Source organism: Apostichopus japonicus, chromosome 16, assembly GCF_037975245.1.
Source record: "Apostichopus japonicus isolate 1M-3 chromosome 16, ASM3797524v1, whole genome shotgun sequence".
Taxonomy (NCBI): Eukaryota; Metazoa; Echinodermata; class Holothuroidea; order Aspidochirotida; family Stichopodidae; genus Apostichopus; species Apostichopus japonicus.
The window spans coordinates 38,464,472-38,528,635 of NC_092576.1; the positions used below are offsets into that span (position 1 = coordinate 38,464,472).

General features: G+C 34.8%; 1 protein-coding gene and 1 long non-coding RNA gene across 7 annotated transcripts in view; both read right to left on the minus strand.

The window, feature by feature from the left end:
- The window catches only part of LOC139982328 (uncharacterized), a 14,074-nt gene extending 5,382 nt beyond the window's left edge, over positions 1 to 8,692 (minus strand). The window contains exons 1-5 of one of the 6 annotated variants that reach the window (XR_011798131.1): positions 8,077 to 8,692; positions 5,892 to 6,019; positions 4,626 to 4,685; positions 4,131 to 4,187; positions 913 to 982 (exon numbers count right to left, since the gene is read on the minus strand). This is a non-coding gene — a long non-coding RNA (uncharacterized lncRNA). The other 5 variants (XR_011798128.1, XR_011798130.1, XR_011798132.1 and 2 more) reach the window with 5 other exon arrangements.
- Positions 8,693 to 19,545: 10,853 nt separating this feature from the next.
- On the minus strand, positions 19,546 to 60,583 carry LOC139982296 (uncharacterized). Its single transcript, XM_071994988.1, has 13 exons — positions 60,193 to 60,583; positions 48,702 to 48,945; positions 46,836 to 48,340; positions 44,897 to 45,105; positions 42,679 to 42,755; positions 42,258 to 42,313; positions 41,591 to 41,710; positions 34,151 to 34,359; positions 31,427 to 31,500; positions 29,528 to 29,625; positions 24,666 to 24,713; positions 23,606 to 23,631; positions 19,546 to 22,550 (listed from the first exon to the last, which is right to left on the minus strand). Exons 2-13 carry the CDS (start codon positions 48,811 to 48,813, stop codon positions 22,487 to 22,489), a joined length of 2,598 nt encoding a protein of 865 aa, XP_071851089.1. The 5' UTR covers positions 48,814 to 48,945; positions 60,193 to 60,583; the 3' UTR covers positions 19,546 to 22,486.
- Between the last annotated feature and the right edge of the window lie 3,581 nt (positions 60,584 to 64,164).

Here is a 64,164-nt window from a genome sequence, read left to right on the forward strand (position 1 = left end):
CGTGAAAGATTTGTCGGTTCGGACATGGGAACTAACGGCATAAGAAGGTACTGGTACTTCATAGCTAATATGCTAACGTTAGACATGCTGGCACAGAACAAGTACAGATACATTGGGCTTGCAGCGGGAAATGTCGATGTCTGAATTGTATTATCAAGAACGATTTTTTGTCGAAAAGGATTGTTGAACTGGACGTGTTGCTGTGGGGAAATGTTTAGTTCAGTGCAACCATGGAATTCTCCATGGGACAGAGCCTAATGCTGCTCGACGGGAATATAGCTATCACGTTAGGCTACATGCACGGTTATTGCTAGGTAACGGGTGTCGTCTGCTGCTCTAAGCACGCGTACACATTTACGTACTAGTTGGGTGAAATCATCATGCGTAATGGGGAGAGTAATATATTAGTACCACCCTGGACACATCACATGACCCTCCATGCATGGTACACGCGTATTTACTGTGTGATAGTTTCTCCAGATTCATTTACCTCGATGATGGTCACTATGAAGTAGTCTGCACAGCTTGACACTGTGAGGTTCTTCGTGTAAACACTGTGTGGTAATATATCGTTATATGTCGACAGTGTAGTTTACAAGACAGTGTCTATACACAAAGATTCTGATACAAGGAAAGATATGTGCCAGGCAGTGCAGGCTAACTGTTAAAATGAGGTCATTTTACGACCATGGCAGGTGGATTACATAATTGTAGGAAACTTTTTTTTGCGGTAGCATGCTATATTTGGGGCCAATACAGCAGTATGACCTATAAGATTATATCTTCAACAGTTGTTCTGTTCTAGTCATATACCTCACTTTTTTATATGAGTGCAGTTAGCTGGAAATTTACAAGGTACTACATTTAGTTAGCCGGCTAAGGACAATCCTGTGGAGAAACAGTCAAACTCACCATCCTCATATGATTCAGAGACTGAATATTTTCCATCTGTCTTGTTGTTGCAGTCAGTTTGTGTGTGTTTCTGCAAAACAAATATCCAACACATCATAATTTTGGAAGATCAGGAAGATTGAACATAACTAGCTGAATGAGATGAAATCATGTACAATTAAAATAGTATATGATGTCAAAAGTCCTATATACAATATTTTAAAATCAAATGGTAGATTATTCAAAAACTATTTTACACCATATATGATTGGCTGTTATCAGCATGCTTCTATTCAATTGTGTGACATGTCAGGGTAATTGCTTACTCTACAGAGAGTCATTGCATTTTTTTTTTGTACAGGAGAGTCAAATTCTTATAGCAAGAGAAAATAGGTGGGACATATACTATGTGGTATGTACATCCCTTCAGCTGAAGTGGAAGCCAAGAGATACAAATTTACAGCCCATTTGCCATCACCATTCCCCCTACCCTTCAATGGGGTGTATACTAAACCTATACAGGTTATAGCAAAAGTTTCAAGGTATACAATATTTTGTGTGAAAGTAACAACATTACAAAATCAATAAGGGAGTTATCTCTCAATGTGATTTGGCATTGGTTTTCAATACATACCAGGAGTAGATGATGGTAAATGTAGGAATTGAACAGAAAGTGGGAGGGTTCTTTAACGTGGGTTAAAATAGTACATAAATGAAATACTACTATTGCTACCTTTAACCTCAAAGTACAGGATAGCCAAAGCAATGGAGGTCAAGGCAACTCCAACAAACCCCCCCCCCCCCTAACATCCTTAGCTTCAAGACAGAACGGAAATGTTTCACAGCCCGGCCCCTGAATGATTCTCCCATTACAAACAGGGTAAAAAGGGTCTATGTTAAAGGTATGCTGTATTGACCCCAAATATGCAAAATTTTCAAATATGGTCCATTGCATATGGTCATAATTTTTATACTCTTCATATTACCACCCTGAAGGTAATTTACCTCACTGGGACATCCAGCCATCTTCTTTGCTTATTTAGCATTATGGGAAAAGTTTAGAGGGTAATGCCTCCAGGAAAAGTGCAGTTTGAAATCATATAGCAAGTATAGCATTTAGTTAGGGGCCTATACATCTTTAACCTCTTTACATTAAGAGTGATCAAGAGAAATATATTGGTTTGGGATAACTTAAGTACATATAGGCAAAGGTATTAGTAAGTATATAGGAATACCACCTTTGAAATTAATTTATTAGCCAGGCAACAAAAAAGGAAGGCAGAGGATATACCCAGTAGCTTATCAAAAGGAAGGGGATCAAACAGGGATCAGGACCGCCAAGAAGTCATCCCTTAGCTTCAGGGCAGGAATATGCCCAGTAGCTTGGACAAACAAGGGGGGGGGGGGAGGCAGAGCATCCACAGGGAAGACTTAAAAACATAATCAGGACCACCAAGAAGTCTACCCTCAGCTTCCAGATGGAAGCCAGCTGGGGGTACACTTCAGAGCCCCAATGATCACCCCCCCCCTCCGATCCTTCCGTTGGAAACAGTTTAAAATAGGGTCTATGTTAACCTATACACATTAAGTATTGCAGTTATCAAAATTAGACAATCAATAAAGGAAGCACCTCTCAATTTGATTTTACATCGTTTCATGCATACGAGGGCATGGAGAATGGGTGAGGGTAGAGATTAAAGGAAAAATGTGACAAAGATATTTGGGAGTAGGTGAACATTATTACATATAGGCAAAGGTATATTGGGAAGTATATCTAAGAATACTACCGTGAAATTAAATCGGTTAGATAATAAAAAGAAGAAAAGTAGGGTAGGGATATATCCTGTAGTTTAGCCAAACAAGGAGGGGAGGATAAGGGGGGGGGGATAAATCAGGACCACCAAGAAATCTACCCTTAGCTTCCAGATGGTAGCCAGCTGGGGGAATATTTGATAGCCCACAATAAATCCCTGTGGCTCATTGCAAATATGGATAATTGGGGTCTATGTTTACCTCTTCATAATTGAAAGTTATCAATAACATAATAAGGCAATCTAAAAGGGAGGAAACTTTCAATGTTATCTTGCATTGGGTCTGCTTAACAGGTTTAGATGAGGGGTAGGGTCGAGATTGAATAGAAAGGGGGAGATGTTTTGGAGTGGGGCAACATTATTAAGTATGCTATATTAATAGTGAAATGTCTAGCACTGCTATTTTTGACCTTAATGTACGTACAGAGCAATATAGGACAAGAAATTCCCCATTCCCTTGCCATTTGTTGCAAAACAGAAGCCAAGGGATAATTTTTCACAGCCCCAATGTTTCTCCCCATTACAAACAGGGTCAAAAGGGATCAATGTTAACCTCTGCACATGCAGTATTGCCTGCAGTAACAAAATTAGGCAATCAACAGAGGAGGCAACTCTCAATGTGGTTTTAGAGTGAGTATTCTAACTGGGCATAAACAATTTCTTAAAGTTATTGAATGAATGAACAAACATTTACAGATACACAATGAACATGAAGTTTACCCACTAAAAATCCCAAATGCATAAATGGCAATAAGATGTATACAGATCAACCTCACTATAGTGCTTTAATATTGGATTCTATGCAGTACTCTTTTTGCCTTTTTCCAATTTATTTGGTATTGACTTGTCCGCTTTCTAGTGAATACTTTAGGATATATTATTCCTTTCAACATTTCATCATGGACTGGTTTAACTTTAAGATATGAGTAGGGGATAATTGCTATCTGTATGGAATAACATATGAAGCAAGCATGAATGAGTTCTGACACATTATTACAATGTCAACATTGAGTTTATTTAAGGTGATCCTAGCAGGTTAGGGTCATGTACCATAGATCCTATTGCTCAATTGACACATGTTTTTGCAATTTGCTTTCTTGCATTGCAATTGCAAAGAGATATATCTTATAGTTTTAACACATTGACATAGTCCTAGATTTATCCATTTTATTAAATGTTTTCTTTTAATGGGGTTGCAATAAAAATAGATATTTAAATAATCAAACATAACCAACTAATCAACCAAGTAAACAATCAATCAATACTGTAAAATAAAAGCAAGCCTTTGTCAAAGTTAATGTACAGTAAAGGCTGTTAAACGAACTACAGTATTGATTAGATGAGCATGATTTATATTGCTCTGTTTTACACAGCCTTAATTTCTATTGATGAATCTTTCTTAGATGATCAATAAAGCAGAAGGATTACCTTCAAAAGGCCACAAAAGGACATGTTTTCCAGGCTGGAACTGTCATTGGTCGCTGCCTGGAAGAAATTTCATTTTGTAGATTTGAATGAAGTATAATGAAAGAGTATTTTAAATAAAGGGCAACACTAAATATAAGTGTATTTTATATGAAATAGGTTTGTGGTTTCAAACCAGTGTACTTAAACCAGTAGTCAGCAAACTTTTGACTGCAAGAACTTTTGACAGCAAGAAATTCAGGCACTCAGCCATGAACAAACTGATTACCAGCCAATCCCATGCTATCCCCCCTCCCCCCCCCCACACACTCACACCTCCACAGAAATACAAAGTCTTAACTCTCCAGAGAAAGGGCTTATCAGAGTATCACTTTTCTGTGTGGTAAAAAGAGCTAGTGCACAGGTGCAATCATATCCATAAATGTCTGCAACTTACCTGACTTATAAACAAATTTGTCCGAAACAACAGAATGGAAAACAAGTGCAACAAAAACTTACGGGTACTACAGAGTTATCTCTGACATCACTGTCTGTAGCTTCTTCCTCATTCTCTGGCTGCTAAAGAGAAACAAATACTCCTCAATTGATTTTAATATAAATGAAATTCAATGCACTTTAAAGAATTGATGTAAGTAGAGATATGAAGGAGAAGGGGGGGGGGGGGAGGTTCAGGTACCTAACAGTACTGTGGTAACTTCTCTAAAATTACTGTAGAACATTACCAGACAGAACATAACATAAAAAAATCATAACAACTAAAAACTACTCCAATGTTGCTTTTTAACTTGGGAAGTTTGCACTTACTTGTGCATCATTACTTTGAGTAAAAATATTGGCCATATTCCGAGGCCTGTTCTTATGTTACAACTGAACATTAGGCGTAACATACATCAATTCTTGAAGAATCAGACGTGTTTACTGATGAAATACAGTAGCAGCTTGTGACTATGGCGACTATGGATTCAAGTCGTATCAACATTTCTACAGTAACTGTAATTTATTTTTCGGTGGCATTGTGGCAAACATTAAACACAATGCGGCAATAGGTTTCCTGAACAAACTTATACATTTTGTACAAAAATATAACTTTACATTTTACGTCGGAACCGGGTAGTATGTTCGGAACCAGGTAGCAATCAGTTGGGCGGGTACTTGGGTTACTTGTGCAAACACTAGTTTATATCAATCTCATATCAAAGCTTTAAAGAGACTATTGCAGCCGGATCATTACCTTTTCTGTATATAACATGACACAAAATCTTGAAATTTTGCAAGAAAATTGGTATGTGTAGCAATTGAGATGTGAGACGTATACATCTCCCATGATCACAGAAACTGCAACAAATCAACTAATTGTATCTTAAAGATCTGTACTTACTGGCCCCATATTAAGCATGCTATCACTTTAAAAGCTTATGAGATTACATTGTAGCTGTAGACTGTAGAAGTTAAAAAAAAAGCTCTGACTTCAAATTAGCCTGGAAATATATACATCATTCTTCTTATGTTTTTCACTAGTATGTGTTCTTCTGGTACAGTTCAGTTTGCAAAGACGATGAAAAAATAAATGTTGTTAAACTGATTGATTCTGAGAGGTTCAGATCATGTCTAGCTTGGCTTGAGCATTATCTCTTGTAGAGTTGGCATGTTGAATGTTGGAACTTAGAATACAGCAAGCACACTTTAGGTTACATATAAACTCTGACAAAATGCTTTGTACTAAGTTTAACTGGAAAAGATACAAAATTTAACAATGAACTGTACCTATTTTGTCATCTATCCAACAAGATGTCAATGAAGTGTGATCTGTTTTCTCTTTGCAGTAGTTAATACAGTAGCTGCCTGCAAATGGCTAGTTTTTCTTAATCTTGGACATAACTTCATCTACAGGTCTGAAATACAAAATAGGTGTAAGATGGATGGTCACAACTCTTCTAAGACTAAAGTAACAGTATAGGCCTAGGATATGTTATGTTACTCTATGAGTATTATACATAGATGTGACTGAGTTCAAAGACACCCTTCTCTAATCTGCACTATTTGAACAATTGTGTCTGGCCATAAATGAATAAAAAATTCTAGACTAGTCAAGCATAGCAGGCTGGTGGGCTTTATCTCCAAAAGGTAGGTTGAAGCGTGAGCATTCTCATTATGTTCCCTGTTGATTGAATATACAATCTTATATGGACTAAAATGAAGTCAATCCACTTCCATAAGTCATGAAGATTTTGATTAAACAATTGTCCAGCCTAAGCTCAAATTTATTGACAGCCAAACCTTCCAATATTTCCCTATCAAAGCATTGTTCAATTGAAATTACACAATTCACATTGCACTAACAAATCAAAAACCAATTGCATTTCATCAGAAAAATATGATGATTGAGAACTCCTTGGGTCCTTTATTCAAAGAAAATCGCCAATACCACGGTAGTACTTTATTGTTCAAATTGTTGAGTGGTAATGGCAGTGGTGACAGCTGCTTTGATTTGCCAGCATGATAAATGTGATACTTACTTTCTTAGTGAGGATGCATTGAATTAGTTGAATTTGCGATTGATTAGCCTACACGTAGTTTGTAAGTTGTAGGACTACCAGTAGTAGTACTGCAGTACCTAGTACTAGGTATCACCATTTAATACATTACACGTGCAGTAGTAACTAACTGTAGTATAGTAAAGGCTTCATGATTGACGCACCCTCGTAATTGACACACCTTCAAATATTACTAGCAACGATACAGCAGGCCACCTAAACATTTTGCAGTGTAGCAGAATTACATATTTCATCAGCTTGAACCCATTTCAGCTATTTGCTGACCAAATTGTGGTTTTTCTTAAGCTTTTAACACCCTCCACCCAGTTTTGCACGTTTCTTGGTCATTTGGAATCTTACACCCTAAAAATAACCAACAATACCTCAATATGATACCACTTATCTCTGGGACCTGACCTGTCTGAGCTTAGAGGCTCAGAGCATAGCAAACTGCATACAAAGTCAATTGATGTATACTAAGGCCTCACTACACTACACTACAGTTAGCTTATCAACGAATGTGTCAATTTAGGGGTATGAAAGAACAAAGTGGCTATTCTTACGACTAGTTGTAAGAATAATTTCCGACTACGCATGCGCAGTTGCTATTTTCATGACCAGGAGTACTATTTTTACGACGAGGAGTAACAATAATTTGCGGTTAGGGTAAGGGTTAGGATTGAGGTTTAGGGTTATGTTTAGGGTTAGGGTTACCCCTACTACATGGCAGTTGCTTTATTTACTTTACTGCACTTGAATTTGCCTTTGTCGTAAGAATAGTTTATAAATAATTGTTACGACTCGTCGTAAGAATAGCCACGGCCATGAAAGAACTTGACACGGCAGACATTTTGAGGTCAAATTCTGCTCAATTGTACAGTGCATAAGCACAGAACCCTAAATATTTAGAGATCATTACATTTCTGAGGAACTACACATATGAAAAACACATACAGTTGAGTGATTTGGATTTTTCCTTGATATACAGTACTGTACATCGTTGATCAAATCCTATAGGCTTAAGTGCGTCAATTATCCCACCATGATACTAGTAGTAGTAACACGTAAATTTAGGCTACAATTCTTTAGAACAGCAAGGAAGCCCCAAAGCTCCCTACTCATGACCTTCAAATATAAACAAGTAGCCTAATGTCTGAGATAGGTACTTGTTCGGCTCGGCACACTCGATACCTCCTACCCTATAGTACCTAGCTTAGGCTTGCCTAAGGTACAGTATGCCATACAACCGGCTAATATGCACAATTTCCATCCAATAATACTGCTGTTAGTGGCGACAAGTTTCACATAAAGTATATTGGATATTCAGGCAATGCGTAAGCCTTGGTTTCAAGTGAGCACCTTATCGGTAGTCTTTCACCGATAAAATTACAGCTAAAATGAGATACTGTACTTACGTTGCTGGATGATATACAGGATGTGTACAACAGTCGTAGCCTACTTCGTGTACGTACGAACAGTGTATACGTCTGTGCTGTGTCTAAACGGTTGATGGCGCCATGTCGTTACAAGTCTCGTACTGCGATGGTCTAAAATTGCCAATTTTCGTTATTTTACATCCAGAATATTCCAAATTTCACCAAGAATAGCAATCATGTGTCTTTAATACAAATTCGGGATGTCGCTAATATATATATCCTAGTTTTCCCGTATATTGAGCGGAAAGTTGAGGTTAACATATATCCTACATACACCGTATGCGAAAATAACGTTATATACACTGCTGAGTGAGGCTCAGATTTGCACTGAAAATGCTCTTTATCGCAAGAACATACAATTAATTCTAAGTTAATTTCTGATAAATACCATCATGTTGTCTACATTCGAAGTGAAATTTGTTTACACAACGCACGATATTTGAATTGGTAATGTCTCAGACTTATGTTTACCAAGAAGTTGGTAAACAGATGCCCAAGGTACACATAGGCCCCAGCTACCACCCACGAATGTAAACATATGCCCGCATTCATAACTATATATATATATATATATATATATATATATATATATATATATATATATATATATATATATATATATATATATATATATATATATATATATATATATATATATATATATATATATATATATATATATATATATATATATATATATATATATATATATATATATATATATATATATATATATATATATATATATATATATATATATATATATATATATATATATATATATATATATATATATATATATATATATATATATATATATATATATATATATATATATATATATATATATATATATATATATATATATATATATATATATATATAGTACAGGCTCTATTATATTCGATAGTGAATAAATTAAAATACATATTAGTGTGATACGTACTTTGTTACAAGATGCATTGAGTAAGAGCTATATTGTATATCCTTGGAAATGTTTACTGTCATCTTTGCTTAGCGTTACTGTATTTGACATCAGTTTATGTAAGCTCTGACGGTCCTCAGTCTGATAACAAAAGGAAGTTACTTTATAATAAAATGACCATGTCAAGCATTAAATAAATAAACCTGCTATGTACATACGTTACGAATATATTACGAGACATGGATAACAACGAACTTGATCAAAACCATGTGAACGATAAATACACGAGTATGTATACGATGTTAATGTTAGTAGATTCAGTGAACCCTTAAGAGTCGGAACAATCTGCTGTGCAACATTTTCAGCGGTCACCAAAAAATAGAAGCAAGAATTCCGATGATGAATGAGATATGATAGCATTGTTAGTAAAATTTGCGAAAACAACTAAATTGGTTGGTCTTCTTGCTACTTATTCTCCAGTAAGTATTGAACATGTTACCCGCGAGACGGGCTAAGTAGCATCTGACCAAGTTAGTTGAAGTCGTCTAAAGTTTTGGAAACATGTTACCCGCCAGACGGGCTAAGTAGTACCATATTAAGTAAGTGGCAGTCGTGTCAAGTTTCCCGCAAGACGGCAACATGTTTCCCGCAAGAGGGGCTAAGTAGTTATGGGAAAATATGATCTGCTACAACGATTTTGGACAAGCGCTCTCATTAAAGCTCTTGGCACAGCACACTGTTTTCCTGACCTTTTTTGGGCCCCGAAATCTGCCAAAATACTTTTTTTTAAAATGGTGACAAATTTCATTTTTCCCTTTAAACTCAAGGCCAACTCAACATTAATGCTCAACGTAAGTAGCAAAATACTGCTTCAGGAAAATAACGTATTTGATAAGACAGAACAACGCTCAATAAATTCGTATCTTATATGATATAACTGACTGACGCTTCTTTGAAAAATAACCGACCACCAAATTTAAGCATTGTAGTCGTTTCGAAACTTTAATTAAAGTCAGGTTATACAATGAACTAACACAATGCAATGTGTTAACCAACCACGTTGTATAATACGACTTCAAACATGAGAGCGAAATGCACCATAGCTATTACACTATCGTCACAATCAGACCGTTTCAGAAATATATTTATGTATTCAAACCCTTTATCATAACTAATACGTTCTAAGAAGACACAATGCAGTCTTTCTTTACTGATATGAACGTGGTTGGGGTACGTGTCACTGCAGTCTATCTTATAATAGTCTCAATAAACCAAAGTTCAGTAAAACGAAAGCAATTATTGTATTAGCCAACACTATTTTGTTTATTGAGCAAACAAAATCCTCAATTCATCAATTCTGTAGCAACTGCTATTTCGTAATACACAAGGTCAAATCGCGTTCAGCTATTCATATAAACTACGGTAACCTCGCATAGGCAAAATAATGTTGGCGATATTTTACAATGATACTTGAAACTTGAAAACAATGTTAGTACAAACGGCATTATTCAACGTCCAACTTATTATATTGTAGGCAACAAGCAAAACAAACATTAATCAGTGCAGCTGTACCGATGTCAGTACAGTACTACAAATATGTTTAAAAATAGTGGCAACTTAACTTTGACAGTCTAGACTTTATATTTTGTGTTATAAAAAACAAACATCGACATAAATATGTACCATTTATATCATTGGTACAAATACAGCTCAGCCATAACATCCAACACAAAGCTTCATCACTGTATACATGTGTAATGGAACTAATTTTAGTTTACTCCACAAAACATGTAGAGCGTCATTTTTACTATTTACAGATGAAAACAACTGTGGAAGAACTGACCGATGAAGAACTCTGCTGGGAGGTAATGTGTGTGTGTGGTCACAAGTGTGGGCGTGACGACAGTGATATACTTGTGGGATTGAAGCTGCATGATAGGTTTAGTGATAATTCGTATTAGATCATTTGTCTTCAGTAAAATTTGATAAAATAAGTTGACAGTAAAGAATGAGTAAATACTAGATAGTAGACTAGTTTGAAGGGAAATGATTTGGGTTGAAAAAAGTTTGAACCGATGTATGGTAGCACTAGGCTGCCAGTCTGTATTGAAATAACTGAAATAAGTTGACATCGCAGATGATATGAAGTGATATCATATGTTCGTCATATATATTATCTTATTTACAATAGGAGAACCTCAACGTTTTATTGGAGGTCAACGAACATCGACGTACCGCCATACTTAAAATTACTACATGGAGACTTTACATTCTATACGTAAGAACCATGAATCTCGTTTTATAAAGTAGGAGGTCACCTGAGATTAACATTGGTTGGTCGTTTATATATTATTACAATGTTACAGACATGACAGATTGTGTAAACGTAGTAAAACACGTTTGTGAAATGGTTAGCTAAGTTATAGGAGTAACTATTAAAAACAATCAAGTTCGTATTTTAAGATGATATGTATTCATTGTTATCATTATTTAACACAAGAAAATACTTCTTTCTACCCAGTTGGGTAAACTTATATTAAAACATAGAAATAGTGAACTTCAAAGTTAGCTTTCGAGACAAATGTAATGCTGAAGTATAACAGTAACGTACATTTTCTTGTGTATTCTGTGTGAAAGTTCTATGATCTTAAGTAATACATCCATGTCATGGATACACATCCTTTAATTTACAGAATATGAAACAGGAGTACACAGTGACAAAGGCCGTAGAATACCGCAAGACGAAACGAAGCATCGGAATATGAATACAATAGGCCACAACCAAGAAGGGTAACCACTGGATACAGTTGTGGTGCCTACAGTAAACATGCTCTGCTTCGACATTTCAATATTTGATTACACCAAGTTCTCTATTGAGTAACGTTGAAATCGAATCACTTCTTTTTATTGGATGTTTTGTGATGAAGCTAATAATTTTGTCAATTCACATGGCAGACGTTCTGCTCTTTCACGTTGGAGGTGGGAGTATTCCCCCTACCACCCCCTTTTTTGCGCACGTTACTACTTAGAATTGCATGTGTTGCATACGTGTGATCAAGCCAAGCGATAACGGTGGAAGGAGCTATTGGAAAGGCCTTTACAGCTCTGTTGGTCTCGTGGTCTTTATCTACAAACCAAGGTTCATATCAACATTTTGATATTGATTACAGTGATATATTACTCGGTAAACACATTCAGACAAGTTAGACACGTACTATAAGCAGTACAATCAAACGTGTGTTGACAAATTGCAAACACTATACTTTCACAAACATTTACTCCATTTGAACATTCTAAAGACTATATTTACATTCTTCCTAAGCACTTTTTACATAACGCAGGCATTTTTAATAACGTTTACTCAAGTAAAGCTTCTAAGTTATCCTTTGTCATGGGGGAAGGGGGGTTGTGAGGTGGGGTGTAGTAACATGGCAGGAACGTCTGAGAGGTGTTCCACGTATGACTAGATTCAAATCTTCTTCTGCTTATCAGTAGCATTACATACTTCAATTGGATAGGGGAAAGATAAGCAGCTTATCTTACCATGTCCCAATAATCACAAACTAAGATCATGAGCAGAGCCGGGATTTGGTGTTAAACCTGGATCCCTCACTTTTGAGAACCTTTGTTGTTTTCAGAAGGAAAAAAACCTAGATATAGCTTGGTTCGATATTTATAGGTTACTACCCATCACTACTTGTGTGTTTGAATTTATTATGATGATATCATCATAAAATGTTGCCAGATTAATTAAGCAACAACGTAACAAACTATCAATATATTTAAAGGGCTGGAGTTCGCCCGTTTACACTCTTATAGATTGCAAACCGGTTAACAACTTTCTTCATATCAGTGTTTCTCTCAAAATTCAAATAAAAACAAAATAGATAACCTTAAAGGACATTGGCCTATATGGTGTTGTCACATTGGTACAGGTAGTATGAAGCTAGTACCATAATGCGTTATGGAATAAAGTACGAATCGTTACAACGGGTCAATTTTTCTTAAAGCCTGTGAATGGACATATACATAAGTACAAACGAAGCGCAGAGTTGTCAATATTGCTTTCTTAACCAACATAATTACCAACACAATCGGATTAAAAGCAAACGCATGGCATGGGAAAAAGTAGGGTGTGGGCAAGTGCCTTTCTTTCACTCTGAAATCTCGACATTTATAATGAGCATGGTATATACGCAATGATATCAAAGCTGGAACAAAAAATAATTGCATCCGGTCTTCAGCCATGTTTAGAGTTTTTACTCTGAAGATGGTATGCACTTATTATGCAGCTGAACGTTTGTTTATCTGTTGCAAAATGTCTAAATGGTTGTTTAAATGCTTACTAAATAAAGGATATATTTATATATAGTGCTGAGGTCTCTTACCCAGGGAATGTTGTGTATCGCCAGCTGTATCGCCAGTATCGAATACTCATAATGGCATTGGTGGGTTAATTTTACTTTATGTTAGGGATGATATTGTAAGTGTTGAGAAGTCTCAGTAGCAAAATCCGTTCGTCAAGTCGTCTGGTGCGATTTGTCCACAGAAAACTCCAAGAGGTCAAGTAATGCTATTAAACGTTGGTGTTGCGGAATCTCCAAATATGTTGCTAACTCCAAGATAGTCATCCCTAGACATTTAGATAGTTTAGTTTAGTTAAGTAGAAAAATAGGACCAGGAGGGACACCCAAGTCTCCATCTAGGACCCTATAAGAGATCAAAAAGCTAAAGACACAAACACTCAGACCCAATTACAATGCTTGAAGTGATGTCCACAGCATCATTAAACCCATTCACACCATTGGCAAGTACACATTACTCATGCAAACCATTTCACTTATTCGCAACCTTATAAGAACAAAAGTTATGTCAAATATTAATCCTACTTTGTGACTTTTGGATTTTAAGACAATGACCTTTAGTACAACTACTATTAGCAAACATGACCAAGTCAGTGAAGGATAAAATGTCAAAAACATACACCATCTTGAAGACCTGAATCAAGTCACCATGTAACCTCCTAATCTCCAGTGTGGTAAAATTCAACAGTTTTAACAGCCTAAAATAAGGAAAACCCTTCAAGGAACTAGTCATCCTCTGGACCTTTTTGATCACTTCCTTAAAAATGGGTTCCAAGCCGGCGCAGCATACTCCAGATGAGGCCTAAGCAACTGCTCATAAAGCCTAACAACTATGTCCTCTTCATGAAACTGGAGTTCATCTTGATCATACCTAAAACCCTATCACCTCTTAAAGCAGCTTCGAGATTAGGTTGCAGAGATGAGTCAATGTAGATAAAGAGGTCTCCTTCAAAAAATTCGTCACCATTAAGATTTTATATATACTTTTGGTTACTACTACCAAAATACATCAACTTTCATTTATCAATATTAAAGCATTAACCATCCATGAGACCAGGAAAAAACCTTGTACAAATCCGTTTGAATCTTCTCATAACCGCTTTTGGAAGAGACCTCAGAATACAGTTTGGTGTCATCTGCAAACTTCTTTGCTGTACACAAAATTACTTCGTCAATGTCATTTACAAAGGCAACAAACAACAACGGACCCAAAACAGACCCTTGAGGAACCCTACCAGTAACTTTCTGCTAAGAAGAAGCACATACTTTTATTATCACCCTCTGTTTCCTATTACCAAGCAAAGTCTCGATCCAAGATAATAAATTCCCATTCACATACACACTCTTTGACCGAAGTAAACAACATCGGTGGGAAACTTTATCAAAGGCCTTTTGGAAATTCAGGAACACAACTTCTACAGACTTCTGCCTATTAATGGAGCTTTTTAAAAGTTCCGAGACAAATACGGATGGAGTATCTGGTCTAAAGGCTGTAGAAACATTTAGACAAAGCAGCTCATTTAAGACAACCTCATTCGAGAATAAGACCGTATTCAGTTTAGGACCATCGATTCCCCTCTAAAAAACAACTGGAATGCTACTCATATCTTCCTTTGTAAAACCTGAGTTACCGAAGTTACCCAGTCATGTGACTGAACCTTGTTGTCATACCTTGGCAATAGACTACAGATGTTTTGGATCAAGAAATTCTTGGCTTTTCATTCTACTCAACCAAATAAGATACATTGAACTCTGTATTTTGAATCTTCCTTTCGAGCATTGGTCAGCTCTCCCTGTAAACATTGAACGTTAAAATTAAGGGTGGTAACAGAACTAGTGTTGGATGGAGTACTTTGGTTTATTGAATCACAATGCTTCGGAAGCCAAAAGAAGCTAATTTCAAACTCCGTCCACGTGATGTTTGTCTATGGACACTCAAGCTTATTTAATGTTACGTGTGTTCGGCCAATGCTCAGAGAGTTATGAGGCAGATTTGTAATTGAGGCATCCATTCCTGCCACGGGGACTACAGTATAGCCATGGTAAACACAGTTGTTTGGTAACTCCTAGTTTCCTATTTGTAAACTAGAAATACCAAATCCACAGAAGATTCCTCTGAACAACAGAGGCAATTGTGAATATATCAAGTTATCTGTTCTAGTTTTGTTGTGTTTCCTCTTTGCGAGGTTTTAAAACGAGAACCTAGGGGTTGTGGCACGGACACTCTCATCCCTACATTATGTAAACCTTACATATTGACTCAAATAGCGATTATCCCAATATGTATTCTTTGAAAACAAAATGTAAAAAGTTTCATTGTGTTTTTCTATTATTCTGAAATGTCGTTTGACGTGACTATCATGGCCTATTTTCCATATTTATAACCACTACTTATTATGAAAGTAAATAGGCTGCCACTGGAAAGATGGATTACGTTGTTTAAATGAGCAACATACCGTGCAATTTGGTACCCATTTTGCACGATTACCATCTAACGATTTTGTTAGCGATTTTGCCAACTTGCAATATGGTTGACTACACCGTTGATAAACTGATGGCAAATGTTGCTATTTCATTCAGTACGATTTTTCAGTGCTAATGCCAAGTTTAATACTCACCACCATCTATTACACAGAGACGATGTGATGTGTGGTGTTGTGATATCATGATATGCAATGTGATGGATGGGACCTGATGTTATGGGATGTGTTCTACGTGAAATGAGACAAGGTGATAGATGAGCTGGGATGTAAAGTGATATGATACAAGGTGATGGATTGGTTGGGATCTGATGTGATGTGTTTGATTCAAGGCGATGGATGGTATGGGATATGATGGGATGTGTTTTGATCTGATGTGACGCACGGTGCTGGATGGTATGGGATGTGGCGTGATGTGATGCAAAGTAATGAGACATTATGGATAACATGGGTGTGATGGGATTGAATGCAATATGAAAGTATGAGACATGATGTCCTGATAACTACGTTGAATACCAGAGATGTGATGTAATGACATGGTATGTCACGGCATGTGTTGATGGGATGTGGAAAAATTTACAAATTTCACACGACTGTCAATCCCAAGTCTCCCAGCTTACAGAGGCTATCCAAGCCAATGAATACATTGTCCGGTTTAACATCTAGATGGAGGAGGTTGTTGTCTAAGTAATGTTTAAATGGCAATATTTGTCATAAGATTTGAATAGAAAACCAGTTTTAATGAATATTTTGGGACTAGATATATTAACATTTCTAATAAACTTTACAAAGTTACAATGTACCTAAAATATTCCCTCGTTGCCTCCGCTTCCCTTCCAGTTGCTGTCAACGTGTGAAATCAGATATGCATGCTGTTAACACAATACATATCTTCATTTGTATAATTATACGTTTCGAGTCTAAAGAGTGAAGAGTAAAGAGTAAGAGAAAACAATGTAATTTGACCTTTGTGTGACCTACCGGATTTGCATATACGACAAATTTACCCACTTAGGTGGCATAAGAATATGTTTCTAAATATCGAATATTCAAATCACACAACACGTTTCCCTTTCAAACCCTGTAAAATGAAAACAAGGCTATGAAAAACCAATAAACAGGGCGCCTTTTATCTGGTTTGTCTATGTGAAGGGTTTGTGGAAGATTGGAGGTTTATCCCATGGGAACAGTTGCGTTAAATACCAAGCTTACGTTCAGTTCCAGTAGACGCACTCATCCACGCTACAAAACAAATACGAGTACGAATTCTCTTCTGGTCACCCTAAACGCTTCATTACACTATTTTATTACACACATAGTTAAAAGTAACTGAAAGTCAATTGCAAATGTTATGATCGCAAACCGGTCACACTGTTTGAGGCCCATAACTACACTCGTGATAAACGTTATCAATAAACCGACAACAGTATTTGTTTGAATAAAAGGAAGAGTAAATATTTACTTAAGTCCACTTCATTCTGATATAATATATCTGTACAGATTCAGAATGTAATAACTCTGCCTTACCAGGATATCATATTATAAGGTGCATTATCTTTAATTGATCGTCGCGTCGTCAGAGAAACCAAGATACAACCGACATTTGCATGAGAGCTGATTGGGTTGTATCGGTAAGCTTGCGATCGATATTAGCAATACGAGTGAATTATACACAAAAATATACCTGTTACGACGAAATAAGATTTGTCGTACGTTTAAAAAACAAAACATCCAATTCCGATGGTAAATGATTTAATCGTCGTTAATATGTCTCCAGAAATGTTTAAAGACCGCACGATTTATATTATTTCACATACATTTTCTATTTTGTGCCATTGAAGATTGGAAAGACTATCATATTCATTCACCTAACACAATGTCGATGGTTAGGTCGGTGCTTAACTTTTCTCGCTAAATGGCGTTAAGAGACATATACACTTTGTAGTGTGCCAATGAATTAAATATGGTATATTTCTTCAACTAATTTATCGCTAGTGGAATTTAAACCATTATGGAATGGTCCATGTAAATGAAGGGCTTCAAAGAGAAGGGGTTTGACAAAGGGGCCGCTGAAGTGAACACTCATTATAGGAGCGCCTGTATGAGCCTCCTACAGAAAGAACATGACAAGTTAAGACTTAAGCAAAGGGTGCTTTGTAAGGTATGATTACACAATGCATTATACACATGATATGGTTTGAATATTGTGCAAATGTTCAGAAAAGTGGGGCAGGGGAGTTTACTTACCAAAACAATTCACCGACTGACTGCACAGATGGAGTCCACATAACAGTAGTTTAACTTGTTATCGTGTAACTGGCATTTTCCCACCATTTAACACAATCAGCTTAGTAATGAATAATCTCTTTATGTTTATCACTTTAGCCTACACAAATTAACATATAGTTAACACATACTCTGCAAGATCTGCCTGCCCTCCGTCCCCACCGAACATTGGCTATTACGGAAGTGGGGAGACACTATCAAATGAGAGCAATATTTTGGGTCCATGGATTGGGTCGAGGGTAGACTATATGACGCTTTGAGATATGGTGGGGCGGGGGGGGGGGGGGCGGCAACCCTATCGGCAAACAATTTCTGACATTAATCACCGATCATGTTTAAAGTAAATAATAAAGCACATTTAAGAAACCAGTCAACGGACCATCAAATAACGATGGTCAATAAATACTGAATATAAAATATCACCATTTGTGATAGAATTACTCATAACTTGATGAAGTCAATAATTCCCTGTTCGCATGCTGGCACATTGCTAAGTTTGTAGTTTACACATTTTGGAATATGCTTGGATATCTTAAAACATCTTAAAACAGTGCTTAACTTTAAATCAATGGTACAATACACTGAAAATAAACGTAGTATCTTTGTAAACGCGCATTCCCTGTCTTTCCATTTCTTTACAACTTTCGAGAAAATATAGTCATCCAAGTCTATCATAGTTCACTTATGAATGTCACAAAGCAAAGGAATTCACAAGTCATGTATTGCCATGTCGAGTGAAGAGCAACAAGTATTATCGCAACAAATCATTCTATGCGATGGAACGCCATATTGTCACTAATGATGTAAAACTACAATTGTCCTTCTTAACGTATTAAGCAACGAAACATAAAGGTCAGATCATAGAGCGTCACAATAACTCCATCGTAGATTTATTTGTATGTATTAGTATTAGCCACATTGTCACAAATATGCCACGCTCGACACAACAGCGCCATATCACTTATATGGTGTAGAGGCTGACGAAAAGAATAATTACTATTTATAATTACGCAGCAAATAATGTGTTCACAGACAATAACGTGAGTATGTGGGTAATGTGGCTTTTCATTCATTTACCGTCTCAATGTCAGTTTTAACGGAGATCAAAATAACCGTTCAGATTCCAGTCTGCTTTGCATGCGTAAAAAAGCAGAAGCAAAACTATTCAAAAGACACACATCGTTAACAAATATTTTAATTTTGTGTATTCTATTCACTGATCGATAAATACACTCATAATTTTGATGAAAAGTTAACTCTTATTAATTTTATAATTATTGGAATTTAATTTAATTTAAATGTCAAAAAGTAACTTTTAAGTTTTGTTGTATTATTATATATGACTTAGAAGCTAAAATAAGTTGATATAATTTTCAGAGTAAATACTGCATGTTTCAATTTCTTGACAGGAAAACCAATATGAAATAAAATTTAAGCTTAATAAAAGAAAAACAATGATATTAGGCACTTACAAAGCAACAAACTAAGGCTAAAGAGGCAAATTTATTCTGAGATATTTTAACAAATGGATGATGTTGCATCATGATTTTATATCAACATTTAACGTCTTATTACCTTTATAATTAAAGAAATTAATTTCAAATTTTCTGATTCTGTAGCGCTCTGGACTAGTATTATAATCATAAGCTCAGAGAAATAAATGAGATATACATTTCCGGTTTACATTTCTAGTTCTCTTCAAAAAGACACTATGCAAAAAAGGCAAAACTTTAGAAGTATACACGAGCAATGATAAGAAAAGTAATAAAAGTACGTAAAAATTCAAAAGAACATATGAGGCCTCACTATAACATGCATGGTATGTTCTATCGCTGAGGTATCACTATGAAATAATTGTTATCTGGATTAAATAAATGTTCTTTAATGTTATTTATAAGAAAATATTTGTTTGATTCTCATGAATATGTCAAGAACTTTACCACAATGAATATGATAAAGATATTAAATAATATCATCTCTGATGCGGGAGGTTATTTTATATCACTTAAGTTTGATCACGAGAATTAATTTTTGGTATCATTTTGTCCACGCATTTAGACGTCTTACGTTTCTTAAGCTCTGTATCATATTTTCCTTTAAATTCAGAAAACCTCAGACATTTATTGTAGTTAAATAGTCACCAGCATACTTAAAACATCAAATATGATTTTAAGAAGAATTGTAAGGTTGATATTTCTAGCAGCAAAAAAGTCATGAAGTAGAAAAATGATGATTCCGATGTAACTTCCTGAATCTATTATTATTTGTTTTGTTGCAAGAAATAAAACCTATTCCCGTTTTCAGGAAGTTCACAATCATAATATGTTTGGAATGTTCTTTTAAAAATAATTCGATGATGACGTCAATCTTCTTTATAAAATAATATTCATTTGTTAATCCAATTTTATGATATCTAGATTATAACCCCACCCATGTCAATATCATGTCCCAATGTAAAGGAAATATAATGTTTCACATCAAACGGTTTGCCGTTGTAATTCTTTAGGAATGTGTTACATGAAACCATAGAAGATTTCTTTTGTTTAAAAATGTAGACAAGCATGAACGACATAGAAAAAAAACATTATTAGACTACGTATTTTGATGTAGTCCCGACATATGAAGAACTTTAAAAAACAACATCACAATGGCGAAATAAGAGCAAGGTAAAAACATACTTATGATCGAAAAGCAAGTAAAGTGTGAATTGAAACGAACACATTCATTACATATTGAGCTTCAGGGAGAATTGAGCTCATTTTCATAATTGCAGTATAATATTAATCTACCGTCGAATCAAATAGGTAATTTGTTTATTCAAATAATGACACATACGAGTAGGAACATGTTCTAATGGACCGTTATCCCCATCTTTTTCACTTTGATAAATTGGGCAGGAGTGTGTCTGGCCCCTCACATTCAACTTAGTGAATCGATGCACTCCATGAGAGCCATGCCGAATCTTTTAAACAGATCAATTATATTTAAAGAAATGATTGTCAAGCATCAAACTATTATTTTTTTATTATTTATTGTACCTCAAAATGCTCTAATATTTGATTTCACTCATTTTTGGAGAGGGGTATGGGGCAGGAAATTTTAAACTTGAAATGAAACACTGGCACTCGTGTAGTTTAGGTAATGTAGCCATTTAGACATAAGATATTTCTAGCAACCCGTCGCAGTCACTACATATTCTAAACATTTCTTCTAGTGGTGAATATCACATAAGTTTTCGGCCCCTCATTTTCTATAGTTTCCTACTCCACTGTTGAATATTGGAAATTTGGCAGCTGACTATTGATATCTGATGACTATGGATCTGAGATCACGTGACAAATGTTTAAAGTAGATGAGAATGTCGCACTTTTTTTTGTTACAATGCATAGTGATGTACCCTCTAACGATGTTACATTTAACGATGTTGATGATCGATTATATTACATAACTGATGCTGTCCAATACTTTGGTTTGTAGGGACTTGTCTTTATACCTTATTATATTCCTAATTTATCATCTAAAAATGACCCTGCTATCCCTGTACTCTAAGTGTCTGTTTTTTAAGGGAAGAACCTCACACCCTAGAAAGGAGGCGGATTGACGTTCACAGAGATACGACTCTTCCTTTGGTACACGTTCTATCATAACGGTTCTTGACCCTTCATATAGAAGACGAGAAAATCTTAAAACTATGATAGGTTAATATTGTAGCAAATTCAATATAAATTGAGCAAACCTGATATCAAACTTAATTTGATTCATTAGTTCTTCTCGCATATAACTTAGTTGAATAAAGGTGCCTGACAGCATACCAATAATATACCACTTAATAACCATTCTGTAATTGTGCTGTTCATGTTTTTTTTCATTCTTCAGGCATTCATACCACTTCCCAGTGGCGTGTGTTAAGGGTATGGGGGAATAGAGGTCCGTGCCCTCTCCTTTTCCGTCATGCCAGGGTAAATGGTTAGGTTGTGGATGTGCTTACATTCAGTCTTGGGAAAATAAGACCTCTGTTACGTGTTAGTTACGCATCCTTTCAACCAATTATTTATTAGCAAAGTCTAGCCCCTAGACCTTATTATAGACTTAATTAATGTTCCAATGATTAGGTATTGATGCCATATTGAACTTTAAGCGGTTGATTTACAGGGACAAGGACCTCCGTAAACCCCCATACACGAGAAAAAATATATCCCCCACTTGTGATATCTAGTGCACGCCACTGCAGTTTCTGCAATGGAGTAATGTGGTGGAAAACTGAACTTATGTTTTTGTGACACCTTACTATCAACATCAATGTCTCCTGTACTTGACAACGTTTCGTCATCTTCTTATTCTGCGTGAAGATTTCGTTTTCCTCTCGAGACTCTTAAGGTCTGCTGCCATGGGTAAGCTCTGTTGAGAATAAAGTACAATCAACTAATGCATAATGATAACCGACAAATCTAAGTATTCTTAAATCATGTATTGTACATAAAATAGTCACCAGCACTTCCAAGTTACATATAAATCGGATTGAAACTTTACGAGCATATAAGATATGACTTTTTTCTTTCCAAGTACTCAATTACCAGTGAGTGAATTACAAATTATTCTAAGATATCAATCAATTGATAGCTAGAACCACATTAGCCTTGAATAAATAATATATAAAGAAAATATTTAAATCAAACTCTGAAATTGTAACAGCAGAGTGACATCATGCGTAGATTAAAATCAGCATCATTATCTCGGAACACAAAATGTAATTTAACAGTCATGTATAAATTAAGAAGCATTAATTTCCGAATTTTACATTTTTGACAGGGGTGTCCAATTTTCATTTGGGTATACATGTGGTTAATTTATGTGCAATAATTTTACAGATTTTAAGTTAGTATGGCCTATGTTAGCTAGTAGATAGATAATTGTTATAGAAAAATTGTAGAAATGGTGGCAAAACTACAGCTTGTTTAAAAAAAATTCAAATGCATTTTTGGGTAAATTAAGCAATATTTCGTACCATTCCTTTAAGTAATTTCAGCAAATTGAGATGATTATTCGGAGGTTTTAATGTTGAGAAATTGCCATGATCGTATTTAAATAAATGCCATATTCAAATTTAGTAATGTTATGTGTCTGCACAGTATAGAAATGAATATATAAATTTAATTGATTGTTCTAAAGCTTCATCGCATGTTTATCATTGTTTCAAATAACAATAATGATCCGCTGAGATGTCACTGTATTAAATTTGTATTAGCATTAGTTTATGTCCTCTTAAATACAAATTCCAACTTTAAACTTTGATATGGACTTAACTATAAAATATTTTCACACAAGTGACAATGATTTGGCTACAATGCCGTAAATATAATGGTTTGTTCTATGTCGAGATTAAACAAACGTTCCTTTTTAATGTTTGTTTTGTTGTGTTTAGAACTTACACTCTATTAGCATTATTTCCTTACCTGTAGAAATGACGGAATTTGTCCACCTGATGACAAATAAAAACAACAGTAGTATACGTCAAAATAAGCGAAAACATCAAATTGCCCACTCCATATATCCTCCCCACCGTTAGGAAGCCCCTTTATCATTGTCACTATGAATCGTAGTTGATAAAACCTCTAAGCGATGAATGCAATGCTTCTGTTGAACTGCGACACTTTTTCTCATAATACACAAACTTATATATCCATATAATAAGTAGCATCAATGTTGAATCGACTTCCTATTCTCATTTATATAAACTGCATGCTATAGTCCGCTGTCACATAATGCCACATTTTGATACCAAGATAAGAAACCTCAACAATTAAATTAAACTTAATATTTCACTGGTCTGCTGCTCATTTTACCTAACATTCTGATACAACTATAGACTTGTTAACCTAGATTGTCTAAGTTTACAGTCAACATTGATGGTATGGCAACATTAAGATTGCACCATTCCCATACCACCCTATCCATCCTACAGTGTGCTAAAATATTGCTTCAAAATAATGAATTCAAACATAATTTAAGAGTCGATATCTAATAATTGTACGATAAAATTTGATTACTTATTGACAGCAAGTTTCCAAAAATTAAAATCACAAAATAAAAATGGAAATGAACTGCCCCAAAACACCAAACAAACAGAAGCAGAGTACACCAATCCCAGCGGTTATTTGCCTCTTAAATGACATTACACACACCCACCCAACTTTTCTGTATAGTTAATTTGCCTACATAAGCAAGTAACCAAAACGGAAATTGAAACAGAAAACTGTGAACCTGTACTAACTCTCGTTGAACCTGTACTAACGTCCACATGTAAAATGTATATTATTGGAAGTATTTTGTGTTGAACAAAAACATAAAGTATAAATGTTCACTATGGAACACGTGGTATAGCTTTAATTGGTTCAATTTATTGCTATTCAATATCGAATGACACATGTATCTCACTGTAAACATGTATATGTATGTATCATACTGACCGATTTACAAAATGAAGTATAATATTCACTATTTGCATAACATTACCTCTTGACGATATTCTGCTTCTGTCAATTCATCTTCAATGGATTTTGTCTGTAAATAAGGTAATATCAATGGAAATGAGAACAACAATGATTGCAAGAAATACAAGACTTGCTGCTTTTAAAATTGAAACTTTTAATTATTTTCCCAGTAAAATGATAGTGTTGTCCAGTAGGAATAATATAGATATTGATAGTGAAATAAGCAAATGTATAAGTTTGCGAAAAATGAAATATATCGTTAGCTATACCATAGCAAGTAGGAACAGTTTCTTGTCCTCCTCCTGCTCCTCCTCCTCACCAACACCACCACCATCAATACTTCTACATGAAATTCATCACCATCATAACCTACTACAATCGTTGTCATCATCATCACCTTGTGATCCCATGATCATCATCATATGAATCATGATCAGTTACAGCATCATCATCGTCATCACACATGATCCCATCCCTATCATGATGATAAGCAACATGAGTATTAACATCACCATCATCATCACCATCACCATCATCACCATCACCATCATCGAAATCATCATCCTCACCATCATTAGCAACAAACTCCTTACGACCATCACCACCAAATCATCCCCTTCACCACCACCATCATCATTCCAATCATCACCATCATCATAATCTCAATTACAATCACAACCAGCATCACCATCACCATTATCATTATCAAAACCATAACCATAATCACATACATCATCACCATGATCAACAACATCATCACCGTCATCACCACTATCACTATCATCACTATCATCAACATCACCATCACCGTTAAAATCATCACTATCACCATCACCATCAACGGCATCACAATCACCATAAGATTCCACAATGATGATCATGATAATCATCGTGATTGTTAACATTACCTTCACCATTAACACAATCATCACCATCGACATATTCACCATCATCAACACAATTATCATCACCATGCACCAACAAAATCATCATCACAATCATCACCACCAACAACATCACCACCGGAAATATCATCATGCCCACCATCAACAACAGCACCATTCCCATCACCATTTTCATCACCATTATCACAATAGCTACCACCATCATCACCTTCACCAATGCCACCGTCGTTATCACACTCACCACGACCAACATCACCCTCAACTTCATCACCTTCATCATCACCATCACCACTACCACTACCGTCACCACCATCATCACGATAACCATCTCTATCACCATCATCAACATTATAACCATCACCATCACCATAATCACCATCATTTCCACCACCGTCGAAATCACCATCGCCTTCGCCATCATCATCATTATCATCATCGTCCTCGAAATACCCATGATCATCATCATCATCAACAATTACATTATCATTATCATCACCATCATCACGACCGCCACGAATATCACGACCACTGCGACGATAACCACCACAACCACTACCACCACGATAACCACAGAAACGACCACCGTCATCGTCATCGTCGTCGTCATCGCCATCGCTATCACCACCATCACCATCATCACCATCATCACCATCATCACCATCACCATCCATCATCATACATCAATGTCATCAACGTCATCATCATCATCCCATCACCCAGACCACCATCAACATCAACATCATTATCATCACCCCCATCATCACCATCGTCACCGTCATAATCTTCATCACCATTATCTCCACCATCGTCCTCCACGATCATCATGACCACCACGAACATCACGACCACCACGACGAAAACCACAATCACTACCACCACGATCACCACAGAAACGGCCACCACCACCCCAACGTCATCCACCCTAATAATCACCATCTATATCACCACCTATATCACCATCTATATCACCATCTATATCACCATCTATATCACCATCTATATCACTATCTATATCACCTTCTATATCACCATCTATATCACCATCTATAACACCATCTATATCACCATCTATATCACCATCTATATCACAATCTATATCACCTTCTATATCACCATCTATATCACCATCTATATCACCATATATAACACCATCTATATCACCATCTATATCACCATCTATATCACCATCTTTATCACCATCTATATCACCATATATATCACCATCTATATCACCATCTATATCAACATCTATATCACAATCTATATCACCATCTATATCACCATCTATATCACCATCTATATCACCATATATAACACCATCTATATCACCATCTATATCACCATCTATATCACCATCTTTATCACCATCTATATCACCATATATAACACCATCTATATCACCATCTATATCACCATCTATATCACCATCTATATCACCATCTATATCACCATCTATATCAACATCTATATCACCATCTGTATCACCATCTATATCACCATATATATCACCATCTATATCACCATCTGTATCAACATCTATATCACAATCTATATCACCTTCTATATCACCATCTATATCACCATCTATATCACCATCTATATCACTATCTATATCACCTTCTATATCACCATCTATATCACCATCTATATCACCATCTATATCACTATCTATATCACCTTCTATATCACCATCTTTATCACCATCTATATCACCATCTATATCACCATCTATATCACCATCTATATCACCATCTATATCACCATCTATATCACTATCTATATCACCTTCTATATCACCATCTATATCAACATCTATATCACCATCTATATCACCATCTTTATCACCATCTATATCACTATCTATATCACCTTCTATATCACCATTCTTATCACCATCTATATCACCATCTATATCACCATCTATATCACCATCTATATCACCATCTTTATCACCATCTATATCACCATCTATATCACCATCTATATCACCATCTTTATCACCATCTATATCACCATCTATATCACCATCTATATCACCATCTATATCACCATCTATATCACCATCTATATCAACATCTATATCACCATCTGTATCACCATCTATATCACCATATATAACACCATCTATATCACCATCTATATCACCATCTATATCACAATCTATATCACCATCTATATCACCATATATAACACCATCTATATCACCATCTATATCACCATCTATATCACCATCTTTATCACCATCTATATCAACATCTATATCAACATCTATATCACAATCTATATCACCTTCTATATCACCATCTATATCACCATCTATATCACCATATATAACACCATCTATATCACCATCTATATCACCATCTATATCACAATCTATATCACCTTCTATATCACCATCTATATCACCATCTATATCACCTTCTATATCACCATCTATATCACCATCTATATCACCATATATAACACCATCTATATCACCATCTATATCACCATCTATATCACAATCTATATCACCTTCTATATCACCATCTATATCACCATCTATATCACCATATATAACACCATCTATATCACCATCTATATCACCATCTATATCACCATCTATATCACCATCTATATCACCATCTATATCACCACCTTTATCACCATCTATATCACCATCTATATCATCATCTATATCACCTTCTATATCAACATCTATATCACCATCTGTATCACCATCTATATCACCATATATAACACCATCTATATCACCATCTATATCACCATCTATATCACCATCTATATCACCATCTATATCACCATCTATATCACCATCTATATCAACATCTATATCACCATCTGTATCACCATCTATATCACCATATATAACACCATCTATATCACCATCTATATCACCGTCTATATCACAATCTATATCACCTTCTATATCACCATATATATCACCATCTATATCACCATCTATATCACCATCTGTATCACCATCTATATCACCATATATAACACCATCTATATCACCATCTATATCACCGTCTATATCACAATCTATATCACCTTCTATATCACCATATATATCACCATCTATATCACCGTCTATATCACAATCTATATCACCTTCTATATCACCATATATATCACCATCTATATCACCATCTATATCACCATCTATATCACCATATATAACACCATCTATATCACCATCTATATCACCATCTATATCACCATCTATATCACCATCTATATCACCATCTATATCACCATCTATATCACCATCTATATCACCATCTATATCGCCGCCGCCGCCGTGGCCGTCGCCGTCATCGTCATCGTCATCATCATCATCATCATCATCATCATCATCATCATCACCATCATCATCGCCATCATCACCATCATAACTAACACAATCATAGCGATCATTATGATCAGCAACATCATAACAGTAATCACCACCAATATCATCATCATCACCAACATCAACACCATCATTATCACAATCATCATCACCATAATCACCCCAATTATAACCACCATCATCACAACCATCATCATCATCATCATCATCATCACCATCACCAACATCACAATCATCAGATACAACCACCTATTTTACCGCCCTTTTAAAAGCATTGTAAAGCGGTACTGTTTATCTATGACCACACGTTCGTATACTTCATAGCCCCTTGCACCTGTCACAGATCACATAACACACTGTGAAGTTAATTAACATGTTTCATTATGTATTAGCTTGATGTTACTTCTGCGTCACTGAAATGTCAGAGCACAAACAAATCTGAGATTTTTCCGCCATTATATAGTTTAGTGGGTGGCAAACAAATATTCCTGTCTAATGTTCCTTTGGAATGAACAGCAGTATTTTGTAAAAAAAAAAAAAAACACTTCCATTCGGTGGGTTTCATTTAGTGAGTTGAACCATCAAGGTTTCTTATTAAAATATACAATGAGAGACAATTACCGGGAAGAGTATAGAACATCCAGATGTCAGCTTCCAACGACCAGACTGGAGATTTAGTATGTAGTACCCTTTGCTTGGTCCATAGGGATACCAGAAAACTAAGATATAAATGAAAACCAAGCAGAATTAGGGTAGTTAAACAACATCAACAAACAAACATGAAATTACAATATAAAACGAAAGTCAATGTTCTAATGTATGTTTGGATCAGGTCAAACTTCCATAGACTTAGCTACTGAGGCACACACTGTAAACATTTGAAATCCGTTTATTTTTCATGCAAAAGGCAACACTTCAAACTGAGTAATTCGTACAGTATGCTTATCAGACCGTTCAGTTAAATTAACTTGATGGTTTTCTTTGATTGTTTAAGTCCATTAAGCAATTTCGTTGTGACACATTTTAGAACAGTTATCTGTCTCGAGTATTTAGGGGTCAGAGCGCCCTCAGTCACTGAATGTGCAAAGACTTGCTCCATATAACGTCTTTTATCTCAATTTCATTAGGGTCTTATAAGGTTGTTATTGTTTTGTCAACTAAAAAAAGAGCTGCATTTTACTGTATTTTACTTGTGTTATTTATTTCAGCTATGGACATTAATATGGCGGATATCTGTAAATGTATGTATTCCAGTAATTTAAATTGAAGTTTTGAGTTTATATCTATTAACATTCTTTTTCAGATATCTAAAGTTATTAAAACTGAAATGTAGTGTATAATCTTGCATAATATTTCAGATCTCTCTCTGACATTCCTGACGTTGCTCATAAACAGTGCAGATGACAAAAACAAAAAAGTTGAGCATTTGTCCTTAAAGCTTGAAGGTTGCATACAATCCATGATCCTTTATAGAGAGATACCGGTAAATTGATCAGCGCTATGATGTGTAAAATCCTAATGAAAAAATGAGCAAGTTACATTTCACTTGAGATATGTTCGTTTTTACCTTTTTTCATTACCGGTGGTACCTCTTCCTTTATATTACCGCTAGGAGAAATATTTCACGTTTTTGCTATGTATTATGTTGTTATTTTAATTTCTTCAAACCATACCGCAAGTGTTCCGATTTTCTTCAGTTGTAACTTTGAAAGTTTTTGCATCGGATTCAGGGTACCAGCTAAGTTCATATCAGCTGTCACTGCATTAAACACGTGCAGCCATGGTGATCTACTCACCCTCGCCAACCCACTACATTCAGCCCCCCACCCCACCCCACCCCACTCCAACTTTCCATATCCTATTAAAATTTCCAAAACGAATCAAGGGCATAATGTTATCTTATTTCAGAGAGAGAGAGAGAGAGAGAGAGATCATTCTCGTTAATGTTAACATATCACTGTTATAACATGTAGTAGCCATTTGAATATACAGTACATGGTCTAGGCTTCATTGACGTTTGTAATCCTTGATATCTCTGCAATTTTTTTCTGTGCGAAGGTAAATGTACGGAATGCTAAGTGCATTACAGTAAACTTAACTGATTTATTTAAATTGTTTCAAAGATCCTTCTCAGCGTTGTTATTAATTTGTTTAAAAATCTGTCTTCATCTTGCGATCTAACCTTCCGAATGGTAACCTCTTAATACATTTCCGTAATTCTTTATAGAAGTATTTCTGTCTTTATTTGGATATTGAACAACATATTACCTGGTCGGTAACATTACAAGTAGAAGAAATGGACTTATTATGACCGGACTTTAATGTTCTTGAATTATATAGAGATATACCGGTAAATTGATCAGCGCTATGATGTGGAAAATCCTAATGAAAAAAATATTATGACCGGACTTAAATGTTCTTGAATTACAGAAGTAAAAAGAAAACAACAATATGTACAGCAGAAGGCAACATATAGTCACCAATCAGTCAATAACCAATCAATAACTATCGATACTGTACCTTTAACGTTCTTTGATAACAAGTTGAACAAACCATGCATCGATGTATGGGAAGACAGCAGACAGTACTGAAACCTGATGATTAAGAGAAAAAGAAACTTGACTAACAAAGAGACAAAACCAGCGGCTCAATCATCACCTTCCTTACCTCCATCATCATCATCATCATCATCATCATCATCATCATCATCATCATCATCATCATCATCATCATCATCATCATCATCATCATCATCATCATCATCATCATCATCATCATCATCATCATCATCATCATCATCATCATCATCACCATCATCACCACCATCACCACCATCATCACCATCGTCACCATCATCATCATCATCATCATCATCATCATCATCATCATCATCATCATCATCATCATCATCATCATCATCATCATCATCATCATCATCATCATCATCATCATCATCATCATCATCATTATAATTGCCTATATTATCACCGCCACCATCACCACCATTAACATCATTACCCTCATCGTTATCATCACCATCATCATCATCATCATCATCCCCGTGATAATTTTCATTAACATCATCATCACCACCAACACCATCATCTTCACCATTACAGCCATCATCATCCCCTCCATCGTCACCACCATCATCATCACCACCATTATCATCATCATCACCATCATCATCATCATCATCATCATCATCATCATCATCATCATCATCATCATCATCATCATCATCATCATCATCATCATCATCATCATCACCCTGACCACTAACATCATCAACATTTCGCTATTCTTGCCTATTATAACACCACCATCACCCCTTTTATCTTATCATATTTCCATCTATACCACAATATTCATTACAATCTTCATTACAATCACCGTTCCCATCTTCACTGTGTCCCTTTTGGTTTCCTTCTTTCTTTATCTATTTCTTTCATTGCCTTATCTTTTCTTTCATCTTTATCCATTACTTTCCAAAAAGGAAAAGAAGAGAAACACATTAAAAAATTCTACTTCAAAAAACTTCACACATCACGAAGGCCTAGCAAAGATTTAAAACTAAACAGAGTCTAGACGTATCTATGGCAACTACGAGGTACTTGTTTGTCAGTAATTCCAGGTGTTGTTATTGAGGAGGCACCGTCTATTTCATTAAATACAACTTCTTTTCATTGTATTGTTTAGGTATATGATTGACAGGTGTTGAACAAAAGAAAAAAGTTAAACCAATGAAAGAGCCAGCAGATTACTGTGCATCTTAAGCAAGAAAAAGAGAATGATGAATTAAGTTCAATAGACTTTTAGGATAAAATAATGTGTACTGTCTGTGTATATATATATATATATATATATATATATATATATATATATATATATATATATATATATATATATATATATATATATATATATATATATATATATATATATATATATATATATATATATATATATATATATATATATATATATATATATATATAGAGAGAGAGAGAGAGAGAGAGAGAGAGAGAGAGAGAGAGAGAGAGAGAGAGAGAGAGGAAGCTCATTCCTCTATATATATATATATATATATATATATAGAGAGAGAGAGAGAGAGAGAGAGAGAGAGAGAGAGAGAGAGAGAGAGGAATGAGGAAGCTATTTTTGGGAATACTAATGGGAATATGGTGAGTAAACAATGTACAGTATATAGAGATTATAGAAGAGTCATAAACCTTGTAGGTTTGGGAAGGGGAGGGTGTATGTGTCGGGGTGTGGGGTGGGTGAGACTGTGGAGCAGAATACTGCAATGTTAGAAATTATTTACAGCAAAATCTTCTTAAATATCAATCAACAATCAAATGTTCTGTGTTTTTCTATTAGTATATTCTGCAAACAAGGAAAATAGAAGAGGAAATATAAACGTTGGTTTGATTGTTATTAACATAGAAACTGATGTTGTATTCGTCTCTCCTGTGTTGGGATATACTGTAATGTAATATGGGTTAATAATATGCATACATCAATATATTTTAGTTGTATGGGGTGGTAGGTGGGGGAACGCTATTGGGGTGCAGAAGCAAAGGGTTGGAATGGAGGAGGTGAATGCAGTTTGTTGATCAGTAGAGAGGAACGATAATATTATGACAGGATACCTTGCTGAGTATGTGTAGGTGTGCGGTTGTCGGTGGGGATGGGGGTGGGTGGGGGGATGCATGGGGATGAATGGTGTTACCAACAAGGTAACCCAAGTACTATAAACATAGTTAATGGGGTAAGTAGTCCGGCATAATTTTAGGGGTGGATTAAGGAAAGCTTATGTTTATATAGTTGATAGGGGTGCCATATGAATGGATGAAGAAAATAACAACCTGTTTAATTTATATAACTGCTATTTGTAAGTGTAAACTAGGGCCTCATGTTCCTTTAGTCCAACAATTTTCATTCTTCTGAATAATTTATTGTTACAAACTATGTGTTTATTTCACATTTTGTCCCTATTTTACTCTCCCATTAATCACATTCCTTACCTGATGTCTGTTTTTTCATTGTTAGTGTATATCATTAGTAAATTTTTTATTCACTTATGTTTGTTTTACTTCTACAAGTATATACACCTATCAATAAACTTTCAGTAATTATTCAATAAGACTTTATTACAAATTTCTCTCTTGTCTTCATCATTATTATCAATTAGTTATTTTATTAATGACTTAGGTTATATACATAACTAATAATTATTCTTACTGCAGTTCTTTCAATCTTTGAGAGTGTTGTAGATAGTTTAATATTCCATTAACTTCATGTTCATTCATTTCTCTCCCTTTCTCTGTCTGTATGAGCATCCTCTCTATTGATGTTATGATTGGTAGAGTAAGACCAGAGGAGAGGATAATATTCCCATCTTCATCAATCTCACTAAAGGACCTGCCTAGAGTCACCCAGGATATGGGAATCTGAAGAAAGGAAAATAATAAATAGAATTAATATCATCATGTTTGTTTACAGGATTAATGCTTGAAGTTATAACATTATAATTAACTGATGAATATTAACTCTATTAAATTCATGTAAATCAAATTATATTTTGTTTATTTTAATCATATTTTGTTTTTGTTATGTTGATTATATCATGATAAGTGGTTTGAATTTGTTAAAAAATGGGTAATATTATTTAAAAAGTTTGTTTAATCTTCGCTTCATTTTATTTTATTAAGTGATATTTGGTCTGGGTATTAGGAGGGTGCCTTAGTGTGGAGTAGGGCGTGGATATGGTTTACTCTCGTGAATGTTATGTTGTTATTGTCAAAGCGTGCGCAAGGGGTGCGAGATAAAGGGGCCAATAGGTGCCGTACTGGGTAGAGATGTGTGTAGTAGGGGTAAGGAGTGATGATTTAAGTTTGGGGAGCATGCAGACCGATTATACATATTAAATGTGTTTTACGGGGAGGTGAAAATGTGAAGAAAGGAACATTATAAATATAATTAATATCATATCGCTTTATCAGGGTTTAAAGTTTAACACATATTTAACTCCTAACTACTATATAATTATAATGTTTAAATATTTTTAATTTTTAATTTATTTTTTATCTTGTGTGTGGTTGTATGGAGATATTCATTTCACAATCGGGTCCTTTTTATGTTTACTGTTGTTTGTTTGTTACTCCCCTCTTTTATGAAATTAAATATCAATTTGTTGACTGAAAGCAGAATTTTGTGTTTTTCAGGACAGTTTGTGTTTGAATTTAGAAGAGATTAAAGAATGACTTAAATTATTGTTATCGTTAGCTTTTGAAGAATATCATTAAAGCGTGTTAATTATATTTGTTTACTTTCAAATATTTATACTCATTTTCCTACCGGGGGGGGGGGTGAGGCTATGAGGGATGCAGGCAATATATGTAAATTAATTTAATGTAATTATTTGTTTGAAACTAGGGTAAAACTTTATACCTTGTTTACAAACATATGTTGTTATTTATTATGTATTGAGTTGTTTTATTAAGATACATAACACTAACATGCACATTTAGTCTCATTGCATGTTTCTAAAGAACATTAAAGTACTTTAAATATACATTTGTAAATCTGTTTTTTTTTCCTAATGAAGTTGGTTTAGTTTGCAGTAGTAGCTTGGATTCAACATTTTCTTATAAATGTTATTGTTCATATTTTGAGAGCAGGTGTCACAATTATTTATCTTGCTTAGAAACAAAGTTTGCTATTTTTATTTATTTATTTAACATGGACGAGGCTAAACGATGGCAGGCTAAACACGTAACGTTAACGGGGTGCTTAAAATCTACCATATTTTGGGTGGCGAAAATGAGCATTTATCTGCACGTGATGGTATTCAGTTACGTACTTATTTTATAATACTTCCAATATCATGTCTCAGGAAAATAGACGAAAAGGCAGTCCAACAAAATCAGCCACAACATCCTTACCCAAAGGCGCACGTGCTTTGCCTAAGCGTATGGGCCTATTGCGCTGCATATCTGAGGAACCCGAGGTTGACGAGGATGTAAGGGATATAGATCTAAAAGGAGGTTGGAAGACTTCAATAGAGGAGTTCCAACAAACTGTGGCAGATGCCATGAAAACTCTCCAATCCTCGATCTCGAAAGAAGAAAAAAAGATTTGGGCAAAGCTGTGGAATTTCAGGAAGAACATATAAACACATTAGAATTAAAGATGGCGGCCAAAGAAAAAGAATGCGAGGATCTTCCCCGTAAAATCACGCGTTTGGAGCAGACAATATAATCCACCAACACCGAAGTTAATAAACAGGAGCGGATGGCAAGAAGAAACAACTTTCGTATTGTGGGGATTCCGTCAGCAGAAGCGGAGGTATGTGAAAACAACACTACTTCCTTTGTTTACCGACATTCCTGAGATTTCGATCGAGATGTGTCATAGAGACGGACGAAGTAATGGGGTGAGATCGCCACATATTCTAGTGCCTGTCATATATAGAGACAAGATCGCTATTATGAAAGCCAGACGAACGATCCTAGCAGACCAGTCATTTTTCATCGTCGATGATCTAACAAATATCGATCTGACTGAAAAGAAGAAATGGGCGCCTAAAGTCAGCGATCTGTGCAAGCAAGGTACCAAACTTCGTTTTATCTGAGGAAAATGGAGAGAAGCTTCGGGAAGGCCATACCAGTTCTGAGAACTTGTATTGTCGTTTTCTTAATTTAGACATTTACTGGATCAGTTTCGCTATTTTAAAAATGGATTAAAAGTCCTGCAAGTATGTATTACAATACTTGCTATTCTCCTTGTATTATTGACAACAAAAAAAAACGCTAAGCAGTGCATACAGCCTGTAGGGTGTTGTTGTTTTTTAGCTTCTTCATACAGGTTCCACATGAACCGTATCAGTTGGATGGACGTTCATCCATTTGAGGTTAACGTCCGGGCAAATTGTATAGATGTTTTCTTTTTTGCTTTGTCAACTCGTGTTTTTTTTTTCTTTCTTCAATCTGTCTCTTCTTTGCGCCATCAGTTATTACATTAGATTAAATAAGGTATTTGCAAAAGCCTATTTCAGTCACATTTATACGCTTTTTGTCAAGCAAGCAGCTTACACATTTTTATTTCTAATTGGCTGGCTGGAAAATGTGTTCGTGGAATTTGGCAGTTTAAGAAAAGTCGTAAGATTTTTGCATTGAAAAAAGACATATTATTTATTACAAGAAACTCATAGTACGCCCAGTGACGAATCGTATTGGCAAAATGAATGGGGAGGTCATATTACTTTTAGTCCTAGGTCATTTAGGTCCTTATAGTCCTTTTAGGTCATCTTGTAGCAACCCGTTTGAACCCGTCTTTAGATGTGACCATAATTCAGTGTTTGACGTCGACTATTGGTAGATTTGCTTTAGCCGAGGTTAACTTTTTTGATAAAATAATTTTGATCGTTTGCATCTATGGCACTAATTTAGACAGTGCTGATTTCTTTCAGGAATTGTTACAAATATTGTGTAGTTACTCGAGTGATTCTATTATTATGGGCGGTGATTTCAATTTCGTTCTCAACTTAAATCTAGATAAACAAGGAGGGAACTTACGTACTAACTTCAATGCTACATCAACTGTTCAGAAATCATGTCAACTTTAGATTTAATAGACATCCGGATAGACAGGAATCCATTTCAAAAGGACTTTACTTGGAGATCAAATATCACTCCAGACATTTGTTGCCGTTTATACTTTTTTCTTATCTCGCGAAATCTTGGTCATTGGTAACTCGTTTTTTTTCCTAGTCTGCAGTCTTATCATTCTATAGTTAATTTAAATTTATTACTGCATTCTGAAAAAAGAGGACCAGGTTTCTGGAAATGTAATTGTACATTTATTAAGGACTATGAATACACTCAACTCATAACTGATACCATTATTTCTACTGCTACAATATTCCAGTCTCAGATTTCCTCGGCCACTTGGGAGATTGTGAAATATAAAATTCGTAATGTTTCTCTAACTTATGGTAAAGTTAAGGCAAGAGAGCGCAGAAAGAAAGAAGTAGAAATAATTAAACAAATTTCAGAGTTGGAAAAAGAATATCATTATACGCTCTCCTCGGATACATTGAACAAGCTAACTGTCGAGAAAAAATAAACTCGAGAAATGCTTTGATTATTAATTACATGGTATTATTGTTCGTTCTAGAGCTAGATGGGTAGGACAAGGTAAAAATAATACAAGCTACTTTTTTAAGTCTTGAAAGACGAAACAAATCTTCTTATGTTATTCGTATGTTAAAAGATCGATGTGGTACCGATATAACTGATACCACCTTAATTCTTCGAGAACTCTTTCTATTTTATAAGGATCTGTATACGAGCCAAGGTAACGACAATTTTCTCTTTTTTTTCAAAATCCCAAAATTGTTAATTGGTTAACTGTTGATGAAGCCAAACTTTGTGATGGTCCATTAACAGGGGATGAGTGTAGATCTGCTTTTTTTCAATGTGTAATGGGAAAAGCCTAGGGATTGATGGAATTTCAGTTGAGTTTAATAAACATTTTTGGCCAAATATCAGTAATATGATCACTGATTCCCTCAATTTTGCTTTTCAGCAATCTGCGCTCTCCATGGAGCAATCACGTAGTTTAATAACGCTTATTCCGAAACCAGATAAACATCATACTGTGGTTAAAAATGTTCGTCCAATCTCGTTTCTAAATATAAATTACAAAATTTGTTTTGAGGTTTTAGTTAGCAACGATAATAAAAAAAAAGTACTTAACTTTATCACCGGCTCCAGACAGACATGCTATATTAAAGGTCGTTTTATTGGAGAAAATATTCGCTGTAGTTTGGACACTACAGACTATCGTAAAATAATTCGATCCCTGGATTTTTTACTCTCTTTTTTATTTTGAAAAGACTTTTGATAGGTTGAATTGGGACTTTCTTTTTCACTGTTTACATTTATTCAAGTTTAATGATAACTTTCGTCAGTGGGTTCGAACCCTCTACGCATGTTCTTCTGCTACGGTTTGCAATAATGGTTTTGCATCTCATTATTTTGACACTTCGAGAGGTGTTAGACAAGGCTGTCCCTTAAGTCCTTATATTTTTATAATTTGTGTAGAACTGCTGGCTATGCAAATTCATGCTAATAAGACTATTACAGGTATTTCTGTTCTTAATGAGGAGCTTAAAATCCTTTAATATGCAGACGACACAGTTTTGTTTCTATATGGTTCTTATAATTCATTAATTTAAAAGGAGACTATTTTAGTTTTGAAGCATTTTAAATTTGCCTCCGGACTTAATAAACTTGACAATTCCAATATTTTCCTTCTTGGTCCTTCCATTGGTCGTAAACCAAATGTTATTGATTTGTATTAGTTCAAGTGGACTGAAAGCCAAGTTACTGCTTTAGGAATCGTTGTGAGTAATGACCGTAACAGCCTTTTCGGGCTGAATTTTATGCCAAAATTATCTCGGATAAAGTGTATTCTGAATTTGTGGTCATGTCGTGATTAAACCCCAATTGGTAAAATTATTTTGGTTAAAAGCTTTGGTATTTCCCAGTTTGTGTACTTATTTCAATGCTTGCCAAATCCTCCGGATTGGTTTATCAAGCAATTGGATACTATTCTATTCAAATTTATCTGGCATGGGAAACCAGACAAGATTAAACGTAATACGCTGATTAGCTCTATCCCAGAAGTTTGTGGAATTTAATATTAGTGCTAGCTTTATTTAAGACGTTGAGCAAAAAATTTCAATAGACAGTTTGTTTTTTCCAAGAAAGATGTTTTCTTTGGATATCAACTGTTATCAAAATACCCATTGAACTTGCTAATTTGTTATATCAAATATTATATATTTCAGAAGAAAGTTAAAAATGGTTCGTTAATTGTAAATGGATTTTTGTATAAATTCAAATTTCAACTACAAGTGGAATATCAATTACATAAGCACAAATTACGTGGGCCGTTACCGTTCCAGACCTTAGAGGCCACAATTAGTACGTACCCAATTTATTTGAAGAATAGTGGTTGCTGTAATGCCATTACTGTTATGTTTATATGCTTAAAGGTTTTAATGCAGAATGTTTGCGTTTATGTATTTTAAGGAAAAATATGTAATGAATGTTGTTGTTGTTGCAAAAGATGAACAATAATAATTGAAAAAAAGGAAATATTTATTTAACATAATTGTGTTTAATAAGAATTTTTTTTTAAAGAATTAAGTTTAAAGAAAAATAAAACAATAATGTTTTTTGTTGTTGAAGAAGATACATACGCGTGTAACTTTGTTTACTTTTATATATAATTTGTTAAACTTCTTTGACTACAAATCAAGGGTGGTGAGTCTGGTTAGTAACGATTTTTAAAAGTTACTTGCGTTTGGAAAAAATAAAACAACAAATTGTTATCTATACTTATTATATGTTGCTGAATAATATTGATACAATGCGTAAAAAAAAAACTGGGTGTTGTTTGTTGTTTAATAGTAAACATATATTTAAATCCATTTGCCTACAAGTCAAGAATTGTTAAGGTGAATAATGGTACCAGATGTTGTACTAAAGCTATTATTGTTAATTATGTCTGAAAATAAGATATGATTTATCCTTTGTATACAAATATTTGTTATTATTTACCTTTACATTTAAGCTGGTTTTGAAAAAATATACAAAAGTTGACTTGCAAGCGATTTTATAGTCATTTGTTTATTAAGCATATGAAAACAATTCGTAGATATTTGTTGTTGTTGTTAACTGTTTACTTTGAAGACATTTAGTTTCCATTTAGGCAGATGAAGGAAATCTAGTCATGACAGCAACTGGTGTGACATATTGTACCGATATTCATATTTATTGTTTAAGAGAAGGGTGACATTGTATTATTATTGTTTTGTTTTATTTTACATACACTTGTTTTCATTTTTTTCAGTGAAGTTTAATTATGAATATTTGTTTAATCTCTATTCATCATCGTTATCACATACGTTAGTTGATTCAGGAGTTACCATTTCATGACGAGGGTAAACTATGAAGGATTGGTAGGTTGGTTATTTAAATAAATTTATATAAGGGTTGGACTGTATGCAATGTTACTGTTTAGTAAATAGAAGTTGAGTGATAATTTAATATCGGGGTGGGGGAGGGGTTGAGGTGTAAGCGATGGGTTTTTGATGTTGTAAATTTCTGGATGTTCATATCTTGAAAAAGAGTTTATTGCAGGGTTAAAAATAATATTTACCATATTAAATGATTGGTGGACATCGCGTTGTGTTAAATATTAACTAATCATAGCCACGAATTAAGTTAGAGGTTTAAACGGTACCCGATGACTGGAGGGGTTGGAGTGGAGTAATATTCCTTTTTTCGGTTTTAGCTAAGAGTTACATGGAGTTGAATAGTTTACGTTTCAGAGGAAGATTTTTATTAATTTTGACTCATTTCACTAAAGACAGATAATTAGAGGAAGAAACAGGGATAGTACTGAAGAGTTTTGTCATGTTTAAATTTGCTGAATGTTTATGGTGAGGCTTGATTGTATTCTTTGTTTACAAACACATTTCAATAATGATAAAAGGTAAACGGTTTTATTTAAGTATTCTTCCTCACACTAAGATGGTCGGGGAAATATTTTGTAATATTAGATTTCTACAAGTTCCGTACTCACGTGACCCATTGACGATGTACTTACGTTACAACTAGATGCTTTCACCAGGAGCTCTATGGCTGACCTCTGTACTGACACACTGTTTTTGTAACTGATGGATATAGTTTGTGAGCACAACTCTGTAATAGTTTGAACGTCATCAGCCTATTAACAAGATACACATTGTTTTAGCAATAACCGATGAGAAATGATAAGGCATAGAATGCTAATTATTTATGAAAATGATAGATATAAGTCAAGTCCCACTTTACTAGTCCTTACAATAATAACTAATATCTATGTAAATACCTGTAGTGTGTGATGAGGCATGGTGGTTGGAACCTGTATGGGCGAACTGTACATCGCATACATAACTTGTGTAAGGATCCAACTCCTGAAATCCGATAAGTCTAAACATTATCATGATTTATATAGCCATGATGAACATTCGCCTTGAAAGGGATGAATACATTAGTGCAAGTATAAACGATTGATATTTAATAGTACGTTACTGTCCATGGAAGATATTAGAGAAAATAAAAAAAAGGTATACATTTAACTTTAAGGAAAATATAAACATCATGAAGCTTTTTATTTCTGCCTCCCTGGTTCACAGACCCCCTTCAACCCATCCCCCTTCTCCCCATGCACATAGACACACGCAATCACATCTATACAAATTAAAATTCAAGCAAACAAAAGTCTAACCAACCTTCTTCCATCGACCGGATTGGAGATCAAGATAACAGGCATTACTCGGCCACAAAACTGAAACAAAAACAGAATAAGAAGTAAATCAACAAAGTTCATTTATGAACTTAACTGGTGCTATGTATTTAAGACTCTCAATAAATTAAAGCTTACTTACCTATTTTTTTTAGTATAGATATATTATATAAATAGCCATTTTTAACTGCAGGATTTTCATTTATGATCACACTGGCCTACTATCACTAGGACATTTCCTCACAGGAATGAGCTACACTCATCTTGCATGTTAATAACATGGAATTGCTACAAAAATTCTTAACCAAATATAATGTATCAGCATTGTTAATATAAATAGTGTTAGCCCGACCCTGTATTGTAACATACTGTACTGTTAATCATACCTTGTACACTTATACCCATACCTTGTACATTCTTTCTTTTTAATTCTTCTGGTATTTTCTCTGGTCTGATATATGTAGGTAGTGTGTAGTTAGTAAACCTGTGATATAAAAATAAACATACCACATGATCTTGCGTTTCTCTTTACATACTAACAAACAGCTAATCTTACTATAGACAGGTAACACAATATTACACAAAGAATACCCCACGATGTTGTATCAACAAAATGCAAATATTTGTAATTGAGATAATAAACCAACGCATAAAATTCAAGATTTTAATTGCTGCATTTAAATGCGTGCACGGAATGGCACCTTCTTACCTTTGTGAGTTGATCACAGCTCGAGTACCCAAACGCACCCTTCGCCCTAAGCATATTAGTCTCGTTCCACGCAGCACGAATAACAAGAAGCACTATGCACGCAGATTTTTCTGTCGCTGCACCTGATCAATGGAACGGGCTTTCTTCCAAAAGTCGCATAATCACAGACTTCACATCATTTCAATCACGCCTAAAACGCATCTCTTTCACTATCATCTTTACCATCGCGCACTTCGTCTACATTTCACAATGTTCATTGTATCCTTTATATATGACCTGTCAATCACATTGTAATGCGTCACCTGGTTGAACACCTGTACAGCAACAGTTCATATTATGTTACTTCTCTGAGTTATCGTGAATACATGAAACAAATGTACCGCCGAAGGTCACCTTGACAATCGGTAAACCTGTACCTCTGCTTTACTACAATATAGTTATTTTTCATTTAATTATTTAAAACTTAGAAAAATTACTCCGATGTTTGGAGTTTCTTTGGCTTTTGATTTTAACTGTTCATCAAGGGTCGACACAATAAATTTTAGGGTTGAAACCAAAATTGTGTGCACGATTTCCGCAATGACTCACTGATTATGTTGTATGATGTATGATGTATGATGTATGATGTATGTTATGATTATGATTATGAAACAGTTGTCAATATTACTCTTATTTGGCATAATGTACGCCATGAGTTGAATGAAACTAGGCGTGGCTTATCATAATATATATTGCGATATCTATTTGAAGAATTTAACTGCACTCCACTCATACATATCTCCGTTCTACAAATACACTCTCTAATCAGCCTTGCTTACAAAACATTTTGCGGAAATCCAAGCATTTTTATACAAGGACAATCTCGTATCACAACAGCCTTACTGGAAGTTTACCTCACCCCCCCCCCCCTTGCGACGCGATACAAAAGGTTATATTAATGTTATTTACATTTTCTACTGTGTACTTTACAAAGAGGGCAGGCAATTATGAAGGTGAATGTTTAATGATCACAAAAAAATGTATTCGTGAGAATTTTGCAGGAATCCCAGTTTCCGAACATTTCAACCTTCATAGTCATTCTCTCAAAAACCTAAAATGTATTTTAATTGTCTCGAGTTTTGAATCAGCTACTGAACGTAAAGGTAAAGAAATCGATTGGATATTTCGTAGTAAGTCTCACATCACCGGCCTCAACAAAGACTTGGGATCCCTTAACAACTATCAGTTCTACAAGCATATGTAATCCGTTCTTTGCTCCTAAATCCGCTTCCTGTATAGTCATGGTTTATTTGGTTCCAATTCCATCTATGCAACTGACACTTAATTAGCATGGTACTTTCATTTGTGTTACAATATGTACTTTTCATTTGACTGCCAAGTATATATATATATATATATATATATATATATATATATATATATATATATATATATATATATATATATAATATATAAATATATATAAATATATATAAATATATATAAATAAATGAAAATCGTAATGAGTTGGAAAATCAAGAACAGTGAAAAAACTTTCAGCCTCCACCGGGATATATTCTTTATTAGAATGTACATGATACACAGGTCAACATAAGCTATGGAAATGTAAAATTATTCCAATATTTCCTTTTGTATGGTCCAACCTTGAATTATTTCGAGATAGGATGGCAATGATCGCTGATAATTTTCTTACAGCTTTTTCAGATTCCTGTAAAGTTATATGATCTAACATTTTGAATTCAAATGACCTTCAAATTCCAATTGACCTGGCTCTATACTCGATATTAGTTGTTGTCTGTTACCTTTAGTCGGTTACTTTGATAAGAGTATTCAATTATTGATTAATTTCTTAAAGCTTCTGCAATTTTCCCAGACTTTGCTCTCCACATATGCATTCTATATTGTGAGTTACTTACCAAAGTGTCCTGAATTTCTTAGACGGCAGTACATAGTTCAATAATCCTGCAATGTCTTCCTCAGTGAGTTCTGGTTTTTCGTTCCCGGCATTAACCACTAACGACTCCAGTGATGAGAGGCTTGGCAGAGCAATATCAGACCGGAGGATAACGGTTGTGTTGTCAACCTTAAGGAAGGACCACTCCAGGATTAGATAAGATATTGGTATCTAAAGTTTGATAAACAAAGTAATATACTGTAGTTTCGATGCATGACTTCATTGACAGTAAATATTATTGAACATACTTACCACTATTAACTGGGTATTATTTATAGAAATTCAAAGGAGAGCAATACTAATGTACCTGATTCCTCCCAAAACAAATGAAAAATTTTTTTCGATAAAAATGTACAAAATGACAAATAAATAAAATAAATAAAAAAAAAGACTTCAACTCACTACAGATGTATGATTACCGCGAGTACGTAGGAAAGTCAAGTTTCGTTTCGACTATAATGATAATAGTCTGCTTTCCTCATAAACTTATATAAATAGCCTCGAATATATATTTAAATAAAAGTGTACACGTGTTAAGTATATATATATATATATATATATATATATATATATATATATATATATATATATATATATATATATATATATATATATATATATATATATATATATATATAACACTCGATTAAGATAATGTCGCTCTCGGAATGTATAATTAAATTAAGGCATACTGATATGTTACTAGGTCTCTATACGTACGGATAAGTGTCGAATTAAAAACTGTCATAAAAACAGTTATATTCCTTAACAAAAGCCATTTAAATTAGTATACATCCATGTTTTACGGCCAGTGGTAAAGTCCTAGCCTATCTTGACAGAATAAACAAACCTTCTACTATTACTAAGTTTGTCTACATAATTTGCAGTTCTATAATTAAACTTACCTTGAAAGCAACATAGTTTTAGTAAGATTATAATCCTATAAGGAGATAAACGTGTAGGCCTAGACTTAACATATCCTAAGTGCGTATGTCCAAATAACAACTCCTTTCCAATGCAGTGAAAACACCATTATATTGTGATGACGATGCGCCTAGATTGACGCGGCAGGCTGAATGGCTGAAATACCAACACATGCGTACATTATGGTATTAGTGTTCATGCTTCAATTGAACAGGTGTTATATATAATTAAGATAATGATTGAAAAACGTAACCTACGAATGTTGCTTATAGGAAGAAACGTCTACGAGAGATGAAAGCCAAATACTGTGTAGCCGATCCGATCAATTCAAACATAACCAATAGTTTCGGATCGAGGAAACAGTCGAAATTGGGAGCGCACTCCCAAAATTGTACTGAGAGATTGACCGGAAAATGTTAAATATTATAAACTAGACATTGTTTGTTTCACTGCTCGTTTTTGTCTATTTTTACCCTTCCTTATATGTGTGATTTATTGCTTCACTGACTCAGATAACAGACAGAGGTCAATCTAACCATGGTAGCATTCAACATAGCAAATAACCTGAAAATTGTGATTCTTTCACATTAGATTCATGGCTTTAATGAAATACTATCTTTCTTCTATTTGGAAATTTAAGTGCCTTGTTTTTGAGAGTGCAATTCTGTTTTGTAAAATGCCTCTTTTTTTGTAAATATAAAGGTAGGAAATTAGATGAGTAATTGTCCGCTTTGTTCTGGAATTTGTGGTAAGGATATCCTTGGTGAATTAACAGTTGCCGGGACGTTTTTAAATAGAGTGGTAAGCCACGAATCCCACTATTCCTTGAATTTGTGCACCCCGAATATTATTATAGTAGGGCTTGTGATTAGATTGTAGCTAATACCATAGAACTGAGGTACATAGGGAAGTTTGTCAAGAATTAAGACAGTAATAAACCATTACAGTAACGAATGTGTATCCTCGATACTACTTACGTCATGACTTGATGCTATATGTAGCAGCTGCACGGTAGAACGCTGTAGTAACTTGCTGTCATCTCTCCTGATGATAACCGCCTCAGCACAAAGCTCTGTCACAGTCTTCCTGATCTCCTCAATGTCTCCATTTTGTTCCAAGATGCAGAGGGTTGCAAATTTATCACAATCCTGTTTCTTCTTCAAATATTCGATGATATTACGAGCAGCTAAACGACTTAGTCCACATGCAAATCGAAAGACATACTGGAGGTCTAATGGATCCATCTTACCCAGAATTTGTTCTAATTCAGCTGAATTATTCACACCAGCAGCGATATCCGCGACCCTAAATGATGCAAACCACTCACAGAATAGTTTATGGTAGAAGCTTACTTCAATCGTGGTATTAATGCTATCACCAGGGGATTCCCCATCGGAAATATCAACGACCTTTTCCTCTACTAAAATACCAACACGGATGTAGTGATCATAAAATGCTTGACCAACTCGTTTACAGAACGCATCTTTCCCCCACACGATATGTTGATACTCTCTATTGAGACCTTCAAATGCTATTTTATCAAGTTCAACATGTGTAGACTCAAACTCCACTTCATAGGTCATAACGTTACGTTCTCTAGCCTTATTTCTTGCGTGACTGTGAAAACATTTCATCATGTAGTTGAAAAACTCTGTAACAGACTTAAATTTCTGAAAGTCTTCTCTTTCATCAGTCATGTGAGCGAACGTAACGAAGAATAGAGGAACTTGGCAGAGATCGTCCAGAATGGGATTTCCTTTCAAACCTTGTTTAATTTTATCAAATGCCTTTTCATTATCGTCTCCCGTGATGGCTTTGCGAATGTACCGATCACGCGCAGTTTCATCAAAACCTTTTAACTTGACTCGTTTGGTTTCTGATTTGTCATAGTGTTTTGGTAGATACCTGGTCGTCAAGTTTACTTCAAATTTTTGAAACTTGTCTAATCTGACGATCTGATCTATGTCACTTCCTGTGGTTTGGTCTCTTTCAGGATACTCGTCATAGCCATCCAGGAGAACTTTAACTCTATGACAGCCTTCCAGAATAGCTCTAATGTCAGATTGTTTCACACGGGGCTCGTTTGGTAATAGAAACATTTTGATCGCCCTGTAAATGGACTTCACGTTACCCAGCTGTCTCAGAAGTAGAAGAATTAACACATCTGCATCAAAGAAAGGGGATTCCTTCACACCGTTACACCAGTCATATGCTAACTGAAGGGTAAGGGTTGATTTACCGTATCCTGGTTCACCCTCTATAATTCGACGTACTGATTTAATACGCGGATCAGTGAAAATATGATTATATGACGCCAAACGTTCCCATGATTCGTCGGTGGAGATGAAACCCTCAATGCTGCCCTCAACAAATACTTTATCTACACAGTAGAGTCTATCTTTGATATAAGGGATCGGTTGAATTGCGTCATATCGTTCCTTGTAGGTAGACTTCAGCTCTGCGAGAAAGATTTCTTTTTTTTCTGAATATAAATGAAATTAAAAAGGAAAACAACGGAATCATTAGTAAGGTACGGTTTTAACTATGATTAATGCAACAACACTTCATATTAGAGGGGAATTTGCTTTGCATTTGAAAGATCATCAACCCCCCCCCCTTCTTCCCCCTTCCTTTTTGTCACGTATCGAATCATTAAATGATATACATTTATTACGGTAATTAGAAAATTTGCTAAACTTTGCTAAACATACAAAATTAAGGAATTAAGGCCACTGTTGCATACAAGTTAAAGCTTTTGATTTAATATGATGACCTATCAGTAAGGCCATTCGTTTTCAATATGTCTTTTCAGAATAACTGCATCAGAGCGAGAATATACGGACCTTCCAAAGTCAGTGCTTGTTGGGTTGATGGCTCAGCTCTTACAGGAGTTGACTGGTTCGATCTGGTAGGCTGGCGGGATATATTTCTTGTCTGTCGTCTGTTCCGATCCATACTTCCGTTGTGTTAGTCACCTCGAGCTTATTAAAAGATTCTCGCTCGCATGATGCGCTTGTTAGCATGCACCTATAACAGCGGCGTTTACACGCCCCAAAGCCTTCGCACACCTTGAGCACTGTGAACTGCCTGTTAACGATGACAAATAAGCATGACAACTACATTATCAGGAACAAAACCACACGTCAACTAGATCCTAAATCCTAGAATAGGGTCTACTCCTTGTGCAGATTTAAAGTACCGTATACATCAATATACCGATATATGCATTATATCGCTGTCATTCGAAGAGGGGGTCACGACATTTTGTAAAGTCGCTAAAACATGAGAGAAGGTTACCAACAAATTCGAAAGTAAGCAGTGGAAATATGAAGAATATACATTTCTTTAACCACTTTGCAAAGTTTGATCCTACCGAACACCCAAACCCATGGCAACAGCATCCATCACTGTCGCCACTTGACGAAGACGAAACTGAGGTCAACAAGCAAAAACTCTTGGAAACCATATTCAGCTTAATCAGTGTGAGGCCGAAATATTCAATAAAAGAAATACACCCTGACATACGACTGGCTTGATATTGACGTGATTTCACTTCAAATATTAAAAAGGATTGCTACAACACAACAACAAAATATGACGTTATCACCAGTGTATAGAACACATAGGTGCTGTATCAGCAAAATAAACAACAAAGTCCAAAAAAAAAATAGCTATGGATAAATATTAAATTGTAAATTATAACATATCACTCGAGATTGGTAAAACAAACACTCATTATATTATATCAATAGAATATATTAGTCACCACACGGTTCAACAAACACAAAACTACCAAACGATGTGTACAACTATATATGCTAACAGATCGACTGATATAACGACGTGTCAACTGCGCATGTCTCGTCCTTCTAATATGTCGTGATCTTCCTCACTTGAAAAATCTTCAAACATTCTCGTTGTTTTTATTTCCAAATTCATGGCTATGTTACGTCGAAAGTTGAAGACTATGTTGAGTTATATATGTGATTATCTTCTGAGAAATTGTCATGCATATATGATAAATTTTGTAAACTATTTTGCTGTCTTTGTATCTCCCTGTTTACCACCCGAAAGCACAGTAAAAATGGAAATGTTGCTGTGCCCTGAATGTGAATGTGAATTAATGTATTAACAGACTACTACATATTTACTGAGTTAAAACCCAATTATAGGACTTGTTCGCTAAGCTGATTCCATTATAAAAAAAACACAAACGTTATATAGTTGGTATCAAACAGACTATGATTTAAAAAAAACAAACATAGTTTTCCAAGGGCTTTGGAACGAACACCAAATGACTCAAGTTATCAACTCTCAGCCCCGGTACCCTTACATCGAGAATGTAACCATGTGATTATGACGATGTTTCGTCAAATGTGTTTCGCGACTCTTTTTGAAAGGGAATAGATTTTAGCCAAAAAGACGACTCCTATATCCAGCCAGAGCAAGGAAGCTAGGTACTGTACACGTCTCGGAATAATACTTAATTATATATGACTAGCAACCAAGTCTAATTTGCATTTTCAAAAAAAAAAACTTAAGATAGAGCCTGTGCAAGAACACAAAACGATTCTACTAATCAACCTTCAGTCCACTTAGATCAATATGTTGAACGTGCAATCTTCAGGGTGTGATGTCAAATGTGTATCACGATTCCTTCGCAAATGAAATATGTTTTAGCCAAAACGGCGTAGCTTATAATATTGACCATGAGTAAAATGTTTGTCCATGGTATGTTGTTATAATTAATGGTCTGTTTCACGTCTGTGAAAAGGCCAGTTCAAGTTTTTAATGCACATGTATGCATGATTTTCGTCTGATCAGCTCGCAGGGATATACTTCGACAGATACAACACAATCAGTACAAATAGTACAGTAGTGTAGCAATGATGTCAGGCAACGTCAGTTGGTTAATTGCTTTGTACACATTAATGGCTAGGTGTATGGTAAAATGTGCGTCGTAATGTAAGGCAAGCTTTACCGAATATGAATAAATATGTCAGAATGATTGTAAAATGTCGTTTTGGCTAAGTTTGAACTACGCCTGTTAAAATTTTGTATATTGCGAACTGGTTAACGAACATTTACAGCATTCAGTCTGTAAATATCTAATGAAGTTTCGTGAATGACACGAAATGTCAGTTAGATAAATAAATAGAACATGTTTAAAATATCAACATTCAGTCACTGATAGTCGTAAGTTATTACGTTATTTACTCTACATTTAGATAATTTACTTACTAGCCAAGGTCTGGAAGTAGCATCTGCTATTAATCTTATCCTTAGCTGCAAGCCCTAAGATCCATGTGAAAAGGGTTATCATGAAAACATTCATATTTTACAATGAACATTGCCTCATACCACGGTGACTTGAGCAGATGATATAAGTATTGTTTTTACCGCTGTTGTAAACATGCAATCCTAACCAATAGTTCAATTAAAGGTAATTATTTATCGTGTATACTGTACTCTATATCCAAAGACAATTTACTATGATAAACTTATAAGTAACGTTCCTGTGATTCGTTTTTGCTATCTGTGTGATACATTGATCAGTACAATCCACCTATCAATACAACTCTCTGCTATGTAGTCAGACAATAGTCTTTTACCAAGGTCGGCAATTAGCTACCGGCACTTGTGAGATAATCGTCTATGTAAAAAACTACATGCAACAAGCAAATTTAGTGTGCAATTTACCTTCCGATCTCCTTGCAAGTTCCACCAATGAGTCAGACAAATGTTAATGTTTCAATAATAACAGACAATTTGTCGTCTTTTTTTTTTTTGTATTTACAGTTGCATGAAAACGACGAACATCAAATATGGCAAAGTGACAAAAAGGTGCAGTGCAAACAGTTCCGACTGAACAAACCCTCCGTACCCCTCTCTCGTTGGAGGTGGGAGTTTCCTCCCTACCACTTCTTTTTGCGCACGTTACTACTTAGAATTATTAGAAATGTGTTGCATACGGTTTCACATGTATATCAGAAAGACAAACATAATGCTCCTTTACAATTTTTTTCAGCAGGATGATTCTTGTTTATTGTCCAATATCTGGACTTTAATACATTTGACGAACTTAACTGATGGACAATACCAACTTTCATATTTGGCAGTTTAATACTTATGATAGGAAGCTTGTATCACGTACGATTGCAAGCTTAGCTTAATAACATGTTGTTCTTGCAACACCTAATGACGAATCATAAAATGGATGAGAACGCACGTTGTCGTCGCCGTTGCGCATTCGGTATGTGACACTCCATCGAATGCGGTTAGGTAGGCTATATATTTTTTTAATACGCAGTGGGATTGTAATATGCTATAGGCTAAATTTAGCTAATTGCATCTGCAAACTAAGTAGCTGAATCCATAGGCCTGAATGTTAATAAGATTATAATCGAGTTAACGGAGCTGACGAGTATTCAAGATTAAAAGGGCACTGAAAAAAATTATTGCAAAAGAACAACAGTTTTTAACATGTTTTCGACACTGAAATTGGGGAGCAGTTGCCCCCCCCCGCCCATAGTTACGTCCCTGCACGAGTAGAGGGAAGTATGATGAAGAATGTTGGTCCGAAAATTTTCGGAAATTCAGACACAGTTAATGTATTGGTGTACAAATATTAAAACCTCTTATAACGGCTCCTAAAAAACTTCGTTGAAAGAAACGAAAACTACCAGATATTTCCGAACCGAACTCTACAAACATCGACAGTTTGGAGGTTGTTCATCCTGAAACGTCATTTTCATGCCCACTGATATGATGTAATATCTGCTGTTTGATTACAAATCGAGTAATTGAAATTAGACTGAAAAAAATAACTTTTATATGTTTTATTGTGCAATGCCCCACATTCTTTACATTTTGAAAGACGCAAAGTTTCAAGTTCATTACACACTGAAGGCTTCGATTCTCTATCTACCTTCAGTTTAGTGAACATCTTGGGATTTTCATTCCTACATATCGCTAGATATTGCTAGATATCCATACAGTACAGTGTCTTTAGCATTTCTCGGGATTTTCGGGGCCTGATCTTAGAAATTGCAAAATCGGGATTTGCAACACTCTAAATAGCTCAGTGGACAACCTCTAGGCGCCACTAATACACAAACCGATCACTTGTTATCGATGAAGTTGTGTGTTGCCGGATTTGGTCAAGGTCTTGGTACTACGGGCATAGGTCATTAATTAAGGTTCGTAACTTATCGGTAAGCGATTAGAGGGGTAAGGTGTAAGGTTGTGGGGCGCGCGTTTTCGTGCAGATGGGAACAATATCAAGAAGTGATGATTGCGTCCGCCCCCCCCCCACCCGCTCATGATGCGCCCTTGGATCCACTACATGATATTCATAGGAGAAGTCTTCAAAACTCCAATCACATGTGGAATTTATTTTCAGATTCATTGTACGAGTAATGGTACTAGGTTTGGGGTTACAATTAGCATTCAGGTCGTAGTGTATAACGTTTTATCTCTGGATGGCAGTGTTGCACCGAAGGAAATATGTCTAGGGCAGTTCGCATATAGATCCTGGTCTAATACAGATATACGTCATGCTCGAGACCAACCACAGTTGGTTTCATAGCACAATTATACAATTGTTTAAGGCGTCCATACACACACGCGTCTTTTTCTAACATGGGGGTGAACCCCACGCCCCACCCCCGGATACCCGCCTGAGTACGGCCATATGATTACAGTCCTTTGATTAAAAAATGAATGAACCTAGTGTCCAATATTACCAGTTTTGAAACAACATCTGTAAACCGTAAACCCCTTTAATGAATATGTGAAATGTCACACATTGTTCATGTTACAATAGAATGACCATGGATTGCAACGGGACAAGAGTGGCATGGTGATTATCAACAAACCATACGTAATCCAATTACAGATGATACCTACATAAGGTCATATAATATGCTTCATAGTTGGAAATAAAACAGATACTATTTTATCACCTCTAACAGGTGATATATCAGAAAAATAATCAACAAAGTCAAACAGAGACGAGATTAGCCAAATGAGTAAACAGTAGTATCAATCGATATCATAAATATGAAGGCAAAAAAATTGTTCAGCAGTATAGACAAACAAATGCTCAACAAAACGAAACTACCCGACTATGTAAACAACTATTTACCAACAGATCTACTAGCATCTGACAAAACGATGTGTCAAGTGCGCAAGTCTGATATTGTTGAGCTACTTACTTAACACACTGAATAGGGCAGATGATGTCGAACTTCATGCACTACGATGAGCTACTTTTAGAATGTAAAATATATTGATGTATGTCTGATAGTGGCCAGATTTTTCTGTGTGTTTTTTACATGAAGTTTGCATGACTTTATATTTAACTGCCTCCGGAATCATAGTTAAAGTTTTATCGCGTGTGATAAAGAGGAAGTCAGTCAATCACTGTAAACAACTGGGTTGAGGGTAGATCGAGTTGTTTGGTGTCGTTTCCCAGGATCTATCTTGGGTGACTTTTATTTCAACGGATAACGCACCAAGTGAAGAGATTCTGATTGAAGGGAGTTATGCATGAGCCGGTAAAGACTCACATATGAAAGTCTAGTTTTCCATTGATACTGAATGGTAACGTTTCAACATCATCCGCCATCAGATTTCAAAAGCAGGTAGACAAAGAAAAGCACCATCACTATCACCGCAAAAAACAACCATCACTTTATTCGTCATTACAACAAACTGATCTAGTTCTTGAGCATTGTTAATGATAATCACTAACAATAACCACCGTTACGCTTCATATAGTAGACAATTATTTTCGTTTAACAAGTGCTAACAAGTTATGATAACAAATTGACCTAAAGTCGTCTTCATTTTCATATAGAAAGCTTTAGTTTACTCCAGATATGAATATATTACATGCATCTGTAAATACAGAAAGCCCTATTCCTACATTCACATTTGCTATTTAATTCGACTTTCTCAGAAACAGGGCACAAGATGGGATACAGCTCATTTAATATTTTGTTACAATTCGAGCAAGCAATTGCATTACCAAAGAGTGTAGAATGAAATTGATGATCGGGTTACTTCAGCTCAATATAGCATTTTAAATTACTTCTTTCCGAAGAAAATCGTATTCACACTGTAATGATGAAGACGTAGTAAGATACAGATGTTTTATTTGTATGAGATGTAACCTCTTTACTAATTTTGAAAAGTAACAATGTAAACATCAGAGATGAGAGACATCTGAGAGCCTCCCATAAATACTTGTTTATTGTATTTGTCAAAGATATACCATCTTGAACAATACTGAAGGCTTTTTTTGCTAGAAGAGAGGGTTAAATCAGATGATGGTATTAAGTGGGCGTTTAAAATTACCATTCTATACTTTAACATTCGAGATGAACCTTTACATTTAGATGCATCTAGATCATATTTATGACACTTTACATCCCTTCAGTATTTATAGGGTTGTATCATTTGATACCCAGCAGCCTTTATGGCATTTTTATGTTTGCTAAGAAATCAAAGTTAGTACCGACAGACCAGATATTACAAACAACTTTACGGTAGTTTTATGGAACGCACCATGCTTTATGGTTACCGTATAATCTGATGATTGCAAATTTTATCACAGTAAATATCAGAGTTCGTGACCAAAAGCAGAGTTTGTGACCAAATAGGTTGAGCGCAAACACTATTCAGAGTTGATGTGGAGAACTGGTCTACTATATCAGGTTGAGTCACATCTTGTAATCTATGTTTCAAAACTTCAAACCGTAAATAAAAGGTAAAGTTGATAAAGTGCTACGTTTCTCCTAGTATCAAGTAAATTTTTTTTACAGTCTAAGTACAACTTTGTTGGAATCCGAGTACCACTGGTTATCAGTGTCCGAGCACGGTGTTTTAAATTCCTAGAAGCGTGTACTTTTGCAACTGGGTAGGCCGTAAAAATTACTTTTCGAGTGTTTCATATGAAAAAAAAAAATCACTACACTATATTAGGTTAAATTGGCGAAATGATCACTTTTGTTTTTTTACAAAAGGGTGAGACAGAGGGAGGGCATGACGGGGAGGGTGGAATGGTAGATCTACTTTGTCAACTCTTTGTAATACAACATAAATAAATAAAACAATGGAGCTCTATAGTACGTAATCGAATTTTAAGTGTCTCAGGATTCTTTCAATGCGCAACTTGAAACCAACAGATGCAGAACATTACAAGAGAGATATAGAGAGTAGAGTAACGAAAGTACCGAAATTATGTAAATCCTGAATTTCCTCAGTTGTAAACCAATAACCAATACCAATAAGCATTAACCAATAACCATTAACCAATAAACCAATAAACCAATAAACCAAATAAACCAATAACCATATCTCATGTAGAAGCTGGTTCTGAGTCCAAGGATAGAATCACGAGTTATTGGTAGGCATTACAAACAAGAAAACCCGAGAATAAATTACATTTATGTAATTGTGATGAATTTGCTTACACAATCTTTAAACATGTTTATTGAAGTCGCAACTGCTGTTGAAACCTTAAAAAAATGTGTCTCTAAGGCATGTAATATCATGTATCTCAATTTTGTCACTAAAGTTTATATTTATAACCATTATAAAATTTTCACTGCCTCATTAATTTAAGGTAATCTGACTTGTAATTTTTCAGATTGTCTTGTTTGTTATTTTGGCTTTATAAGAATTTAGCGAAGTAAAGAGAGTCCAGCTTAACTTAAAAGTGAAACAATCACTGCTCAATTCGATTTGGTGTTTATTAAAAAAGCCAATCCATAATTATGATCCTTAAAAATTTTCAAGACAACTGATATGAACAATGCTTTTTGCCAATTGTCCTTTTTTTAACGTGGTTCTGCATATTTTCATTTTGGCAGTTTCCATAGGTTTTTTTATCGGGATTGGAGGGCGGTTGCTTGGAAAGTCTTGTATAAATATAAGTATTTTTGTACAAGCTTCCTCCCTCAACTCTAAAACGAATAATATTTCTTATAATACAACAACCTGACGAAATAAATCCTTCCAACGCTAGTTTGTCTTAAATGTAAATGGGACACAAAACAAACCAGCATCTCATTATATAGAACAGAGATCGTTGGGAATGACAACTCTTCCAAATAGCAAAAGGAGAATATATGTTTTTCCTTCGGGAAATATCGTTGCGCAGATTCGTGTCCATGAATTTATTTTGTAAATCTATGATTTTATACAGCGTCACTATATATATTATCTGAACATTTTTAGTTTTTACCTTATCATATCTTCAAGGTAGATGTTAGTAGTGATGATATGTAAAGTATTGCTATGGCTAGGTGTTGTTAAAGAGCTTACATTTTTAAGATCTATTATTTGCAAAACCCACATTCCTTGCAGAGAAAAACAATTGGGATGCATAAAGGAAGAAAATTAAACACACTTTTTTCAAAGATGTTATGCTGAAACTTGGCCAAGTCTTCATTTCTGTGCGTGAGGAATCATTATATCCGTGACAAATACATGAGATGTTTCTAAAGTAGTTTTTAAGGAAAGTTATTAATGACAATTATCTCTTCGATATTGACTTATAATGATGGTTTGGTTTGTGTCCCCTTTAAGCCATGAATGAACGAGGACAGAATGACGTAAACTGTTACAAAGGTTGAAGGTAAGTCGGAAAAATCATCAAAGTTAAAATATAGTAGTAGTGGTGAAAATGTTTCTTAAAATGGTACATATTGGCTCTAATAAGACACAAAGTGTAAACAACTAATTCTTCAACGTTTATTTCTATATTCACTAGAAGGAGTTCCATTATAACAACTATCACTTTATATGTATTGATGTTTTGTGTAAGCTTGTTGTGTAAAATGTTGTTTGTAAATCTATGTCCTTTATATAATGGTATATGTGAAATGGTGCGTTCTGTGGCACAGTTAAACTGTAAAACAGGTCCGTAGTTAGGTCTACACAACTGTTAGTGATAACACTATTTATACTATAAATGTAGTGATCTTTCATCTCGTTATTGAGTCCCTTAAGGGAAGGTGCAAAACATTAATTTAAATACATTTGTCCTTTTAATTTTGGTGCTTTCATTCGTGTAGACCTATGGGTCAAGCTTTTCAAAAATGACAACACCTCCCACTGGATTATCAAAGCGATGGCTTTCCTTTTGGGTGAGGGAAGGAGCTTGTTTTGTTATGAGCTGCAATATAGTCCATATGTGCCATTGTTGAACTTCAAGGTTAAATATCTCAGTTCTCTATTGACATAAATCTATAGTTCCGTCGTGAATGAATACAGACTTGGTACAGGCATAAACGTTGACAATAAAGCATGACGGAGTATACAATTTGACTTCATCCTCGTTCTTTTAGCGACATCACTTGTAAATAAAACTTTTACCTAAGTAAAAAAAAATACCAGGTAACAAAAACATACATGAATAAAACTGGTTGTAATTTCGAATACTAAGCATGATATCTCACAACTATATTTAAAGCAGCATTTTTCGTTTGGTGGCCGTTTTCTACTTTTTTGACATCGCCATCGAGTTTTTTACATATATCTATCACAAAACAGCAAACTAAGATATTAGCCAAGTTTCTCCCTGCCAACAACATTTTTTTCGCCAGTACTTAAGGATATTTGCAGGTAATAAGGATAGTGTCCACGACAATATCAACGTTAAAACTAATCGCGTACAATTCCCCCAAACCCACTAGTTTGAATTCAACCAATCAGAGATACAGTTTTAGTTATGAACCGTTGCTTATAATAGATTCAAGACTTTACGTTGGTAAAACCAGGGATTTGTTATGGAACCCCCTCCCTGGTACGACCTCCATATAATATAGACTGTACACAAATAAAGCATGGTATTGTATTACGTGTTGGTCAATGACGTTCGTAGTGTTTAAATATTAATATTATGGGCGAGGTTTATTATGATCCCAAGGTAAAATATCTTGGAGAAAAACAAAGTTGAAAGTTGCAAATTTTTCGACTTTTATGCCACTATTTGAAGTAAGTTTTAAATAGATAAGCTAGTTGTGTATGTCGTTATGGCATAGTGGAGTCAGTGAAGTTAAGAAAAAAATCATAGAAAAGGACGCAAAATGCCGCTTTAACATATTAAATTCATGAAGAGAACTGTTCATAAAATGTTCATCATATCTAACATAAAACAATGGCTCAGTATGACAGAGGAATACTATAATGATGAGATATGAAGAGAGCACAACTTCATAAAAAAAAAAAATTGCCACATAATTGCAAAACATATTCGTCTGAAATACAAATCTGTCTGAATACATCGTTTATTAAATTGGCTGTTTTACTTTACAGATTTTTCTGGCGATTGCTTGGAGAATGATAGTGGAGTTACAGTACTTTTGATACAGACGGAAACTCATTTAAAGGGGAAAAAATGACAAACGAAAGAGGATATTTCACTAAGTAACCTACTTATATTTGCTGTTAATTATTATGTGCCGTTAACGAGACAACAGTAGTTGAAGTTATAATAATGTTCACCAAACTAAACTAAAAGCATCAAGGGTGATATCATAGGGGCATAGTTTCAAAGCTGTGTCTATGTCTTTCTTAAATTACAAAGTTCGACTTCAAAATTGAGATGTATTTCACACACTACTGCCATTGCATATTAAGTTCAACTCATATGAAAAGTTAGAAACCTTTCCAATCCTAGATCAAAATCTGAAAATTTTAATTATATAAGCAAAATCCACCATTTGCTGTGAAGGTGTAATGATGAAAAGACAGGTTTTTGTCAAATTGTAATGAGAGATATCTCGTAGATGATGGAATACGTTAAAAATGCGATTATTGTTATATTAGAAGGTGCCGATTCCACTTATTCTGCTCAGGGGTTCAGTTCAATTATTCAACTATATAAGTTATAAATGTGTTGGTCAAATAAGTTATGCCAGAAATTGAACGGATTATACCTGTAATGGTCAAGAAAATAACTTCTCAAACAAGGAAAGAGTTCCTTACTTCGCAAATGCGTTGAAGTTTACTGCATAATTATGGTTAGCCGGTTGAATTTTACACAAAAACTTGTCAAAATAAGAAAAAAAAAATGTTACCTTGTACCCCTTTTTTAGAAGGGGGGGGGGGCGCGGGGCCATTTCGGTTTAGGCTTTGTACATTGCAAATTGGTTACAATTTTTCTTAAGAACATGAAGCTACATATGTATAACACAGAACGAGAATTTCAGAAACACTCAAAGTTACTTTACATAACAAACGTCTATCGGTAAAGACTCAAACAAATCGTTATTCAAAACACTCATCAAATTTACTAACATATGAAATTGGAACTTAACTTACCTTTTTGCATTGACAAAATGTGTTTTCCCTTGCGAGTCTCGTACTGCTTCTCCACAACGATATCAAATTGTGAACAAATGGACGATTTTATAATGCCTAAATACGTCACAGAAGACTAAATTATTTACTAAGTAGATTTAACGTTATTTAATCTGTTCATAATCAAGTAGGCCTGCATATTTACTCCAACTGGATCTCGAAAATATTTATGAGATTTTATATTAGCGACATATGTTTATAAGGCTATTACATTTGATAAGTAATCAACTTTATTGTTACTATATGGTATTTTAGATTCCCTAAAGATTATAACACAATGATTTTTACTATATTGTTATGATCAACGATCAATAGGAAGCAAATATACCAGCCAATGCCATTCTAAATAGCGTTTCTATAGAAATTACGGAGGGTTGTATGTACATTTGGAATTCCATGCACTGACAATAAAAGACACCGTAGTATACTCGTTCATTGTAACGCGTACATCTTTTTTATTACATGCAACTTCTGTTTAATTGTATTTTTCAAGTATTTGATTAACAAGTGATGAACAGAGAAAAATGTTAATATATTGAAAATTTTAACAATTAGAAAATATTGCTGTAGAGAGAAGAAATGATGAAATTAATGTAATAGGATAAAAAAGTGTATACTGTCGGAGTAGAAAAGTATTGAACATTTTAACGTACTGATGTATGATATAAATGTGTACAGTATAGTGTTATGTTAAACTGAAGGTTTGTTTTTACATATGTACAGTGTATATATTAATATATATATATATATATATATATATATATATATATATATATATATATATATATATATATATATATATATATATATATATATATACACACATCATTAAAACCGTCATTGACCTTGAAAGGATCTACAGTTAAATATTCTTAAAGATTTGTATGTAAACTTATGTACTGTGTTTGCTTCTATGGTATGTATTGCAAACAATAAGAATAGGTGAGGAGACAAATGCACCTGATGTTTTATTGATCTCTACTGTGTGCGGATTAACTGTCATGTTATCTAGGTTAATATTATGCCTATATCAAGAGTTTTTGTTGGGTATATGGGGGAGGGGTGTTCCAAGGGATGGCAGGGAGGAGGTGAGAGTACTAAAGACAGGTTGTCGATCAAATAAGTCGACAATGTCAGACAGGAGATATTAGTGAGTATGTGTGTCCAGAGATGAAATGGGGTGCTTGTTTCTAAAGGGTGTTGTCAACAAGATAACCCAATATTTATAAACATAGATTAATGAAAAAGGGGTAAGTGTTCCGGCATAGTTGTAGTAAGGGGGGGGGGGGTTAGGGAAACTGTATGGTAGTATAGCTCAGAGGGTGCCATATGCGTTGATGTAGACTGGTAAATACTTTTTAATTTATATAATTCTGTTTTAACTTTAACATCAATCTACATGAAGTATTACTTGATTTGTATTCTAATTAAAAAAAAGGCGTCCTGCTTAAACAAGGAGTACTTTTTTCTCTTTGATCTACTTTAATACCAACCAGTATGTAAATCTAAGTGATCAAAGTTTGTTTTATTTTTTTGTGGTGATTTTGGCAAAGATGTTTTTTTTTTTTTAACTCTGTAATGATAATATATTGCACTGTTGCATCCTCATACATTGATTTAATTACATTCCTTATGTATTGTCCTTGTACCAATTAGTTATATTGTTTTCTAAGTTTAAAGTAGGGCTTCCTATCTTCTTATATGAACAGTTTTCTGAAAAAAATAATGTTTTTTTTTAATTGTTTCTATTTTACTAGACTCCCAATTGTTTTTTTCATTTTTTATTTGCATTCATCTCTTCTGCACAACACATTAAGTTAAAAAGAAAGAAAAGTTCCGTTTCATGACACCATAAAGGACATTTCCTTAATTAATAATGCAAGGAATCTCTTAGCAGTTTAATTTCTTTCTGCTGTTTGTTATTGATAAGTATATACATTTCAACACTCAAGAATAAATGAAAGCATATGCTTGAAAATATCATAACTTGGAACGCTTTGTTAATTCTGCAAAGGTAAATATAATATTTGGCATAAAAATTGTCAGGCTATACCATTTCATTTTGTTCTCATAATCATAACCAAAACACACGTGTTCGTACTCAACTACAACTTTTGAATTAAAGATTTCAAGATATATTTTGTTCCAAATATTACCAACTGCGCTACAGTGCCAGTAAAGGTGGTCTAATGTTTCAGTAGACTCGCCACAAAAAGTGCAACTTCGGTCGTCAATAATGTTAATTTTACTAAGAAAACTATTTGAAGCAATGGTACGATGGATTAACTTGTACTGAAAGCTTCTTAATTTAGTATCTCTAATCTTGCTACAAGAAACAAAAATCTCACTCCAGTGGTGCCTTTAAAATCATTGTACCATTTTAAACAACCACGTGGTTGCTCAATACAACGGTTGTTAAATTTATTTTAAGCATGTTGACAAATCTTAGTAGTATCATACAATTGCGCTAACATAACCTGCTGACTACATGTTTGCTTCGGCAGCTGCAATGAATATCTGGATGGTACCCACGTACGTGGGATAGAATGTATAATCCCATTCAGCTTTGTAAAGGGGAAGCTTGAACAATTAATTTTAGCAATAAAAGCAGTATACGACATAGGCCTGCCAGACATGTCATACAAATCCCGGACATAAAGCACATTTGAATTAAAACACTGCCTGTACCAAACTACTTCATTATGAATCTTGATAAAACTGTTGTTCCAGATAATCTGATCACCGTAATTCGCCACCGGGGTTTCAAAGGTGAGATCCCTCCAAGCACAACAGCAGTTGCGAATAAACTCGTGTTTAACATTATTAAACGTATCATTTCCCTTGAAATTAAAGCTAAAAAAAAACCTTACCAACGTATTTCAAAAAATAGTTGAAAAGGACTTTCCAATGGCCAAAATTATGATCTGTATATCTTTTAATCCAAGTGATTTTCATACTTTTCATAAAATTATGCACGTTAATCATATTTAAGCCGCCTTCTTCCTGTGGCTGCATTAAAATTTCCTCTTTATCTTGTCGCCCTTTCCTCTCCAAATAAAGTTGAACAGTAAACTATTTAGTTCCTTTAAAAATGATTCTGGAGGTTTGGCAGAACAGAGAAGAGGAAAACAAGTTGTGACAAAGCAAAACTCTTTATGATAACAATTTTACCATAGGGAGTCAGATCACGAGGCGACCACTTATTTAGGACACTTTTCAAACGTGAAAGTTGGCAAATAGTTTAAGGGAAAAAAGTCACTTCTATTATTCTTAAGTGTAATACCAAGAACCTTAATAGGACCATCTGTAAAGGGAATATTTTAAGCACTCTGACAATGAACATTCTCATTTTTTTCGCCCATAGGAAGAATGTTAGACTTTTCGAAGTTGATCTTCAGACCACAAGCTTGTTTAAACTCTGTTAGTATCTCAATAACTCTCTGTAAAGAAGGATCGTTATTGTCCAGAAAAATAGTTGCGTCATCAGCTTACATAGACACTTTATTGTTAACATTGCCTACTGGAAAACCGACATAAATACGGTCAGCTCGTAATTTCAAAGCCAAAATTTCTGCACAAAACACAAAAAGGTATGGGTTTAGAGGGCACCCTTGGCGCATCCCCCTTTTAACAGGAAAAAAAGCCAGAAGAAAACCCCCGTGATTCAAAACGAAAGCCGTACAATTTTCATAAAAGGTCTTAACCCAACAAATAATGCTATCCCCAAAATAGAAAAGTTGAAGTGTATGGTACAAACAATTCCAATTAACACTGTCGAAGGCTTTTTCAAAGTTAACGAAGAGAATGTAACCTGTCACATTTTTATCCTGTGCATACTGTATAACATCTAGGATCAGTCGAATATTTTCTCCTATATATCGGTTTTTAAGAAAACCGGTTTGATCATGATGGATAACATGTGGCAAGACCTCT

Excerpts from the sequence above, each read along its gene's own strand:
- LOC139982296 (XM_071994988.1), bottom strand. The coding sequence starts at position 48,813 with ATGGATCGGAACAGACGACAGACAAGAAATATATCCCGCCAGCCTACC. Across the intron at positions 42,756-44,896 it reads AAGAAATTCAGGACACTTTG|GTTTACTAACTACACACTAC; the intron begins GTAAGTAACTCA and ends TTTATATCACAG. Across the intron at positions 42,314-42,678 it reads AAAAAGAAAGAATGTACAAG|TTTTGTGGCCGAGTAATGCC; the intron begins GTATGGGTATAA and ends TTTTTGTTTCAG.